The 68805-nt window shown below is 55.8% G+C and overlaps 2 protein-coding genes across 7 annotated transcripts; one reads left to right on the forward strand and one right to left on the reverse strand.

Moving 5' to 3' along the window:
• The first annotated feature begins 797 nt into the window (after positions 1–797).
• Positions 798–44871, forward strand: Tspan18 (tetraspanin 18). 3 transcript variants are annotated; one of them, XM_048361623.1, is made up of 9 exons: positions 798–932; positions 29348–29411; positions 30783–30859; positions 31469–31663; positions 37686–37760; positions 38330–38428; positions 38860–39042; positions 41128–41211; positions 42616–44871. In XM_048361623.1, exons 3-9 carry the CDS (start codon positions 30797–30799, stop codon positions 42661–42663), a joined length of 747 nt encoding a protein of 248 aa, XP_048217580.1. In that variant the 5' UTR covers positions 798–932; positions 29348–29411; positions 30783–30796; the 3' UTR covers positions 42664–44871. The 3 variants fall into 3 exon arrangements, with proteins under 3 accessions (XP_048217580.1, XP_048217579.1, XP_048217581.1); XM_048361622.1 differs by lacking the exon at positions 29348–29411; XM_048361624.1 differs by lacking the exons at positions 798–932; positions 29348–29411 and adding an exon at positions 17045–17064.
• A 91-nt stretch (positions 44872–44962) lies between these two features.
• Positions 44963–58279, reverse strand: Tp53i11 (tumor protein p53 inducible protein 11). 4 transcript variants are annotated; one of them, XM_048361625.1, is made up of 8 exons: positions 58093–58279; positions 50082–50141; positions 49379–49528; positions 48802–48860; positions 48532–48580; positions 48283–48379; positions 47248–47349; positions 44963–46867 (listed from the first exon to the last, which is right to left on the reverse strand). In XM_048361625.1, exons 3-8 carry the CDS (start codon positions 49505–49507, stop codon positions 46734–46736), a joined length of 570 nt encoding a protein of 189 aa, XP_048217582.1. In that variant the 5' UTR covers positions 49508–49528; positions 50082–50141; positions 58093–58279; the 3' UTR covers positions 44963–46733. The 4 variants fall into 4 exon arrangements, with proteins under 4 accessions (XP_048217582.1, XP_048217584.1, XP_048217583.1 ...); XM_048361627.1 differs by having other exon boundaries at positions 49379–49536; positions 50080–50141; XM_048361626.1 differs by having other exon boundaries at positions 58166–58193.
• Between the last annotated feature and the right edge of the window lie 10526 nt (positions 58280–68805).

Below are 68805 nucleotides of genomic sequence, written 5' to 3' on the forward strand. Positions count from 1 at the left end.
CACTTACTGCCCCCTTGTCACCTGCCTATCTTCTCTATGTGAGATGCTCTCTTGTGCTCTTTGGAGATTTATGTAAGTCGTTTTAACTCCCAGAAATCTTTGGGGGGAAGAATGCTAATTACCACTTCTGGAAAGAGATTTTCTCTGCATTTGACTGAGGTCGGTCAGCCTCCAGAGCCCATATCCCTGCCTGCTGTGGGCCCTACTCTTGTACCCGGTCCAGGCCTGAACACAGCTAGGAAGCAATTCTGCAACTGCGGCCAATGACTGGGTCGTAGCTGTGTGTGTTGAATTGCAGCACTTCTGCCATGGGCTCCTGCCACAGGCCAGGGGCTGCTCCAGGGGCTGTAAGGCTGACAACCACAAAGAAGGCTGCCCAGCGGGAGAGAGCGCATGGTCACTTGTCAGGAGAGACTCAGAGTCTCTGGCTCTGCCACCAGTCTGCTGTATCAAGTCACAAGCCTTCTGTGGGTCTCAGACCCCTCACTGGGAACAGGAAGTGGTGGGCTGGTGAGCTGAGCATCACAGGAACAAGCATTTCCTCCCTCTGACTTGGATGGAGCAGTTGTGACACGAGTGCTTTCTTTCCAGAGGTGCATGCTGAGGCCTGCCATATCTCTGTCTTCGAGTTGTTCTCTGGCTAGTGTAGCTGGCAAGTCCCCAGTCCTGATGCAGAGCCCAGGTCCTGAGGTCTCGGCCAGGCCACACTGCCTCCAGCTGGACTAGGGGCTGGTGCAAACCAGTGGCTGATCCACCCACCCGCAGTCACCACTCTCCTGCTTCTCCCTGATAGATATACCTGCTGAACCCCTCGGGCCTCCAGGGGCCAGAGCTCCTGACGCCACGGACCAGCGTGAACTCCTTGACCATAACTTCTAGAAACACGAGCAAAATCCCTTTGCCACCTCCTTCCTGCACCAGCGGCCACCCAGGTAAGAGAGTTCCACTTGTTCAGCAGGGGGATTTGGGCTGCTTTTGTGGTTGCTACAGGTAACCACAGTGGGGCATCTCTTCACTCTCTACCCTAACAGCCCTGTTTCATTTGCTTGGTGCCAGATCCAGAATGACCACTTCTGTCAGTTGTGTGACCTAGGATAGGTTCCTCAACCTCTCTGAGGTGTCTCAGCTTCCTTGTGGTCAAATGAGGACAGTTAGAACATCTATCTCTTGGGTTTGCAGTTGAGATAAAATGAACTTTATGTGAAAAGGCTTAGAACAGGGCTGAAGCAGAGCTAGCTAAGAACCAGGGAGTGGGTGCTGGTAATCTCCCTGGGTGCATGGCAGTCCATAAGCCACATGGTCTCACTTTGAACTCTGGTGGGGATTACACGAAGGGTGGGTTTTGTCTGTCTTGTTCTTAGTCAGATACCAGAATAGGGAACTGGCCCCATTATTTGTTGAGTGAATGAGTGAGTGAATGGATGAATGAATGGATGGATGGATGGATGCATGAAGATGTTCTACCTATATTCTGCAAATTCCTCACAACAACCTTTAAAGGTAAATGACCACAAGGATGCTGATATGTATGATAAAGCCCCCCAAATAACAGCTTCTTAAGTGATCACGAGGCAGAGTTTTCTCTGAGTGAAATTTCAGATGAAGGCAGTTCATTTCTGGAAGACATTAGGGCACAGGCTCCTTCCATTTTATGGCTCTGCCACCGCTGGTCTGTGTAATCTGCCCTGGCCCATGCTGTCTCCATTCTGCTCCATGATGGAGGGAAAGTCAGGAGAGGATACAGATATCACAGCCACTCCTGGCCTGTTCACCTCCACCTGCAGAAGAGGCTGGGGATTATGGCCTTTTTGTGAGGTAGGGTAAGAGGCCACTGGCTCAATTGTACTTCTGTTACACTGGAAGAAAGAGAAAATGGAGAACCCTCTGCCTTTCTAGGTAGAGGTAGAATCTGGTTCTTTTTCAGCCTTCCCTGCCTCCCTCTTCCTGCTGGGAACCTCTGAAGTTTTGTCTTTTCAAGAATGTCTCTAGGCACTGGTGGATCAGACTTGTCATCCTGGATCCTAAAGAGGCTGAGATCTAGAGGACTGTGGTTCAAAGCCAACCCAGGCAGACAAATCTGAGAGACACTTACCTCAATTAATCAGCAAAAAGACAGACTAAAAGCATGGTAGAGCACCTGCCCTGAATAGCCAACCCCAGTGAACAAGAGGCCCTGACTTTAAACCCCAGTACTGGCACCAAAAAACCCACAAAGTCATATACTATGAGAGCTTGCATCAGCTAGCTTCTTTCTCTAGCCCTTTGGGGCTCAATAGCTCAATTCATTTTATCATCAAGTAGTATTTCATGGGATGTACTGCAGTTTGCTTATCCGCTTATTGAAAAGACATCTGAGCAGCTTCGTATGCTGAGCAGTTGTGGTGCAAACATCCTTGTGCGGTTTTGTGTGTGTAGACATAGGTTTTCAGCTTCTTTGGGTAAATACTAGTCATGCCATCACTGGATCACAAGAATGAGATCAGGAGTACTTTTATGAAAACTTGCTATGCTGTCTTTAGAGCATTCGCCATTCTCACAGGACACAAATGAGACTTCCTGCTGCCCCACACCCTCACCAGCAATGAAAGCACTGAGTTGGGTGGATACCAGTCCTTCGGTGAGGCAGGTTCTAAGTCAGAACCACAGAAGCTATTCATGGCTTGCTCGACATCAGGGCCCGTGTCTGTCTTGCTGTCTGCCCCTTGGCCTCTCCTCCTGACAGGTGAATGAAAACTGTGAACCACAGCCCTGGCAAAACTCAGGAGTGGCTAGAATCCAGGACTCTCATTCACATCTTACTATCTGTCCCTGAAGGCCAGTGTACTATCTGTACACTGAAGGCCCATAGGGACCACTTAAGGGGTAGAGACCACACAAATGGACCTGAGTCAAGGTTGAAGGAGTCTCGCTAGTCAGCCAGGAAGGCTAAGGCACAGGCTAAGGCACATGCTGACCCAGACTCACCCAGTCTTTTGTATGAGGGTTCCATTGGTCCCGTTAGGGAAGCAAAGAACTGCTACCCAGGGAAGCAAGGACCAGTGGTGGGTCCCATCTAAGGGGCAGTGGCAGGGAATATGGAAAACTGAGCAAAGGTCAAATGCTGTTTTACTCCAGAGCCAACACCCATCTAAGACCACATAAGCAGGGCATGCGGCTCACTTTTTATTGGTGTCCCACAATTTGACAATTTTGAGCTGTGTTAGGGAAGGGTTGAATCCAGGGCTTGAATGAGAGCCTTGTTTTCCTTCCCATTGGCTTCAGTTCCTGGCACACACTCTCATGAGGCAGCAGTGACCAGCAGCTCTAGACTGTTGTCCACTCACTTCAAACCCAACTTAAGAGGAAGGGAGGAGGCTTTCTCTCCAGAGTTCCAACTGAACTCCCAAAGCCAATTTTGATTGGCTGGTTGTGTTTCACGTGGCTGCCTCTGACCAATCACTTGAAACCAGGGGAATAGACTATGCTGCCTGGCCAGACTCCTGAGTGATAGGTTTATATGTTGGAGGAGTTGGCCTGAGTGAGTGAGAGGGGAGGTTCCCTGAAGGGAAAACCCCTGGCATTATTTTCAGGAGAAAGACATGCTGGGGTGGGGACAAAGATAGCAGATGTTCTCTAAGGGTGTGATGGCAAGGGTAGGACATGAAGCAAAAGAGTGATCTGACTTGTCCAAAATGGGGAATGTGGTTCCTGGGACCCAGCTTGACTCCCCCCTGTCCCCATTCCTCTGATTAGCACCTTGCTTTCCATAAATCTGGTGTCAAAAGGAATGCCAAGTCCATGGGTGGTGCCACCATTTCCAAAATGACTACCTGGAGAGACCTTCTCATGGGCCATCTCTGCACCCCCTAGTGGCCACCCCAGGGTTTCAGCATCCCATTATCTGATAGCCTTAAGTTGACCTCCACCTCCCTCTGCCCTCTTCATTGCTAGAGAAATCTCTCTGGCTTCTTTGGGTTACTTGCCCTAAAGGGTCATTCAAAAGCCCTTGGCCTATGACAGGCCCCTTCCCATAGGCCCAACCCCAGCTTCACTTTCCTAAAGCTCCTGCTTTCTGTTGTGTGTGGTGGGGGGAGAGGGTGGAGATAGTCCCCAAGGGAGCAGCCACAGCCAGCCTGGCAGCAAAGACATCTGCCCAGGCAGCCCTGCTGTGCATTTAGGGCACAGTGGAGGGGTTCATTTGAAGAAAGATTGCCCTTCAGAGAAAAAGACCAAAAACCACAGCTCAGCTCAGCATGCCGTTCCCTGGCCCTGTGGCCAAATGCTTTCAAGATCTGCCCATGCTTTGTTTGGGTCAAACCCAAACATCTCTCTCTCTCTCTTTCTCTCTCTCCTTCCTTCCCTCTCTTTAGACCTTTAGTGATGTTTCCTCCCTCTTTACCATTAGAAGGAGTTGGGGACTCTCTTTGGAAGAGACTAGATGTGGGCAACCTCTCACATGCTGGGGATTTACAGAACTTGATGGTTTTTGTTGGTTTGTTGTTTGTTGTGGGGCTTGAACTCAGGGCCTGGTGCTGTCCCTGACCTTTTTCACTCCATGCTAGTGCTCTACCACTTTGAGCCACAACCCTTAGATCTAGGTCTTCTGTTAGCTAGGATTGTGGGTGTGAACCACTGGTACCCAGCTGATTGGCGTCTTTACTTCTTATACCCCATCACAAGCCACAGACCCTGGGCTGCCTCATGGGAGGCTTAGATTTTTCCCGGATGTACTACTGGCAACCTCAGCCTCCCTGTCCTATAGCTGCTCATTAGTAAAAAGAGGGGTGAGGTCTTCTAACTTTAACCATTTTATTCCCTGTATGACCTGGGGTGTCAGCCACATTGGCTAGAGATACTATTCTCTGGTATCATCTCCCTGACACCCAGTTGGATTTGGGTTGTTTTCTCTGGAAGACCAATAATTTTCAAGTAGTGTACATATGGGATTTTGAGCTTGTCAGTTTCTCTGTCAGTGGCAGGGGGTGGGCATGCACCCTGATTGACGGACCTCTGGCCATCAGACAGAGGGCAAGGCTCTGCTGCCAGGCAGAGTGACCTTGAGCATGCTCTCTGTCTCCTTCAAATTCTCTTCGGTTCTCTCTCCCTAACACCATCCACCTTATGGGGCTGCGATGGCTATGAATGAAGTCATGGATATAAGCCATGTAGCGTTGCTCTAGGTACTGGGTAAATACCAGGGAAAGGGTGGTGATGTTGAGTTTAATGACCAACACACACATACACACACACACACACACCACTCCCTAAGCTATTTGTTGCACAGATCTCCCCTTTCCAAATAGAGTTCGGCTGGCTCCTTTGCATTTGAAGACAAAAGTTACTACTGAAAGTGATTGCTAGAGTTAAATGGCATTTAAAAATTCACCAGCTGGGCACTGGTGGCTCACGCCTGTATTCCTAGCTACTCAGGAGGCTGAGCTCTGAGGATTGCAGTTCAGAGACAACTCGGGCAGAAAAGTCTGTGAGACTCTTATCTCCAATTAACCACCAGAAAATCAGAAGTGGCACTGTGGCTCAAAGTGGTGAAGTGTTAGCCTTCAGCAAAAGAGCTCAGGGACAGCATCCAGGGCCCAAGTTCAAGCCCCAGGACTGACAAAAAAAAATCTTTTTCAAATGATGTGGACAATTAAATGAAAAGCAATGCCCCCTTCGCTCCCCTTGCCAGTCCCTTCAGTTCCTCTCTCTGGCAACATGCTGTTGAATGCGGAGCTCCCCAGACAGGCATTCCTTTCCTTTCTCTTTGCTTAAGGGCCATACTGGGAAAGGCCATGGCCTGGTGCTTGTTACACCTATTGGCTAGTCAGGTTGTTAGTCCTGCACCCAGTGCTCCTGTGGTGCCGTTGGAATCAGGAGGCCTGCCCTCTCTGGCACCTGCTGGCTCTGAGTCCTGAGGGTCTCCAGTGCTCTCTGGGTCTCAGAGAGCCTCGCCACATTTGAGCTAGGCAGGGAGAGCCAGGCAGGGAGTGCCAGCCCACGCTGTGCCTTTACTTCTCCAAGTCTGATTTAATCAGCCCTGAGCTTCCTTCTGCCCAGGGGAAGCCTCCATCCGCATCACTGGAAGGGGACTTCTTATTCCTAGAGGAGTGTTGGTGGCCTGCTATTGTCCAAAACCCTTGGGAGACCTAGAGGTGTGGCGCAGCAGTATAGCACCAGCATGAGGGCCTGAGTGCAAACTGCCGACTGCTAACACACCTTTTGGGAAAGGCTGTGGGGTTTTGGCCCCCCCCCCCCACGGGTTCCTTTGGCAGCCTCAGGTCTGTGAGGAGCGGGCAGCAGCTGTTTTTTGTGTGTGTATGTGTGCCAACCAGGCCAGAGCATGGGTCTTTGGTTGCATGCCTTGAGTTTTGGCCTTAAAGATTTCCTCTGATCTCCTCGGACATCTTAAGGTTGCCCCCTCAAAGTCGTCTCACCCCATCAGAGGGCTGTCCTAGGAATGGGGCCCTTGAGATGGCTCCTGTTCTTTTCACGGATGCTTTCTGCCCTCTCCTGGCCTGGCTGCCTCAGCCACCTCCCTCATGAGCCCCCGCCTGGACACCTTTGTGCCTCCAGCCTCTATGGCTTTCTTCCTAGGCCTGTCTCCTTCTCTGCCTGGCCTTGGAAGCCAGTAGCCCCTAAGGATAGGAAGAAAGACTCGGCCACCATCTTGGGTGGGGGAGGATGATGCCTACAGAAGACAGAACAAATTAAGAAGGACTTAGAGCCTGTGTAGCCAGCACTTCTGTGAGCTGCCACAAAGGACAGAGAACTATCCCCCCATCCACTGATGATACACCCCAACCAGAGTCTTGCAGAGGCTGGAGGTAAAAAAAAAAAAAAAAAGCAGACTTACCGACCTCAGATGGCCCTAGAGTTTCACCAGCAGTTCTCAGACACATGGTCCTTAGAGGAGCAGCTGCTCCTGGAAACTTGTTGCAGATTGTTAGACCCTCTGGAACCTATGGAGCCAGCTCTTTGGCAGTGAGTTTTGACAAGCCCTCCAGGGGTCTTGTTGTAAATTCAAGTTTAAGAACCACTGGTACCAGGCAGCGGGTGACTCACGCCTGTAATCCTAGCTGCTCAGAAAGCTGAGATCTGAGGATTGCGGTTCAAAGCCAGCTGGGGCAGGTAAGTCCGTGAGACTCTTATCTCCAATGAACCACCAGAAAACCAGAAGTGGTGGTGGTATGGGCTCAAAGTGGTAGAGGGCTAGCCTTGAGCACAAAGAGCTCAGGGACAGTGTCCAGGCCCTAAGTTCAAGCCCCACAGCTGACAAAAATAAAAGTAAAAAGAACCACTGGAGATCATAGCTGGTGGTGATCAATCTGCTACTGCCCATAGCAGGGTGATGGACAAACAGGGGCTGGGAGGTAGAGGGCAGGCTTGGCTCCTGAAGGGGGTGTCCAAGGAAGACTGTGTGTGACTTGGGTATGGGGTGGGAAGTAGTTTCCTGCCAGGTGGCTCAGTGGGTGAAGGTGAGGCTTGAGAGTGGAGGTTCCCAAGAATTAGTTAGGCAGTTGCAAGTGTTGCTGAGGTCATGGAATAGGGGAATAGCCAGTAGGTCTGTTGCACTAGGACTTTTCCCCAAGAGCACTAGGGAGCCCTGATGTAGTCCATGCTGAGGAGGAAGACAGATGTGTGGCCTGGGAAGATGGCGGAGAAGTGGGGCCTTCCACCTTCAACTCAACTTTCCTTTTTGGGAAGGCAAGTAGAACACCAGTTGTATTTTTAATGGCCAGGCCTGGAATAGAAGAACCTATGTGCAGGAGAAAACCCTGGATCCCCACTTCAGGTGGTGCTAGTAGGGTCAAGGAGGTGCCTTTGGCCTACCCATCTCCATGCTGGCCTGCAGAGCCCACTGGAGAGGAGGTGGCAAAGGAAACTCCAAGCCCAGCCAGCCCCTCCTTAAGACCCCGGCCTTCCACTCAGCCCTGCTGGGAGGGTCTGGGGTAGAAAATGGGATGTGAGGGAGTCCGGGGTGGGGGGCAGAGGCCTCTATAAAACGAAGCTCAGTGAACTCCGAGAGGGAGGAGAAAGCCAGCCAACTGCAGCCTGAGCCTGGTCCCCAGGACTCAAGAAACAGGAACAAACAGTCCTGGCCAAGGCCAAGACCAAGCAGAGATGGAACATGCCAGCGGCTAGATGGAGGGCATGGCAAAGCCTCGTTTGAGGATGGGCAGCCATAGGGGTCTGAAAGGTCCTTCCTACCCCTCCCATGGCTGGCTTCGATTTAGGCTAGAGGGCAGTGGCTCTGGGCCCTGGGAGGCCTGCCAAGCCCATGTTCGTTCAAGAGTCATATTTGTCCTGACAGAAAAGCAGCTAGTTTGCAGTGAGCGCTCAAAGCTGCTTCGGGTACAGCTGGAGAGGTGCCCGTGAGGCCCTGCCAGCCGGGTCCCCCAACCCATGGCTCCAGCCTTTACCCTACTTGACTGAGAAGAGTTTTCACTTGGGTGGGGGGGGGAAGGGGGAGGGAGGAAGGGGAGAGAACCTGGGGAAGAATTTGTGGCCACAAAGAGTAACTGGCCAGAGAAAAGCTTCCAGGCCATATGTCTTGACTCTCTGAGCATAGTCAGTCAGCTGCTCCTTACATACTTCTGGTGACTGGGAGTTCACCCCCAACCAAGTGAGCCTGTGCTGTAACAGTCTTCTCATGCTCTGCATAGGCCCCAGGTTCCGATTTAACCCCTGCTACCTGCTGTGTGATCTCTAGCCATGGACTCACCTTCCAGCCTTTGCCATCCTCTAGTCTGAAGCAGGTGTGTGAAATGCTCCTTGCTTGTGCAAAAGTTTAAATCCAGATCTCTGTGTAACACCAGCACGTCCGATCCCTCCAGGGTCTGCCTAGCAGATCTCTGGGCCCAACCCCTGTTCAGCGCACACAGAGTCAGTGTTGTCCCTCCTCCCTCTGATGGCCCTTCAGTGCCTTAGAGACAAGTCAAACCCTGCCCAAGGCCTCTGGCCTAACTCAGAACTCCCCCACGGGGACACTCAGTCCCCCCCAACCCTGGTGTCCCAGTTTGTGGATGGCCGAGAATCCAGGGAGGTCTCCTTTTTTGGTGGGTTCCCCGGCCGCCCCCCCCAACCATGCTCTCCTCACCAGAGCGGGTCTGGGCACCCCAGCCATGGCCTTCTACAGAGCCCTGCCTCCTGTGTTACTATATCACTTCCGGGTTGTAGTGCACTCATCTTGAGATCTCACTTCCTCCATGCTCGTGGGACAAAACATAAGAAGGGGGGGCGGTGACTTCTGACCTTGTAACTTCAAGCAGGACATGGGCATTCCCCTCTGCCATGCATTGCACCTTCTGGGAAACTTTTATATTGTTTCTGGATTTAAAAAAACAACAACTAGCTTTATAGAGGTATAATTTACACACCATAATATCTGCCAGTTTCAGGATGTGATTTGATGGTTTGTAGTTGGGTCACCATCTGCATAGGGTATTTTTTTTAAAAATCTCAGTTGCCCACAAAAGAACCCTGGGGCCATTTTCCCTCGGTCCTCATCCCCAGCCTCAGCCCAGTGTCTCTGTCTCTGTGGTTTGCTTTTTCTGAGTGCTCACAGCCAGGAAATCTGTGCACGCCTGTTTCCCGCCCGTGGGGAATGGTGACCGGCTGGTCCTCCCACGGCCTGCTAGGCCAGGTCTGGGCTAGAAGAGCTTACAAGGCCTGGTGCAATTGGTTTGGGAGAGGAAAGGATCTTCTGTACCTGTCCCATGCAGGGCCCCTCGGACGGCTGCCATGAGATAGAAGGAAATGCAAGTCCTGATTGCAAGCCCCGGGGCTGAGCGCCAGGCCTGCTGATGTCACTTGACCTTTGGTTCCATCCTCTCAGATGGAATCATTTTACAGCTCAGCTAACTGCCGCTCAGAGAGGGTGAGGCACCCAGCCAAAGGCACACAGAGGAAAACTAGGGTTCCATCCAGGGATCCATCTTTCAATATCGTCACCACATTTTTCACTCCACTGGGGCACTGCCCATCTTCGTATTGGAGAGAAATCTATCTTTTTGATTCCTGGATATGGGGAGGCAGAGTGGGTGGGTAGCCAGCTTCAGTGAGGTTTGAGGCAGGACTTGAAAGAGGAACAGGAACTCCTGGGCAGATCTGGTCAGGAAGTTTCCAGATCTTTGAATAGCTGTCCCTTCTGTACTTTGAAGCTGCTTGAGACTGGAGGGACTGTGGAGATAATCTATCCAACCTTAGCCTTATTAAAAAAAAAAAATCCATAGGCAGCCAGGCACTAGTGGCTTATACCTGTAATCCTAGCTAGTTAGGAGACTGAGATCTGAAGATCATGGTTGGAAGCCAGCTGGGCCAGGAAAGCCTGTGAGACTCATATCTCCATTAAACTACCAAAAGCCAGAAATGGAGCTGTGGCTTAGTGGAGCAGTAGTGTTAGCCTTGAGCAAAAGACCTTGAACACTCGCATGCACAGATGCACCCCATAGGCTGAGCAGTTTAAACAATAAAACATCCACTTCTCAAAATTCTGGAGCCCAGCCAGCTGCCAGTGGCTCATGTCTGTAATCCTAGCTACGCAGGAGGCTGAGATCTGAGGATCACAGTTCAAAGCTAGCCCAGGCAGGAGAGTCCATGAGACTCTTATCTCCAATTAACCACCAGAAAACTGGAAGTGGTGCTGTGGCTCAAGTGGTAGAGCACTAGCCTTGAGCCAAAAAGCTCATGGTCAGAGCTCTAGGCCCTAAGTTCAAGCCCCACAGCTGACTGAAAAAAAAATTGGAGCCTGGAAACACTTCTCGGTGAAGGCCATTCTTTTGGTTCACAGATTGTGGTTCTCTTTGCAGTTTTCCAGTATGGCAGAGAGAGGAAGCTAGTGCTTTTCTCCTTATGAGGGTACTGATTCCACTCATAAGGGACCCACCCGCACGACCTCATGACCTCCAGATACATCACACTGGGGTTAAGATCTCAATAGACAAACTTGGGGAGACACAAGCATTCGGTCTACCATGCTCTCCATTCTCCCCCCGATATCTGCAGTGAGTAGAGCCCTCACAGCAGTAATGCTTGGATGCTTCAGGGGCTGTGGAGCTCATCACCTTGCGTGGGACTCCACTTTGTGGAACAGCGCTGACTTTCCCTAGCCAGCCTGGAACTGTGCACCAGGCAACCAGTCTGCCGACCCCTGCAGCCTATAAGTGGCTTTACCCAGCGGGTGGGGATCCTGGAGGCACCTGAAAACCTGAGCCCTAATCTGGCCCCAGTCCTCCATCCTCCTTATTGGTATAGGTTGTCAATGCTGCTGAGGCCGTCACCTGCCTCTGGGAGGCACAGCCTGGGGACTTGAACTTGGGGGCAGGTTCAGGGTACCGAGCTGGGGTAAGGGAGAAGGAGGGAAAAGGAGAGGGAGAGAATGCTCTCACTTCCTTTTCTTAAAACAATGCCCATTTGTCAGTTGTGGGTAGCTCACACTTGTAATCTTAACTACTCAGGAGGCTGAGATCTGAGGATCACAGTTCAAAGCCAGCCTCAACAATAAAGTCCATGAAATCCTTGTCTCTGGTTAACTGCCAAGAAAAAAAAAAGCCAGAAGTGAAGCTATGTCTTTTTTTTTTTTTTTTGGCCAGTCCTGGGCCTTGGACTCAGGGCCTGAGCACTGTCCCTGGCTTCTTCCCGCTCAAGGCTAGCACTCTGCCACTTGAGCCACAGCGCCGCTTCTGGCCGTTTTCTGTATATGTGGTGCTGGGGAATCGAACCTAGGGCCTCGTGTATCCGAGGCAGGCACTCTTGCCACTAGGCTATATCCCCAGCCCTGAAGCTATGTCTTAATGGTAGAACACTAGCCTCAAGCAAAAAAAGCTAAGTAAAGGGACAGGGCTCAGGCCTTGAGTTCAAGTCCCAGTACCAACACAAAAGAAAAAAAAATCAAACAAGTAGGAACTCATTCTTGTGACCTCATTTAATTTACCTCCCTCTGTATCTCCAGATAGAGTGACATACAAATTTAGCGCAGGGGGTGGGGGTGGGGGGTGGGGGGGAGGGGGTCGTATAACTCAGTCCATAATAAAGTACCAACCTCACTGGATTTCGCTGAGGATGAATTGAGTTAAGACAGGTAAACACTGAGCGCCAAGCCCAGAGCATTAATGTGAACGGTTATAGGAGCACTAGCACTAGTGTAGCCTAGACTCTAAGAAGGCCGAACAAATCCATACATTATTTAATAACAATGCTGCATATCGACATTGGGCTTACAATAGGCCAGGCAGCTCTAGTCTGCTGCTTTGTGTGACTTATTTGAGCCTCATACCAGCCTTCGGAGACAGACACTCTAAGCATCCTCTGCATCATGCAGAGGGGGGACAATGAGGCACAGAGAGGTAAAGTGACTTGCTTAAAGTCACACTGCCAATACATTCATAGCACAAGCCATATTCACCAAGTGCTATGAGCTTCGACTGGGCACTCAGCCCCTGTCCCCCAGGGTTTCAGTCTGGTAGGAGACAGACCCACTGCCAAGGACCCAGCAAGGCCTGGAGGAGGGGGGAAGGGAACAAAGGAGGGCTTCCTAGAGGAAGAGAGGCCTGAAAGGATGCTGGAGGTGAGAGTGCGCTGTGGGCTGTGGTTGGATCATTAGCCAATGATCTCTAGGGGATTTTACGGTACCCCCCCACCCCAGAGCCTGACACACTGACAGCTCAGAGGCCCGGGCACTCCCCCAGGCACTGAGGCAGCTGGAGACACTGCAGACTCTGGGCCTGGCATTGGATTCATGGCAGCTCCAGGGTCCTGTAACTCTTTCTGTCAGGCTCCAGAAAGAGAACTGTGTATGCTGGGCAGACAAAGCCCTGGAGTGGGGAAGAAGAACACACTGGAAGGCACTGTGCCCGAGGAGCCTTTAACAAGGCAAGGGGACAGTGCAGGAAAAGGACAAACGCCCCTCCAGGACTGGGGAAACTGCCTTCCACAGGGTTCCTTTCCTTCTGGGAAGCTCAGGGACTGGTGACTTGCTGTCGTGTGCCTTGTGGAGAGTAGGGTTTATCTGTTCTCCGGTGTCAAAGTGCCCATCATTCCTCAGCCCCCTGAGCACTCCACAGGGCAGGGTCTAGGCAGGGCCCCCGGGGCCTGGGGGCATCCCTGGAGCTGTGCCAGTGCAGACTGTGCCCAGCGGGCTAGGCCCGCACCTGCAGTGCCACCCATGCTGCTCTCCCCACCCCCATCCTCGGCGTGCCAAGTGGGCAGGGAGCCCTGTTCAATGCCCCGGGGACACACACCTGCCCTGCCAGGACAGCCGTGCCCTCTTGAGTTAACTCTTTCCATCCCCAGCCTCAGTTTCCTCATCTGCAATCCTGTTGCAGCTCGCACACTGTGGGACAGACTAGCTTTCCGTTCTACCAATGCCACCTCGGTGTGGCTGGAGGTGACCTGGGTATACAAAAGAAAGTGGCTGGTTGTCAACAGGCGCTGGTGGCTCACACCTGTAATCCCAGCTGCTCAGGAGGCTGAGATCTGAGGAGGGCAGTTCGAAACCAGCAGCCCAGGCAGCAAAGTCCACAAGACTCTGATCTCCAATTATGCACACATGTTGGGGTCAGCTGTGCCTTTAAGAGGCCACAGCTGGCCTTGGCCCGTCCCCTCTTTTTCCGCCTTTAACAAGAAGATAAGCCCCAGCCCCTGGGGCAAGCACGTGTGCAATGGCGGGGGGACCCCAGAAACCCAATCCTTGGGGGGCTGGGCCTCCGCCCACAAGAGAAGTCCCCTGACATCACTTGATGGACAGCCCCCTGTGGCCAACCAGCGGCCCCTCTCTTGTGCCCACCCTTGGAGGTATATCTGTGCCTCCTCATTTGAATAAATCAGATGTCCTAGAGGCGGTCTCCAGGGACCCACGCATCCGTGTCTTCCTTGGTGGGTTTGGGGCACCTGCGACCACACGCTACCGAGGGCTACTTGTGGCCATCGCTCCCACGTGAGAGCGATAAAGGACCACACAGGAAGGGGTGGACAAGCCCCTTCCCCGCCCAAGCGGAGGGAAAGTAGAGCGAGCCCAACACACACACACCTCCCCCCCCACAAAAAAGGCCAGAAGTAGAGCTGTGGTTCAGGTAGTAGAGCTCTACCTTTGAGCAAAAAATGCTCAGAGGTAGCACCTGATCCCTGAGTTCAAGCCCCCAGATCCATGTATGCATGTGTGGTCAGGCTACAGGTCCTGGCAGGGAGGAGATAGGGGGGAGGGGCAGGGGCTGGAGCTGGGCTACCCCAGGCCAGCTCTATAATTTATTTAAGGGCCCCCAACCCTCAGTAGCAGGAGTCCTTCTGGGGCTAGGGTCCTCCCTCTTAGACTCAGAAGTACTCAGGAGTCCAAGCTTGTGCCTCAGGATAGGGGCTGCCAATGGCAGGAATCTCACCACCCACCAGCCCATCTAGTTTGCCATCATGAGTGCTGTGAAAGGAGCCCTTCCCTCACCCCCTCGCTCCCCCACCATGCTGTGTGTGTGTCCTGGGGAGGTTTCTGCCCCCTAGGTGCCTCATTTATCTCTAAAATGAGGGTGTCACCACTGATCCGGAGGGAACCCTTGCCGGGGCTGGGGGAGTGATGGAAGAGCTTCACATCAGCAGAGAGGTCACGCTGGGGCTTTGTAGAGCGAGTAGGAGTTCTCTTGGAGGATAATTCAGGGACAGCATAATTCCGGGTCCAGATCACCACCCTGATAGACCAGGCAGCTTTCAGAGTGTGAGGTCTCATGGCCCACTGGCAGGGATTTAGTTACATGAGTATGGGTTTCTTGTTTAATAGAAATTAACCTGAGTATCAAGAAGAAAATGAAAAATCGCTGGCAATCAGCTAATCCTGGGCAATGATTCAACGCTTTTTACTAGGAGTGAGCGAGAGTGGCCTGTAGGAGGCTATTGCAGCAAGACTCCAGGTTCCAGGCTGGGGAACAAAGGCCTGGCCCGTCTTCTGGAAGCCCAGCTGGGCCTAGCCCCAGACAGATGGATGGGGTGGAGGTGGAGGGAGCTGCAGCCAGGGCCCTGGGGACACTGGGCAGATGTACCTAGCAGTATGGCCGGGGGGAGGGGCCAGAAGGGAACCTCAGCAGCCTAGGAAGGAGATCCTTCTGGGAAGGGTGTGTGTGTGTGTGTGTGTGTGTGTGTGTGTGTGTGTGTGTAGAGTCCTGGGGAGGGTGTGTGTGTGTGTGTGTGTGTGTGTGTGTGTGTGTGTGTAGAGCCCTGCAATAGCCTTGGGGGACATCCCCGGGCCGGTTAGCTAGCTAAGGACGTCTAGTCACCAGGCAGCTAAGGGCTCTCTAATGGCCACCTGAGGTTTCCTAAGAGGTCTGGCTTCGGGGCATGGAGATGGGGCAGGGTTTGAGGACACCGAAGCCTTGCCAGGTCTGTGCCATTAGAATCTAGATCATCTCATATGGCGTTGGCTAGAAACAGGATGGGCAGAGCCAGTGGCAGTGGGCAGCTCTGGCATGGAGTGGACTGTGGCGGGGCAGAGGATGGGCCACCCGCCCCCAAAATCCCATCCTGGCCTCTCACCTACAAGGAGCAGGCAGCTCTGCCCCATGAGGACCCCTCCACCCTGCACCTCTGCTAGACCATCTCCCTGAGCCTCTGGGGTCCCCTGGGTGAAGGAGAAGGGGAGATAGCAAGGAGCACACAGCTACCCAGACCATCATTGTCTTACACACAGGACGGGGTGGGTGTTCCAGCCCCTCCCTACTCTGGAGTTGGTTCAGAGCAATTAAGAAGCTATGGGAATTCCCAGCCTGCCTAATTAGTGTTAATAGAGCTTATGCGCCAGTCCTGGGAAAAAGAGACATCTTTGTTTGTGTTCCCAAGACTGGACCACTGCTTCCACTGTCACCAGCTTGGTTCCCCCCACCCCACCCCACCTCTCCCTCACTCTTCATGCCCTATATTCTACCCTGGGGACAAGCACACAGACACACAGCACAGTCTATCCATCCTGGATCAAGACACAGCTTCCCAAAGCAGCCCCCAAACCCATGCCGTGTTCCCTGCATGCCATCAGCACCCCAACACCACCAAGAGATTCTCTCCCAAATGCCACAGCCCCACCCCAGAGATCCCCAGCCAAGGCCTCCCCAAATTAAACCACAGTTACCCATCGTTCGAGAGCCAGGCTCAGCAGAAGAGCAACACTATCCTCTGCCCACAGCTGATGGATGTCCATTCCCAGCTGGGGTCCCTAGATGGTAGAGTAACGAGGTTCAGCCTCCACCCTGGCCTGGAAAGACTATCTTCTCGAAGACCTGTGATCATCCTGGAGGGAGGGGTAGGAGGGGACAGGGAACAAGTAGCTGACATTTGCTATGCAGTATTGCTGAGGAGATTGTAGGCGGACCCCAGTGCCACACCCCAGTGCCACATCTCAGGCACAGATCCAAAGGATTCACCAGCCCTGCGCCTCCTACCAGAACACCCATGCTCCTTCAATATTTGGGAGTTCGCATCATTTTGTTTTTATATGAAAGCAACGGTGGGTATATTCTCAAGTTAAATGGGGGAAAAAAGTAGAGGAATGTGTAGAACAAGCTAGGAGGTTTAGAGACAATTGTGCCTTCCCCTCTCTTCTCTAGACCTGGCACCTCAGTTTCCAGAAAGGCAGGAGTGACATGTGGTCTCTCGTAATCCCTGCAAGCATGCAAGCTGCGGCACCTCTGATCCCTAAGCAACACAGGGAAATGGTAATGGCCCCTTCCCAGGCCTGCTTCTTGGAGCCTTGCACTTGACAGTAGGTGACCATGGTCATCTTACAATTCTTAACAACTTAAAAAAAAATCGGTGCTAGTACTGGAGCTTGAACTCAGAGCATGGGCACTGTCCCTTAGCTTTTTCTGGCTCAAAGCTGACACTCTACCCTTTGAACCATAGCTCCACTTCTGGCTTTATGGTGGTCAATTGGAAATAAGAGTCTCACAGGCTTGACTGCCCAGGCTGGCTTCCAACTCGAGTCCTCAGATTTCTCCTCTTGAGTAGCTAGGATTTACAGGCTGTGAACACAGGGCTCTTCATTTTTATTAGGCAAGTTGTTTAGCTAATCCTGTGTTTTCTGGTAGTTTCCTCTAGGGTCAACTCAGGAATGTTTAAGAGGTCAGTATGGAGAGTTTCCTTTCCTTCCCCATATTTCCCCTTCCTCTTCCTTCATTCCCTCCTTCCTCCCTCCTTCCCATCTGATCAGACATCTGAAAGAGGGGTAAAGGATGAACCAGAGATCTGGATGGGCAGCTATAAGGTGCTTCCCCACCCTGGCTTCCTCCTAGGAGCCAGCTGTTCCTTGAGCTTCAGTGGCAACTCATGAAAACCAGCCTCTCCCAGAACCCCCAGGACAGGTGTAGCCTCGTGGCAAGGGGGGAAGTTCTTTGAGCCTCAGTGATGAGGTTGAGCAAATAACATGCCCATTTCACAGGAAACTTGACCTTTGTCTACTGCCAGGGAACCGGAAGTACAGAGGGAAGGGCCATGGCATGGCTTTGGGATCCCTCAGCTCCCATCCCAGGTCCATTTCCTCCTGGGTCTTCTCCTGTGAACTGGGGAGTTGTTGCCTGGAGAGGCTGATGGAAGACTTCACTGAACTATGGAGAACAATCTACCCATGCCCCTGTACCTGGAGCCTAGCCTCCTGAGCTCCCACTGCGTGCCAGACACTACCCGAAGCTCACGCTACCATCTCTTCCCTCCCATTACTCAACCACTGAGATCCAAGTTCAACTTCAAGTTTGTCTCTTAGGTGAATACTTACCTAAGTGTGCCCAATCAAATTCTTTCTACAGAAAGCTGGTCTCTTCTCTAGTTACGGTCGTGTCTCTGATTCTCTTCTTCTCTAGTTATATCTCTTCTGGTAATGTTTGCTGTTCAGAATTATACCCCAGAAGAGAACCATCTTCCTGATTCTCATCCTGACAGGTCTTCTCATGGACCTGGCTTGACTCCTTTCGGGGATGCAAATGCAAAGCCACTTAGCTAAGGTCACACGGCCCTGAGAGATAGGGTCAGGAGCCACTCTCCTCCAGCTCCCTGGCGGAACACAGTCCCTGGGAAATCCCACCTGCCACTTCCTCTTCCTTAATTAGCAGCTGGCTGCCAGGGGAAATGAAACACCTCCTGCATCCTTCCTTTCCCCAGCAAGGAGGCTCCCAGGGCCCCCTGTGCCCAGCGGGGGATCCATAGGCCCCAAGCTATCTCAGGAGAGCTGCTTTGTACAGGGGGAACACCTGCAGAGCCCCTAAATGAAAGGCAGTCACCTCCCTCTGGGGGTCACAGGCCCAGGCAAGGCTGGGGCATTAAATTCAGGCCGCACAGGAAGGGTGCTTTAAGAGACCAGGGTCCAGCTGAGTTGTCTGATAGCCCGCCATTCCACCATGAAATGATGTACAGGCATGGGTGCATGCCTCCGTGTGTGTGTGCGCGTGCACGCGCACACACCCACACACATAGCTCTTGCTGTGGGCAGGAAGGGCCCAAGGCCAAGAGGGTAGAGACTGGCCAGCCACAGGTAGCTGTCTCAGAAGTTTAAACTTGACCCAGATTTGTAGACCACTTGGATTTGCCTGGAGTCCTTCTGTCCTCAAGAATTGTAGAAAAGATCCAGTTTGCTTCCTTTGAGCCTGTCCCATTGCCCTCTCCCAGAGAGCCTGTAGCAGAATCCTGAGCAGGCCTCAGAGCTGCGTTCCTGGGGACCGACATCTTGTCCTGGGCTTGAGGATGTGGGAGGAGGGAGACTTCCCTGTCTAGCTCAACACGCTCAAACTGTGGTGCTTCTCAGAACTCTAGTGTGTGTTGTTTATTTGGAGGTTTTTGGTTTTGTTTCATGTTGTTTCAGTACTGGGGTTTGAGCCATATGCCTAGTTCTTTTTTGTTCTTTCCCAAATAGGATCCTCAAACCTCCTATTTATGTCTTCTCTGCAGCTGGGATGCCAGGCGTGCATCCCCCCAGAAATCACCCAGCCTTGGAAAACACTTGCTTTTAAACCTGGCCCCATTGTGTCCTTGCCTGGCAGTTCTCAGCTCTGTAGAGCCACCCATGCATCTGGATTTACTTTTTAAAGTGATAAGTTGCTCAGCAAATATCCGGGCCACCTTTGATATCCAAAAGGATAAGACCTGAGTTCTTCCCCTTCAGAAGTGGGTGAGCTCTGGAGGGATTTTTTGTTTTTTGGTCCCTCATGCTGGCCTTAGCGAAGAGGGGTCTTGGCCCACAGCAGGCCAGCTGACCCACCCTCCCTGCCCGGCCTATGCCCCCTGTATGGGGAAGCTCTGCTCTGAGTCATCTCTGCAGGGGGTTCAACCAGGGGAATTCTTGCTGGGTCCCAAGAGAGAAGCAAGGTCACAGGTTCTTGGTTTTGGTGGGTAACCAGCTCTGTGCCCTCCCCCCCACTCCATTCTTCTTTTTTTTGCCAGTCCTGGGGCTTGAACTCAGGGCCTGGGCACTGTCCTTGAGCTTCTGTTTCTTGCTCAAGGCTAGCAAGCTACCACTTGAGCCACAGTGCCACTTCTGGATTTTTCTGTTTATGTGGTACTGAAGAACCCAGGGCTTCATGCATGCCAGGCAAGCACTCTACCACTAAGCCACATTCCCAGCCCATAGAAGGTAAAGAAACTCTACTTGTGTGGAATGGGTATGCCAGTCCTAGGGCTTGAACTCAAGGCCTGGGTTCTGTCCCTGAGCTTCTTTGGCTCAAAGCTAGCTAGCACTCTACCACTTGAGCCATAGCACCACTCCCCAGCCACCTTGAAATTCTTTAGCCCCTTCCATCCTCCCTGTACCCTCCTGAGCCCTGCTCAGCCTCCCTGGATCCCAGAAACAAGGCTGGAGCCCCCAGGTGGCCAGCATTTTATGTTTGCTAAGGGTAGTTTCGTTCTTGGACCCCTCTGTCCCTCACAACAACTCTGGGAGGAGGTTGTTGCAGTTGAAGACTGCCAAGGTTCAGAGAGGTGAGCTTGAACCCAGGCGCTCTCTCGGGATGGGCAGTTCAGTGCTTCCCACCCACAGGCGGGGGGAACCCCATTTACTTGTAGTCTTTCAGCTCAAGGCAAGCTCCTAAGTGTTCTTAAAGTCGGCCTGTGGCTGAATCCTGCCCAGTCTCTTCCCAGAAAGCCGTGCTGGCCCTGAGCCTTCTGTGCTGCATTTAGCTGAAGCACACAGGATCCCCGGCAGAGCCTAAGGGTCTACTGGCTGGCTCTTTATAAAGTTGTCCACATCATTCTAGGTAACTGGCTGGCACCTCTGCTGTTGTTCCCCTGGCATAACTCGCAGTGGGGTCTGTCCCATCCCCCAGGTCGAGAACCCAGGACCATCACCCTCCTCAAAAGACAAAGACAATGAGGAGAAGGATTGTCCTAGCTACAGGCTCAGCTTTCCTAATCGAAAACTCTGAAATCTTGGCTTTTTGAAAGTGGATCTTCTAAAGTCCAAATGGCTCCTGAGTCTGAAACACGTCTGGTCCTAAGCACTGTGGATAAAACCAGCTCAATGGGTGTCATTATTTTGCCAAGAAGTTAGAGTCCTGGCTGGAGCCACGGGCAGTGGGTACTTGCTCCTCCACTCCACCCCTGGGCCAGGGGTGGCCAGCCTCCTGGCCTACGACCCACCCCGGCATGGCGACCCTTTGAGTGGTGTGTGGCACTCCATGGCAACCCAGCACCTCTGAGCTCCACTTTGTCCACGCCCCTGTGTGAAGGGAGACCCAGCCCTTCCCCTCCCCCCTCCCCAGCCCCCACCCTACCCTTCTCTCTGACTCCAGGGGCTCTTTATGGGGAAGGACAAAAGCTGGACCCAGCTCCCCTCTGCCTGTCCACAGGACAGCCTGGTTCATTTCCTCGAAGGCTTGGCATTGCCGGCATGCCTGTCACCACCTCTGCTTGTCAGCTGTTTTCCCTCCATCATTGAGCGCCAACTACCTGTAGTGAGTCTTGTGGGAAAGGCTGTGACCTTCCCTAATTCAGGCTAGGCGGCCAGAATCGACCAAGGTTGAGAAGATCCTGTATTTGTTTGTTTGTCTGTTTGTATATCTGGGGGGGTGGGAAGTGAGTAGCACCCCACAGGACTGTGGGGTGAGGCCTGGCACTCCATTTCTGCTTGGACAGTTCCTGGCCCTGGGGGTTTGCAATAAGGCAGTTGTGGGCTGAAGACTCCCGGGGGGTGGGGAGGGCAGGGGGGGGCAAGGAGCCCTCCCAGCTACTGTCTCTGAGATAGGAAGATTCCTGCCCCCTCTGGATGGATGGGTGGTTTCAGGGTGATCACCCCACATGGGCCCCAGCATCGTTCAGCAGAGATGGGAGCCAGGCTCCTGATGAGAGAAACAGGCAGAGAAATGGCTGAGACATCAACTGCAGCCCATGGAACCGTGAAATGGGCGGGCAGGTTGCCGGCCGAGGACCGGGGCTGACCAGATCAGGAACTGCCTCAGTGCCTCCTGCTCCCACTCCACATAAAACAGAATCCACGCCGCCTCCATGAGGGATTGTGAGAATCAAGCGAGCGTGGGACACCAAGGGCTGCGGGCAGGACAGACATGGGAGTGAGGTTTTGGGGTTTGCCCTCCTGGAAGATCATTTTGATGTTGGTGGAGGCACTGTCCAAAGGGACTTGAATTTATTTATTTTTGGTCAGTCGTGGGGCTTTCACTCAGAGCCTGGGCACTGTCCCTGAGCTCTTTTGCTCCAGGCTAGCACTCTACCACTTTCTGTCATACTTCCCAGTTTTTTGAGTAGTTAATTAGAGATAGGAGTCTCATGGGGATTTGTCTGCCCAGGCTGGCTCCCAACCACAATCCTCAGATCTCAGCCTCCTAAGTAGCTAGGATTACAGGCATTGGTGAGACCACACAGGCAGGAAAGTACCAGTGGTCATTTCCCTGTGTGCATGTATATGTGTGTGTGTCCTGTGCATCGTATTAGAGTGTCCACATATGTGTGCACATGTCTGCTGAGGCCTAAATCCAGCCCTTCCTCCTTGCCTGTGATCTTACCTCCCCTCTAGGACCTCAGTTTCCACTTCGATAAAATGGAGTACCAGTGCCTACCGCCCTGTGGGATCATTGTAGCAGAATCCATGATCTGTAAAAAGTGCTCCCAGGGCTGGGAATATGGCCTAGTGGCAAGAGTGCTTGCCTCATATACATGAAGCCCAGGGTTCGATTCCCCAGCACCACATATATAGAAAATGGCCAGAAGTGGCACTGTGGCTCAAGTGGCAGAGTGCTAGCCTTGAGCAAAAAGAAGCCAGGGACAGTGCTCAGGCCCTGAGTCCAAGCCCCAGGACTGGCAAAAAAAAAAAAAAAAAAAAGTGCTCCCTGCCTGCCTGCCAGCCAGACATCACGTGGGAGCCACACTGCTCCGGGTTCCAGCCTGCCACCTGCTCCGTGGCCGTGTGGCCTGGCTATCTATGTCCCTCTTCCATTGCGGCACTGACTGTTGGCGGGTATTTATGGGGACAAGGTGGGTTTTTTTCTGTCCACCTGCAACACACTTGCCCTCCCCCCAGATACCCCACCCACCCCTCACATGCTCCCAGCCATAGGATTCTGGCTCCCACCCACTTGCCCAGGGTTCACAGACCTCTACCTGCTTGATCCTGTGATTCCTAGCACAGCAGTGGGGAACCCTTCTCACCCTTTTCTGTGGGAGGAAGATGGGAGTGGGGGTTGCTCCCCCAAACCCCTCACCCCAACTCAGACCTGTGCCCTTGTCCTCCCGGTTCTCAGGCCCCCTTAATATCCATGAACACATTCAGTCTTTAAATCTGGATTTGTGTGGTGGGCCAGGTTGCCCCAGCAACAGTCCTGCATATTTTGGGATGGATCACTAGGTCTTTCAAAGGATCTCTTTTGAGCCCCAGGCCCTGGGAGTGGGGGGGAGGCCATGAATGTAAAGAGGGAGAGACTCAGCTGGCTGTGAGAAAGGGACAGAGGAGAGGAGGGATGGAGACAAGGCAGGCTCTGCTCAGGACCTGGAGTCTGGATTTGAACCCAGGACTCCCTGGCCACCAGCTCACGCTCCACCACTGACGTCTAGTGTCCTGGCCCATGTCACCCGTGTGCCTCTGGACTAGACTCCTGGCTCATCTCCTCCCCAGCTGGGCCTCCCTGGGAAGCTTTCTCGCCATCTCTGAGCCCCACGTAAGACTAGATAGGCACCAAGGCACAGCTCCTGGCACATGGAGAATCTGGAGTGTTTCTTCTGTTGATTTTATGAGACCCACTACCCCAGGTATGTCCTACAGGGACTTGGAAAGGGGACACCAGAGGGTCTGTAGTCTATGTTGGGGAGGGACAAGGCAAAGGTGGGAGGCTGAGCAGCTGAATGACCTGATCCCACCGAGTCCAACGGTGCTCACGGGAGAGAGAATGGGAGGAGAGCATGCTGGGAGCTGAGTGGATCCAGTGGTGGAGGAGACTGGGCCTTGCATCCACAGTGGCTGCGAGTGTGCCCCCCTGAATCCTGCCAGGGCAGGCCAGCCTCCTGCCCCTTCCCACAAGCAACCCCTTCCCCAGGCCCTGAGTAGAGCAGGTCCTTGGGGCTGCGCCTCTCTCCCCTCTGACCCCTCCCATCTTCTCTCAGACCTGTCTCCCTGCCCTGGTTTGGGCTCTGAGGGGCCTGGGCCGGTGTGTGCACCCACCTGTGCAGATCACTGGGTATGGCTGGCAGAGCTGGCCTGGGGGGCTTCACGGGTGCAATACTCAGGAAGGGAGAAGCTCCTCATTTTTGAGCCCTTCGACACAATTTTTTGTCCACTTCAGCCACACGTGAGTACTGAACACCATGTTGGTCTTCAAGTCCGGCCTCCGAGGAGGGCCACCTCCTTGTCTATGTAGAATGGTTTCCCCTGATCTGTGCAACATTCAACGCCCCGACCCCTTGATCACCTGACCTCCAGCGCCCTGACTGTGATGGGATCTTCCCAGGGCCCAAACACGGTGGCTCACACCTGTAACCCTAACTATCCCAGAAGCTGAAAGCTGGGGGATCCTCCTTGGAAGCTGGCCCAGGCAGGAACAAATCTTCTGGATTCCAAATGGCCCACCTGAGCTCAAGGCCAGGTGCAGACATAGCTCAGTGTGGGCCTGGTGTGGCTGGTGTGTTAGCAGGGCAGTTGGTAGGGCTGTGGGAGGCACAGGCAATGACCATGGACACTCTGGGCACCAGCAGGCTCCAGGGACCTGGAGCCACTCTAGAGGAGAGGCATGGCAAAAGAGCAGAAAACCCTTCTTTGTCTCAAGAGTTCATCCAACCTACTATGTGAGTTCACTTCCAGTTTTCTGCGTTTAATTGCAGCTAAGAGTCTCACAGACTTTCCTGTCCCAGGCTGGCTTTGAACCTTGATCCTCAGATCTCAGCCTCCTGAGTAGCTAGGATTAATAGATGTGAGCCACTGGTGCCTGGCTTGGCTCATCTTTCTTTAAAGACTCTCATGGTGGAAATGCCCAGGAGAGTCCTGGGACAGATGGAAGGGCCCATTACAAGGCCAGAGCTCCCTGGCTGGACTCACAGATGTTGCCCACGCCCTTTGGCCCCTTGACAGCCAGAGCTCAGTGAAGGTGGGGGTCTAGGGAGGCTGTCATTGAAGATCCTATTGCTTCCATAAGCAGGCTTTGCTTTCCGGGTACCATCCGCCCTCGGGGGCATTCCCCCCCTCTGGAGCCTAATTAGATTGTAGCCCCCATTCAGCTGAGTGCCATTGGCCAGGCTTGCCAGGATTCAGAGCCAATTGCTTGTTTATGAGCCGTCTGCCTTGGGACAAGGCCCGGCAGTCCCAGCCAGTGAGCACAGACCTCCCCCCTCCCCAGCCTCCAACCCCATAGTGAGAATCCATGTTATTCTTACAAACCTCAGCCTGCACACTGAGGAAGAAAGGACGGTGGGTGTAAGGCCATGTTCCACGTGGGTCCCAGCTCCAGCCCTGTCCAGCTTCAGGACCTTCCTGAGCCCTTGACCTCTTCATTGTCGCCTCTGTGAGAGGAAAGGATGGTATTGCATCCTTTGCAGAGCTTTCTGGAGGATCAAGTGAGATCATTTTAAGTAGATGTCTGGGAACTCAGTGCCTGGCATCAATAAATTCGTCGATTCCTGCCTTGTGGTCCCCACACATCCAGGCTCGATCCCTGTTCTCCATCCTGCCAGAGCACACCTCTCTGAGTCCTGGGGTGATGGATCCTCACTGCACTTGAATGAGTGGGGGGTGGTCACTGGCCTCAGTACCTTGGACCAAGCCCAGGGCTGGCACTAGCAGGTGCTGGGGGAAAAAATACAGCAAGAAGGAACTTTTCTGTGCTTATTGATCTATAAATGCTCATAGGCCATCAGCCCCTGCAATCCTTGGGGTGACGCTAGGATGTGGAGCTGAAGAGCCCCATGTCACCAATGAGGAATGGGGGTGGGGTGGGGAATCTAGAGGCAAGGTGGCCCAGCCACGCCCCCCACTTGCCGGCACACCAGTTGCTTGGAGACTCTGTGGGGCTCTGTCCTGGACCACAGCGCCCTCTCCTGGTAGTGATGTGCATAAAACATTTCTAGGTGCCTGAGCTTTTCTCCAATTGAGCTTCCTCATCTCCCTGGTCCACCTGCCTTCTCTCTCTCTCTCTCTCTCTCTCTCTCTCTCTCTCTCTCTCTCTCTCTCTGTCTCTCTCTCTCTCTCTCTCTCTCTCTCTCTCTCTCTCTCTCTCTCTCTCCCTCCCTCCCACCCTCCCTCTCTCTCCTCCTCCAGAAAGCTGCCCAGGGGCTAGGGGCAGTAAGAGTGAGAAGAGTGATTTATGAACTGAGCTGTTCTTCATCAGAGCGCCCCTCCCGACCCCACTCCCTGCAGATGGGCTGAGCCGCCATCTGGGGCACTTAATAAAGCTGTCTGGCCCGGGGCAGGAGCCTGCTGTGGAGAGCCCTGGGGCACAGCGTGACCTCGGCCCCATCCCCACCCGGCTCCGGAGCCTCAGGGGCTCCCATCTGTCAAGAGAAGGCAGGGCTGGATTGTCCCTCACCAGAAGTCCCTAGCTGGCTCTGGGGAGGATGCTAGCGGCTTCTGGAAGCTCTGCGCTTGCTTGCCTGATTTGAGGTAGAACAGCACTGGGTTTGAGCTCGCCCTTTTTGGTGTCCCCTTCGCTACCATGCCCCATGGAACTGTGTCTTGCCAGGACTCTACTTTGGAGCCTGGCAGTCGCCCCCGGCTCACAACCAGGTCCCACCAAAGCAGGTAGACAAACACAAGACAGTTAGTGACCTCCTGTGGACCTCAGTGACCTTGTCTGTGACGTGGGGTCGTCACAGAGTCCACCTTGCTGGATAAGGGTTAAATGAGAGGATTCCAAGGCATACATACATTGTGTAGAGTGGTTCTTTCTTTTTTCTTTTCTTTTCTCTCTTTTTTTTGGTGCTAGTCCTGAAGCTTGAACTCATGGCCTGGTCACTTTCACTAAGCTTTTCTGCTCAAGGCAAGTGCTCTACCACTTTGAGCCACAGCGCCACTTCCAGCTTTCTGGTGATTAATTGGAGATAAAGAGTGTCACAGACTCCCAAACTCACCTTCCCAGGCTGACTTCAAACTGAGATCTTCATATCTCAGCCTCCTGAGTAGCTAGGCTGACAGGCGCGAGCCACCAGCGTCCAACTTGCAGTCTGATTCTTAGTAAATGCCTGACCCAATAAATGATCTGGTTCAGTTTCACAATGTCACTGCAATTAGCCTGAAATTCAGCGGGCCATTTGGGGATAAATATCTGCATCCCTGCTGACAAGCAAGCCCTGTGTGTTGTTCTCCCCACATACCCCTGCACTGTGGGCTGGGCAGCCCTGTATTCCCAACAATGACGATGATGATGGCAAAAGTTTTATCTCATCATTTTGCGGTGTTTTGTAGTCTTTCTCAGCCACCCTTGGTTTCACAATGGGTGAGGGGAGTGGGGTGCTGGCCATGCCAGGGTCTCACGGGCGCTGGCCAGAGCCGGCACTGTCCCGGGCGCTGCAGCATCCATGCAGGTGGAGCATGGAATTGTGTCCCCCAGGCTGTCCTCTTGCAGGACAGACAGGAGAGCGGCCATGGAGGGTCTGCAGGACACAGAGAGAAGGGAGCAGTGTTGCTTAGGGCCTCCCTCCACAGGGACCGCAGCGCCCGGGAGGAGTCAGGTGGCTTCACCTGCCCAGTGAGGCAGCCCTCGACCAGGCTCCAGCCCGGAGCTCTGTGCTTGCCAGGACCGGAGCCTCCCCTCCGCCCCTCTGGGGTTCATCCTGCTCCAAGGGGCACAGCACCCCGAGGCCACTTCCTCATACTCCTTATCCTACGAGCCAGATCTGGGGGAAGGGGAGCTTCTTCCCCTTTCCCCCCCTCACTCCCAGCACAGCCATCTGACTCCTTGTCTAAAGTTGGTTGAGGGCTGGGAATATGGCCTAGTGGCAAGAGTGCTTGCCTAACATACATGAAGCCCTGAGTTCGATTCCCCAGCACCACATATATAGAAAATGGCCAGAAGTGGCGCTGTGGCTCAAGTGGCAGAGTGCTAGCCTTGAGCAAAGAGAAGCCAGGGACAGTGCTCAGGCCCTGAGTCCAAGCCCAGGACTGGCAAAAATAAATAAATAAATAAATAAAGTTGGTTGCACAAGTGGCTCAGGTTTCCAGAGATTCCCCCATACACGCGCGCGCACACACACACACATCTCTAGGCCCCAAGTTTATGCTGTTCAAGGGGACACAGTGTCTGCCTACCAGGGCTGATGTGTGGATGTCACATCCCATGCAGAATGACACCTCTCTCTCTCTCTCTCTCTCTCTCTCTCTCACTGGTACTGAGGCTTGAACTCAGGGCCTGAGTGCTGTCCCTGAGCTTTTGGTCCACTCAAGACCACTGCTCCTCTATTACTTGAGTCACAGCTCCCCCTCTGGTTGTCTGGTGGTTAATTGGAAATAAGAGTCTCACAGATTTTCCTGCCACGGTGACTTTGACCTGCGAGCTGCAGGTCTCAACCTCCTGAGAAGCTAGGGTCACGGGTGATGGCCCTTTCTCTCAGAGCTGGTAAGCTCTTGTTTTCCCACTCCAGGGGGTGGACCCACCATTGCTTACTCCAAGTGAGGCATGAGCCAAGTCACTTCTCTCCTCTTGGGCTCAGTTTTACCACTGTTAAACTGCCCAATGCCTCAAAGCTGGCTCACACACAGACAGGGCAGGTGGGTGATGTGCCTGACTGTTTAGGACAAGTAGAGATACCAGCTCGTGGGCCCCAGTGAGCTCTGGGAGGGAAGCCCCTTGCCCTGCCTCCCTACCTCCTTACACCAGCCTCTGTCATCCTCTCCGCCGCTCAGGAGGAGGCACGCCAGTGAGATTAACCCCTGGCCCATGGGCTCCCAGGCCCTTATTTCCTGGGTTTTGTTTTCTCCAAGCTCCTACCACACTCCCACTCCCCAGGAATGGATGAGTAGAGGAGGAGAGAGAGGAAGGAAGGGAGAGAGAGGGGAAAGGATGGAAGGTAGATGGTGGATGGATAGATGCATCCCTTGGTGGATGGAGAGGTAGGTAGAAGGATAAACTGTTGGGTATGTGGGTGGAAGGGGAGATGGATAGATGGGTAGGTGGATAGATAGAAGAGTGGGTATGGGGACAGGGGATGGATGGGGTGGGTGGGGTACAGGAGGGGTGGATGGATGAATAGATAAATGAATGGATACATACATGAATAGATAGGTAGAGGGAGGGAAGGGAAGGAGGGAGGGAGGGAAAGTGGGAGGGAGAGAGGGAACAAGCCACCAGACCTTACCCCAAGAAAGCTATCACTTGGGGAAGACTCCACGCAGGTGTCTTGAGACCTGGTATTCTCCCTTCCCCATGGGAAGAAGCCATGCTGCTCCCATCCCAGAGACTCTCTCACCATTTCATTCTCTTCACCAGTGGGCAAGCAGACCTGGGTCACAGACTGCCATCTCCATGTGAACCCCCTGACTTCATAAGTCCAGCCTCGTTTCCACTGCTCAGAGCTGGCCCCAGGGAACCTTCTGGCAAGCCCTTAGGCACAGCCAAGGTGTGCTCCCCAGCATCAAACCTCTGCTGGGAGGCTGGGGAGGACTTTGGTGAGCCAGGTCCCACTGGCATTCTCTCTGCCGACATGTCACTCACTGAGCATGCCCAGGTGCCACCCATACCCACCGCGTTTCCTCAGTTTACCGCCGTGTGCAGCCAGGCTGGCATCCCCTGCCAGAAACTTCCATCCCAGCCTAGGGGCCTGCAGGGGCCCCCAACTGGGCAGGAGGTGGCCAAGGACAACCCCTCTCAATGGACGGGACCCCCCCAGGGATACAAATGGCACAGATGAGGAAGCTGCCTGCCCCGGCAGGAGAGTGGAGGGCGGGGGGGCTGTGCCTCCCTGGCCTCCTGGGGTAATGGGATCTTTTCTTTTACAGAACAAGCTGGCTGTAAGGGAGACACGAGAGCCTCTGTCCTGCTGACACCTCAAGAGTTGCTCAGGTGAAGTGGCCAGCTGCCCCACTATACTTCAGCCCCCCGTCCCTTGGCACAGCCCCTACTCCTGGGCTCTGTCTCGGACTGTCTCTTCCTGACTCTGTTCTCGCTCCATCTCTGTCTCCTCCCATCCTACTCTCTCATGCTGACTAATTTCATTTCTCTGATTGGCTGATCCCACAGTCTCTTTCCATCCATCTCGTCAGAGTTATTAACTCCGACCAGGCCTGTGACGGCATGGCGGTCTTTACAAAGACACATTCTACCAGAGACAGATGGACGCCACCAGAATAAGTTTTTTAAAGTAGCCCACAGAATGTGTAATGTGTCCGCAGGGGGCTGGCCATGCTGCCTGGCTGGAATCTATCACTAATTCGTTCTGGGACGTGGCCTTGGGCTTTGGCTGGATGGTAGGTGAGGGCCCAGGAGGCTGGTTTTCCAAGAGAGAAAGAAGACAGGGCTGGGCACCAGTGGCTCATGCCTGTCATCCTAGCTGCTCAGGAGGCTGAGATCTGAAGATTATGGCTCAAAGCCAGCCCGGGCAGGAAAGTCTGTGAGACTGTTATCTCCAATTTACCACTAGAAAACTGGCTGGTGCTGTGGCTCAAAGTGGTGGAGTGCTAGCCTTAAACAAAATTGCTCAGGGACAGCATCCAGGCCCTGAGTTCAAGCCCCATAATGGACAAGAGAAAAAAAAAAGTGGAGACGGGTCTGTGCTTTGGGGGGGTGGGAGGGGAAGGGGAGCAAAGGACTTGGCATTCACCACAAACGTGGGTGGAGAGTTGGGGCTCTGAATCCAGGTGGACCCAGATTTTGTTTTTGGGCATGGCCAAGCTGTGTGACCTCGGACAGGTGTCACTCCCTCTCGGGGCCTCCGTCCCCTCACTGTAGTAACAGAACGGCTGCTCCTGAGTCCTGGAGCTTCTAAGGATTACATGGAATTGATTGTGCCCGTTCCATGCAGGTGGGCCAGGTGTTTCCAGCTGTTGGCACGATTGCCTATCAGGCATCATGCCCTGAGCTTGCCATCCTCCATTTGTGGTTTGGGGCTCACACAGAAGGAAGCTCCCTCCACTGCACCTAACTTGACAGTGGTCGCATCTGCCAAGCCTAGGAACTGTGACCCCCCCCACCACCACCACCGGTGGGGCTGCAGAGGGAATGGTAGACCAGAGGCTGCATCCCACAGGGGCTGACCTCAGCTCTGTGCTCCCACCCGCAGCTACACTGGGGTGGGGGTGGGGGAATCACAGTTCCCAGGAGAGGACATATTCCAACTCCTCCCTCTACCAGCCACAAGGGTAGAGCTGGCTTTGGGGTCTCCCCCAAGGCTGTATGTCCCCCAGCCGGAAAATTGAGGGAACCTTGTTTTTGTAGGAGGAGCAAGCATCATGGAGGGCGACTGCCTGAGCTGCATGAAGTATCTGATGTTCGTTTTCAATTTCTTCATCTTTGTAAGTGTTCCTGGCTCCCCCTGGCCTATGCCGGCCTATGGCAGAGCTGTCCCCAGGGTGAGATTTGGGGGTGGAGGTGGGGTAGAGGCAGACACACCTGCCTGGTAGGCTTTCCCGGAGGGGGCCCCTGCATGCCCACCCCACTCCCAGGATGCCCCATGAATAGAGAGGTTTTCTACAGATGCTGGCAGGGGCCAGGCTCAGGGCAGGCCTTTGGGCACCGGGGGTGGGGGGTGTGGGAGAAAGGGAACCCATCCAGGTTCATCCCAGGCTGCCTGGCTGAGCTCGGTGGGACTGCAGGCTGGAGCTTCCCTGGGAACAGAGGCCCCCTCAAAACCCAGCAAGAGATGGGCGCTAGTGGCTCACGCCTGTCATCTTAGCTACTCAGAAGGCTGAGATCTGAGGATCATGGTTCAAAGCCAGCCTGGGCAGAAAAGTATGTGAAACTCACTGAAAAGCTGGAAATTGAGCTATGGTTTAAGTGGTAGAGCTCTGGCCTTGAATAAAACAAGCTCAGGCCCCAAGTTCAAGCCCCAGCTGTTGACCCAGCTTCGCAGGTCCCCAGAGGCAAGCGACTTCTCACCTCCCTGCATCTCCTCCTCCTCACAGCTGGGGGGAGCTTGCCTGCTGGGCGTGGGCATCTGGGTCCTGGTGGACCCCACGGGCTTCCGGGAGATCGTGGCCGCCAACCCTCTGCTCATCACCGGTGCCTACGTCCTGCTGGCCATGGGCGGCCTGCTCTTCCTGCTGGGCTTCCTGGGCTGCTGCGGGGCCGCCCGGGAGAACAAGTGTCTGCTGCTGTTTGTGAGTCCCTGTCCCCACCCCACGGGAGAGGGGAGCTGGGGGGGAAGTGGGGGTGCAGGCTCCCGGGCCAGATCTGGCTTGGAGCCTACAGCCCTTCCCCATCGGGGAAGGCTCCTGCAGGCTCCCCAGTGTCTGCGTCCAGCCCTAGTACCTCCTCCCTCATGGCCTCAGGTTCGCTGAGCTTCCCAGAGGTTCCTAATGGCCTCAGGGGAGGGGCTGCTCTTTTATTTCAGAGAGGGTGGGTGTTCCTATGAATCTGCCTGTCCCAGCATCCCGTTTCCAGATCACAGGCAAGTACCCCATGTCTGATGCTGGGAACTGGCTTCCCACAGCAGCCCTCCTTCCCTCCACCCTCCCTTCCTCTCTCCTCCCTTCTCTTCCTCCTTTCATCTCTCCCTCGTCTTCCTCCTTCCCTCCTCTCTTTGTCTCTTTATCTCGGACTCTCTCTCTCCCTCTCTCTTTCTTCCTTTCTCCTCTTTTCTTCTCCCCCCTCCCTCCTCTCTCTTCCTCTCTCCTTTTCTCCCTTCTAGAAGCTTTCTTCCTCCTTTCTTCCTGTTCTCCTTCCTTTTTCTCTTTCCCTCCATCCCTTCCTCTCCCATCCCTCCCACTCTCCCTCCCACCCTTTCTCCCTTCCACTGGATTTCATTGCCGCCCCAAGAGAAGCCAGGCCCAGCCCTGGACCAGAACCTGTCTAGCCTGTGTCCCAGCTCAGGGATGTGTTCACCTTGAGCTTTGGGCCGATGAGCCTTTGTCTGGCCCTTGCTCCTTGCCTTTGTACTGGGCCTCACCCTGCAGTTGGGGTGAGCCCCCACACACACACCTTGGCCCCAGACCAAATGAAAACACTGACATTCACCATGATGTGTTTCTTCTTTGTTTCCTACCAAAAAAAAAATCCTAATGTATACCTCCTTAGTCTCACAGCTAAGGTCATCACCCTTCAGACATATTTCTTTCTTCTTTTTTTGGCAATGACAGAATTTGAAGTCCTCCATTTGTCCAGCTAGTACTCTGCTACTTGAGCCATGCCTCTAGCCTAGCTTTTTGCTGGTTAGTTTGGAGCTGGAGCGCTAAGGACTTTTCTGCCTTGGCTGTTCTCGAACCATGATCCTCCAGAGGTCAGCCTCCTGAGTAGCCAGGATTATTAGGCCTGAGCCTCCAGCACCCAGCCTCACACCTACTCATGAAGTAGAGATGATGCAGTCTCAGAATATATAGAGGTCATGCTCTTAGTACAAGAGATGGGGTTCACTAGGGGAGCAGTGACCGGCATCTCCCTGGAGGCCCTGCAGGGTGGGGGGAGAACCTGGCTCCCCGTGTGCAACCTGCCCTCTTCCTATGCACATGGTGCCAATATCTGGGGAGGTCACTGCTGAAGGAAGCCATGTGCCTGTGGTGGGCTCAGCTTGCAGGTGCTCCTGGGAAACGTGATCCTAGGGGGACCGGCACCTGGCCACCCTCGGGGACAGACATCCTGTACCATGCCACTGCGAGATGCTCGGTGGCCCACAAAGCAAGTGTGGTGGACCGTGGGATGTGGGGAGGAGGCTTCATTTGTCCTTCCCAGGTGTAAACTGCACACACTAAACTGCACACACTTTGTCCTGGGAGAGAGATGAGGGCTGTCCTGAGCGCCCTCTGGTGGGCCACCCTTGCCATGGCAGCTCATGCCCAGAGTCCTGGCAAGGGAGGAGGCACCACCCCCACCTGGCACCCCAGGGACTCACCCACTACTGATGGGCCAGGCTCTGCAGCCAGAACAGGAAGCTAGACCTAGACGGCGTCGGTGCTGACACCGCCCAGGGCTCTGCCACCTCCTGGTCTGCTGCACAGGACCATTCGTGCCTGTACTGCCCACTGCTTAGGGAGAAGACTAGAGCCAGGGCTGGGCAGGACAGAGAAATGGTTGTCCCGAGAGAGCCAAGGCCGCTGCGGGGGGGGGGGAGGGGACACTTCTGTTGTAACCCCTCTCCCTGTGCCCTCTGCTATCTGCTTAGCTGCTTGCTTGCTTGCTTCCTCCCTCCCTCCCTCCCTTCCTTGATTCTCTCCCCGCCTCCCTTCTCTCCCTTCTTTCCTTCCTTCCTTCCCTCTTCATTTCCTTCCTTCTCTCCCTCCCTCCCTTCTTCCCTTCCTTCCTTTCCTTCCTTCTCTCCCTCCCTCCCTTCTTCCCTTCCTTCTTCCTTTCCTTCTTTCCTTCCTTCCTTCTATCCTCCTCCCCTCCCTCCCTCCCTCCCTCCCTCCCTCTTTTCCCTCCTTCCCTCCCTCCCTCCCTCCCTCCCTTCCCTTCCTTTGTTAATCATAATAATCCAGGAGTGGTGGTACGCACCTGTGGGCCAGCCACCCAGACAACACCATCTCATGTATGTAGGAGGATCAAGGTCTGAGGCTGGCATGAACAGAATTAAAAGACCTTATCTGAAAAATAGCTACAGCATAAAAAAGGCTGGAGGTATAACTCAGCATTGTCAGACAGCTTAGCAATCATGATGCCCAAGTTCAAATCCCGGTTCTGCCAAAACAAAACCAACCAACCAACAAACAAACAAAAACCCACAACCAAACAACAACAAAAAAAAGATGACCTAAAAAGCAACCACATTTCTTTTCCTCTCCCAACCCTTCTGAAGCTGGCTGGGTGCTGGTTCCAGCTTGAGGGGAGGGGACACTGAGTCACTCCTGGGAGCCTCTGGGGTCCTTTGGGAAGCTTTGTTTGTTAGCCTGCTGGGAGGGAGGACTGGTCCAGAAGGGACTGAGACAAGGACCCAACTCAAGACAGACCACAAAGATCCCTGGAGATAGAGTAGCTGGGCCTCCGCTGCTCCGCTCGGATGAGAGGATGAGAGGATGAGAACCACAGAGCCTCGGGACAGTCAGAGCAGTGATGGGTCAGCCAAGTCCAGCAGACCTGAGAGCACCACCCAGCAGCACGCTCATAGATGAGCAGTACAGCGCTGGCTGCCCACAAGACATTTGCACTTATTGTTCAAGTTTTATACGTCCCCTGTCCTCTTTGCTGACATTGCAGTACCCAAGGGAGCCTTTTTAGCCAATTTATCTAAAGGTTCTTGAATTTATTTTATCTTGTTTTTTGCTGGTTTGTGAAGCTTGAGCTCAGCCTAGGCACTGTCCCTGAGCTCTTCTGCTCAAGAGTAGCGCTCTACCACTTTGAGCCACGCGCTACTTCCAGTTTTCTGGTGGTTCTTTGGAGATAAGAGTCTCATGGACTCTCCTGCCTGGGCTAGCTTTGGACTGCAATCCTCAGATCTTAGCCTCCTGAGTAGCTAGGATTACAGGCAAGAACCACCAATGACCAGCTTTAGGTTCCTAATTAGTCAAAGAGACTTTTTACCAAAGACATGCAAAACCAGAAAAGATAACAGCCGAGGGGGTTGGGGGGAGCGAGAAAGACATGCTCTTAAAGATAAATGAGCAGAGCTAAGCATGAAGTATGAAAATTGGTAAATATTTATTAGACACGAGAACAGAAAGCAGACGTTACCCAGAAGCAGATGGGTTTGAAAAGCCTAGAAAAGAGAAAAGCTTACAAGTAGGCAAAGGAGCAGTTTCCATATCTGGAGGGTTTGGGGTTTTTTTTCCCCAGCCTAAGAAAAGCGCCATAAATTCAAGGTTCAGGAAATGAGGGGCTGACGTGTCCTTCGGCAGTTAGCACAGGGAAGGCTAAGGGGGGCAGTCGGGGGCCAGGTGCTGTGGGAACTCACGTGGGGCTCCCTGTCCAGAAGCCTTAGCAACCCTGCCCACGCATTTCCAGTTCATTTCATCTACTGGTGTTTGAACTCAGTGCAGGTGGACGGCTAGGGTGGTCTGTGTCTGCCTGGAGGCACACTTATCGGATTGAGTAGGTGCCCGGGAAATAGCCCTGAGAGGAAAGAAGTTCAGTGAGACAGTATCAGAGGAAGAGTGGACACTAGAGTCTTTAGTCTGTTGGCTCTGTGTCCTCAGGCTGGTTACATAACCCCTCTGCACCTAAGTGTCCTCCGGTATAAAAAGTGCATCACCCCTTCCCTGCTATCCTATGGTGTTCAGGACCCAGGGAGAAGACAGTCACCTTGCTCAGCGCTGCTCCTAGCTCGTTTGATAAGTGGGAAGGAAAGAATCAGAGCTGGCCATCAGTAAAATAGGGCCACCCTCCTGTCATGGGGGAGAGGTGGCCCAGAGGTGGGGGGCCCCTGTCACTCAGCCCAAGAGCCCATCAGGCTCACGGAAGCTAGTATTGTCAGGTGGCACAGCGCAGTGTGGTGTCATAAGCGAGGCCCACAACACCCCTGTCTCTTCCACTGGGCTCCCCAACCTTGGCCTGAGATTACACAGGAAATGCATAAGTGCTGGCACCCACAGGTGCTGGGCAGGGCCGCCCCCACAGCCCTGAACACAGACAGACAGCTAGGCCAGAAGACCTTGTCTTTGGCTGGCCTTTGGACCAGCCCTTTTCCTCTCTGGTCTCGGTTTCTCCCATCACACATCCGGGGTGCTGCAGCTCTGAGTTGGAGCTCCTGGGGCAAGCAGGGCCCTGCGGAGCAGGAGGCCACAGGCCTGGGAGTGGAGCAGGGATGGGGAGAGAGCACGCCTGTGCTGGGTTCCAGTCCACTCATGAAGAAGCTTTGTTATTTGGGGGCCTGGGGCCCCCAGAGCCATCCTGCGGCCTGGGTGTTTGCAGCCCACGGGGGCAGCCGCCACTGTTGGGGTTGCTCAGGATCTACAGGGTGGGGCTGAAGACACAGAAAGCCTCTGATGGCCGACACCCATTACAGGCCAGGAAGCACTAACAGTGCTGGTGGAAGTTTCTGGAACACCAAGTTGGAGGTACAAGAGTGAGCCGGGCCCCTTCATGGCCCTCTTCTCCTATGCTGGTCACAGTTCCTACGCAAGCTCTGCACGGACATTTGGACAACACCCAAGCCTGTGGTGGCGTGCAGTGTGGTGACCCCTGCCACCAGCCCCAGGGCAGCCTGGGGGCCATTTTACCATTTTACCAAAAAGGAAACGGAGTTTCCTGGGCGATTGCGTGATTGTTCTCCTGGTGGTACCACACTGGCAAGGAGGGATGCAAGGTGTCCTGGCACTGCACCTAGCACCCTGGCCTCCTAGTCCAGCATGGCCTAGCACCAGCCAGCGACTCTCGGGGCTCAGGGTGGTCACCCCGGCAGCTGGGAGGGCATGTCCACTCCTTGTAGGCCCTTCCAGACTTCATAAATCTCCAGGGGACACTGAGGAATGGAGAGCATTGTTTGCTCTTCCTGTGCCAACAACCCTGAGCCCCAGAGCCAGCAGAGAGCAGGGCCGAGGAGCTACCAATAGCCAGGTCACCATGGCCAGTCCTGGGCTCAGTAGTCACTGGCCAGCTGGCAGCTGGACCCTAGGGCTCTGGGAATGCCTCACACCAGGCCACAGCCCCGCCACAGCAGCCTGGTGGGAACGGTGGCGCTGGGAGGCCCGGAAGAGGGAGGCTGGCCTAGTCCTGGGGGTGGGGCAGCCCAGTGAGCAACAGCATCCTGGCTCCTGTGGGGAGCATGGAGAACAGGTGCTCTGTGTTCAAAGGTCAAGTTCTCAGCCCCTGGCTTTGCAGCCTTGGGTAGTCCAATCTGACTCCTTTATTTGAGCAGGAGACAGCCCAGCTTCTCATGGGAACCAGAGGCAGGGGGCAGTGCTAACATCAGGGAGAAAGCTGGCCGGGACCTCCCAGGGACTCAGAGGACCCCCCATAGCTACGTTGGGTCCCAGGCCCTGTCTCCTTCCTTGCCTACCAGGCAGGGTTGTGCAAGCTGCGCACCACACAAACAGGCCTCTCCAAGGGGTACTATTGACATAAAGATATGCTATTGTCTACTAAAAGTCACTGCAAGGGTGACTCCTTGGCATGTTTGTGAAGGGGAAAGAAATGTCTGATTGATAGCTCTTAGGAAAGGAACCCTGAGTCGGTCAGGTGACAGGGTGCATGCTCCAGCAGTACCCCTGTCCCACATGGGGGTTCATAAGTCTCCCCCTTGCCCCCCCCCCTCTGCAGTTCTTCATGTTCATCCTGCTCATCTTCCTGGCAGAGCTCTCGGCGGCCATCCTGGCGTTCATCTTCAGGGAAAATGTACGTACCCAAGTGCCCCTGCTGCCCTCCAACATTGGTGGCTCTGTCCCCCTCCTCAGAGCTCTCTCCCCCCACTGGACACCAGCAGCTCACATCTGTAATCCTAGCCACTCAGGAGGTTGAGATCTGAGCATCACAGCTCAAAGCCAGCCCGGGCAGAAAAGTCCCCATGAGACTCTTCTCCCCAATGAACCACCAGAAAACCGGAAGTGGCGCTGTGGCTCAAAGTGGTAGAGCACTAGCCTTGAGCTGAAAAGCTCAGGGAGATCTCAGGCCCTGACCAAGCCCCAGGATTGGCAAATAAACTAGAGTCAGGAGGCTCTGAGGTGGGGAGGGGAGGAGGGGAGGCGGGCAGCCTGTGGGTGGACTGGGGTTGGTCCCCAGCTTCCTCTGCTGTGCCGCCCCCCCCATACCTTGGTCTCTTGCTGGGCCCCAGGGAGGTGGTGGACACTGCCCAAGTTGAAAGGTAGGGATGATCTGAGAAGTCCTGGCCCCAGGTTGGATGTAGGAACGGGGAGAAAGTGGGGCAGCACCCAGCCGCAGGCCTCAATGCCTCTTTCTGTCCCTAGCTCACCCGCGAGTTCTTCACCAAAGAGCTCAACAAGCATTACCAGGGCAATAATGACACTGATGTCTTCTCAGCCACCTGGAACTCAGTCATGATCACAGTGAGTGTCCTCTTCCGTGTGTGCCCCCCCCACCCCATGCCGTGAGTGTTCAGAGCCACAGTACCCAGCATCGTGCACACTCTACCCAGCCATCCCCACTCCTGCCCGTGCCAGGCAGCAATCATCAATCACCAGATTCCAGGCAGTCACAGCCAATTGATCGCCATCCAAACTCTGCCTGGACCCCATCTGCTGGCCCTGCCTTGTGTCCTCCAATGATGGTCGTGGTCATGGGTGATAATCATGGTGACTGGGTATCTGGTGGGCAGGAATGACCACTGAGGCCCCTTCTGCAGAGGCCACTGATGCCAGAGATGCTGACAGGCAGAAGGACAGGGGAGGAGCGAGCTGCCTGGGTCCCCTGGCCCTCTCCTCAGGGAGGCTGCCTGCCCTGGGTCCTGGCCTGCAGTGCCTGCTCTCTACTCTCCTAGTTCGGCTGCTGTGGGGTCAATGGGCCTGAGGACTTCAAGCTGGCCTCCATCTTCCGGCTACTGACTCCAGACAGTGAAGAGGTGCCAGAGGCGTGTTGCCGGAGAGAACCCCAGACTCGGGATGGGGTGATGCTGAGCAGGGAGGACTGCTTGCTGGGGAAGAACCTGTTCATCAATAAGCAGGTACCACATACCTGGGGACGGAGCTGGGACCTAAGACCCTCAGGAATGGGGCTGGGGATTTAGCTCAGCGGAAGAGCGCCTGCCCGGCAAGCACAAGGCCCCAAGTTCATGGGGAAGAGGAGGGAGGCTCCTGCATTGAGCTGCAATCAATGGAGAGTCCAGCAGAGCCACTGAGGACCAACAGGGGGATCGATCATGGCATGGGCACTTAGTGTGCGGTTTGCAGGGTGAGTAGGAGTTCTCCAACCCTCTGATAATGCAGGTTAAGGAGGGGAGGGGCAGAAGCAGCATCTCACAGTGGGGACTCCACTTAACCATACAATCTCCTTGGGGGTACACCCATGGCATGCACCTCCTCCCAAAACAAGGGGTAGAGGCTGTGCCCCCCAGCCTCCCTGAAGCCCAGCCATGGAACCCTGCTCTAGCTGAAGGGAGGCAGGTGGATGTGATTCAGAACGGTGAGTCACATTCTTAGAAGACATTGCTAGCTGGCTGCAATCCTAACTATTCAGGAGGCTGAGATCTAAGGATCATGGTTCTAAGCCAGCCTGGGCAGGAAAGTCTATGAGACTCTTATCTCCCATGAACCACCAGGAAACCCCGAAGTGGAGCTGTGGCTCACAGTGGTAGAGCACTAGCCTTAAGCAAAAGCTCAGGGAAGGCGCCCAGGCCCTGAGTTCAAGCCCCATGAGTGAAAATAAAAAATAAAAAAGACATTGCTGTGCCCACTTCCTCCATGTTCCTCTCGGAACACACCTGTGACATGGAACTAGATGGGACAGTGCCCTCGAAAGGTGACAAAGAAGAGCCCAGGCCACGAGCACCCTTAGGCCACCAGAGTCCAGGTTCTTCTCTGACTTCCAGAGGCGTTTCTAACTGGTGTGGGAGCCGCAGGGGAGGTGGGGGGCTCCCACCATCTAATGCCACTGGCAGCTGTCACCCATTAGATGCCATTGGCAAACACAACCTGCTAACGCAACTGGCAAACTTCACAGAGGCTTCTCAGAACCCTGGTCCTACAGGGCTTTTTCTTTTTTTTTTGTGGATGGGCTCTTGATTCTGCACTCTTCCTCCGGAAGATGCTTCCTGTCCTCTGTCTCCATGAAATCAGAGCTTGGCAGAGACCATGCTGGCTCCTTACCGTGGTGGCTGCTCCTCCTGGGACTCCTGTGATGGCTCTGCTGACGCTCAGCTCCCTCCCAGCCTCCCCCTGCTAAAAGCCTCCAGCCTGGCCCCATCTTGGCCTGGGCTTGCTCCATAGCTCCCTTCTCTGCGGCCATGGATGCAGTTGTAACATAACCACCTGCTCAGGCGAAGCTGCTGGACAGCTGGGTCCCCTCTGGCTGAGGTTTGGAAGTGACTCCAGAGGGACACGGGTCCCCAAGGAGGAAAGCCTGTGGGTGGCACCAGGGTGCTGGTGGTGGGGACAGGGAAGCGTGAGGCCTTCAACATGCAGCAAGCAGGATCTGGGTCAGGGGAATCCTGGCAGGATTGGGGGGACCCTCGTGGGTAAGGAGGGGACGCCTGTACCAGGTGAGACCCTCACAGTGTCCCTGCGGCTCAGGAGGGGCCTCCCTCAGGAGGTGGCATTGCTGAGCAGTGTCATTACTGCTACAGGTGGGCAGTGTGCAGTAGGCACTGGGCCTAGCTGCCCTCTGTCACTGGCGAGGGCAGAAATGGGGGACAGAGAAGCAGCACAGGTGCTGGTGACAGCGGCACACTCTGATGCCAGCCTGGGCAGGGGCAGCGCCCATCTGAGGCGGAGGACAGTGCAGGGCTGTAGACAGCGCCGGGCTGTAGACAGCACCAGGCTCTGAGCAAAGGGCCCCACAGCCAACCCAAGAGAGAGCAGGCGCTCAGATGCCTTGAGACAGGATGGGGGGCGGCGGGAACCGGGCAGCCCTCTGCACCTCAGCGCCCTTCCTCCTGAGGGCGGGAGGCCCTCCTGCTCCCTCCCACCGCTTCTGGGGAGATGAAAGGAAGCTCTGGGGCCCATGCTATGGTTGCCAGTGCTGAGGCTGGGCCCCAGGAGGGCTGCAGACTGCCCATCCTGGCTGCCACTTCAGCGTGGCCCTTCTCCCCCAGGGCTGCTACACGGTCATCCTCAATGCCTTTGAAACCTACGTCTACCTGGCTGGAGCGCTCGCCATTGGGGTCCTGGCAGTGGAGGTAAGTGGAGCCCCAGGAGGAAGTCTCAAGGGGCCTGTACCCCCCTCCTCCCCGGTCCCCTATTCCTCACTTTGTAAGTGCTCACTGGTGCCCCCACTGCCCCTGGCATCACAGACCCTGGACATGTCTGGACCCATCCCCCACATATACATCAAGCTCCAGGTTGCACTTCTGTATCAGGGCCTTTTCCTGGGGGGCATTTGAGCCCCCTTTGCTGATGAAGCCCTGACCATGGGGACTCCTGTCCTGCAGGGCCACCTCCGGCGGTGCCCTGCTCCCCCCACACACACACAGAGCAAGTTTGTGAGGAGGCCGTGGGAGCCAGTGGGGCTGGGTTCTTGCCCATTCTAGAAGCCTCTACTGGGTGCCCACTGTATGCCAGCGGTGCTAAGCGATCTTATCGCCAGTACCTGCGTCCACGCAGGGAGGTCAGGGCCAGTGCTGCCTGCCCACATGCGTGCTTTGTATGTCTCCTAAGCGGGCACTGTGGGGAGCTGGGCGTGGAGGGGGTGTGTGGTCACCCAGGGCATGGTATGGCCTGGCAGGGTGGTACCTGTGTACTGACCCACTGCCCTCACACCCTGCCCAGCCCACTGCCCCCACATGAGAGGGCTCCTGTGCCACATGAGATCCCTCGGAGCCACCTGCCAATGTGGCCATGAGCTTGTGGTCTGTGGCTTGAACCTCATGTGATTGGGAAGGGAAGCTGGGGCTCTGGGTGAGGTGGGGGGGGGGCGGATCACCAAACTAGGTGAGCTCCTGAAGCAAGGCTCTGTCTGCCCCTCTCCACCACCCCTCCTCCAGGCCCCAAGACTGGGAGTCAGAAAGTATGCTTCCTGAGAACTGGGGGTAATGACGGCTGCCTTGTCTCCCAATAGTGCTGAGGACACTTTACCAAGCCCCTTGCCCACCCCCAGACACTAGAGGGTGGGTGGGTCCTTAGACTGGGGGTGGGGGGCAGTGTGCACAGACTCCAACCCTGCTTCCCAATAGTAGCTGTGTGACTGAGGCAGGTTAGTCTGCCTCTGTGCATGGCCTCCCAGTCCTAGGAAAGTGCTGAGCCAGCACTTAGAAGTACACCTGGCCTGTGGCATGGGTCCACTCAAGTCCAGAGAAGGACAGCACTTAGCACTTTGCTCAAAGTCACCATAGTAAACGGTGATGGGGCTGGAACCCCAGACTTCCTTTCCAAAGTCCCCTGCCCCTCTTCCAAGAGAAGCTTCCCCAGGAGACTTGAGTGTCCCTGCATGGGGAATATCATACATGCACACGCGTGCACACACACACTCACACACACACTCACACACTGATGTCCTTCTACTAGAGTGGGCTGGGTAGCCCTTAGGGGTATGGACTCAGCCCCACCAGTCAATTGCCTCCCCTCCCTCCCCTCTCTCTTTGCAGCTGTTTGTCATGATCTTTGCCATGTGTCTCTTCCGGGGCATCCAGTAGAGGGCGTGGCCTGAACCTCACCCCACCCACCACTGCCCCATCCTCTCCTCTCTCTCCATCCACTTGGCTCCCGAGAGGAGACAGGCCAGCATGGACATCCAGGAGAAGGACCGGGGACACAGATATTTCTTTAAGAAGATGACATGAAGACAAGTAATGTGACAAGTACCTGGCCTGGACTTGGGGCTTGGACCCAGCATTGGTTGGAATGCCAGAGACTAAAGGACCCCCCCAGCCCCAGGGCTCTTGGATCACCGCCGATTCAGGCATCCCCCCTACCCCCTCTCACCGCTTCAGGACCAAGATGGTGAGGATGTAAGCAACAGAGACACAGAGACTCAACCCGGAAGCCACCCTAGGAGGCTCAGCCTCCATTTCCTTGAGGACGCAGGACCAGCAGCCCCGTCTCTGCTCTGCTTCCAGAGGGGACAAGAATGAGCCATGTGTGGATGCTGGATCCCACAGCAGGGTCCTTGCCTGCCCCGTCCATCACACCAAATCCTCTCGAGGGCCCAGAGAGGGGCAGTGGCCTGTCCATTGCCACCGTGTGCCTGGGTGCCAGTTCCAATATGAATCTGGGTTGTCTCCAGGCTGCTGCCATTCCATTCGGGGGCCCATCAGATCTGCTGCTCACATACAGTATCCTGGTAGCCCCCAGAGAGAGAGAGAGGACACGCTGGCCAGAAACTGTCCTTCCCACCTTCCTCTGCCTCAGCCCTGCCCCCATGGACACACAGTACTGCTCACCTCACCCCAGGGGTCACCCCTTCCTTGCTCTTGTCCAGTTCCCTGGTGCCTAGGGTAGAAGAAACCCCCAAGAGGGGCCAGGAGGGCAGTCATCTGATCCCCCTCTCCCCATTCAGAACGGAAGCTTGGATGTGTCCAGAGCATTCTCCCACCTTCTTGCATAACCTCCAGGGACGGTGAGCTCACTACCTCCCAAGGCAGCCTTCTGCCTTTCAATGCTCCAACCTTAGCAGCTCTTGACAGACAGAAGACGCTTCTGTGGCCCTTGGGTTCTGCCCATGCAACCTGCTTGCTCCTCGCTCCTTCCTGGAGCACTAAGGCCATACATACCCTGGCTTCCCCAACAGCCCTCATCTCCAGGCTGGAGAACCCCAGGACATCCCAGACATTTCTGCCATGATACTCTCTCCTCTTACACACATATTCACGCATGTGCGTGTACACACACACACACACACACACACACACACACACACACAACCAGGTTGCCAAGCAGCTTGCTATGGATCCTAGGTTTGGTCTAGGTTGGTGGGATGTGATTAGTGATGTCTGTCAGAACCTTGAGTTTGACTCGTGATGTCTGCCTATGGCACAGGATGGTGTCTTTGCTCTCCTGTCTCTCCTTGGTGGAGCCTATTGTGTCTTACCAGCCTCCCTGCCTCCTGGGAGAGATGGAGCTGCCGCTTTGGAAACTGGAGCGCCTTGACTCTGTCCCCCTGCCCCTTCTGAGATGCAGCCAGCTGTGTGCCTGCTGTCCAGGGTCATGCTGACCCACCTTCCTTTGACTGCCATCCCCACCAGTCCTGACCTCCTCTCAGGCCTCTGAGCTCCATCCTCCCACCCCGTCTCTGTGTCAGCCTGTCCCGACATCTCCATAAATGATGCCAGGAACTCAGTGGAGGCTGTTTGCAGGACCCAGGGAACCACTGGCTGTCCCCCAGCCCAGCCTCAGAAACCCTATCTCTCTTTGCACCCCTCCACTGCCTCACCCTGAACTCTAGCTTCCTGGAGAGGCCAGTGGCTGGCCAAACCAGTCAGATCAACCCAAATCCTTTTACCAGCCCTACTGGGGACCCATGATGCAGGGAGGGGAGATTGTGGGGGGGGGCGGTGCTTGAGAGAAAGAAGAGCCAAGGCGGGACGTTGGCCAAGGGGGTTCCACATTAGATAGGAGTGGCTCACCTCAAGGGCTTCCTCCATCACAGTGCCAAGTGCGCCCCAATAGGTCAGAAGGCAAGGCAGGTGGCATCTGCCTGCTGTTACATCAGCCAGGGTCTCAGGCTGCCGAACTCTGTGTAGGCCTTGTGGGCAGCCCCAGCCTGTGCTGAGAGCGGAAGGCTCGGCCTCTGGAAGGGCTGCATCCTGCAGGCCGGGCCCACTCCACTCACGAGGAGCCAGACCCACAGCTCAGGCCCCAGTCCCACCCACCCCCACCCCGTCCTTCTGTGCAAAGTCTATTTTGCCGTGTGTAGATGCCCCCGTAGTAGAGCCGAACCCTTTTTATACTGTGTACCCAGAGAAGTTTTGTAACGTAAGACAGGACACCTGCACGATGGTTTTGCACTGGTTTTTATGACTGTTTCTTACAAAAAGAAAAAGGAACGAGGAATAAATATAGTGACCGTGAACAAAGGTGGTCTTGCCTTGTGGGTGGGGCAGAGCCAAGGGAGAAGCGGGCACGAGGGGCTTTTAGGAGAGGCACCTGGAGCTCCTCCAGCCCCCATCACACACTGCTCCTTCCGTCTTATCCACTCCACACCTCCCCCCCACCAACAAGCTACACATGTCTGCCAAGCCCCATCTGAGCCTGTCCCCAGGTGACCGGGCCACCACCCAGTGTAAAGCCAGGCTCTGTCCCAGCCACAGAGAGTGTGGTGAGTGACTTCGGCTGCACTGCCAGGCGCCAAGACCCGCCTGACCCCTGGGTGAGGGGGTCTACTGCATGTCCCGCTAGGGGAGAAGTCACCACCCCCACGTAGGAGCGGCCAGGGCTTCGAGACCTGGCAGATAGACATGGCTGGGGTGTGGGTACAGGTATCCCCCCCACACCAGTGCCATCACATATGGGCTCAGCCTGCCCAGGGCTCGGTGGCAAGAGTCAGAGGGCAGCATGGAGCAGGTCCCCCTTCACAGTGCGGGTCCCTTGTGCTGGGCATGGAGTGGCTTGCTCCACCTGTGGGCCACCTCACCATGCCCAGCCCCACACTATTCCTCTTGTGTGCTGGAAGAGAGACGGGTGCTGGGTGTGAGTCTTGCGCACCCACCGGGTGGCCTGCAGGTCAGCCTGGGAACTTTAGCTCCAAGCTGGCTGCCAGCCTCTGCAGGTCCTGGGGGACAGGAGGAGTGGGTGACAGGAAGGGACTGGGCTCCATCACTTCTGTTTACTTTCCCCCTGCATGAAGCCTACCCAAGAGGCAGTGGAGCAGCCTAGGGAGTCCAGAGACTAGAACCCCCACCCTGCTGAGGAGGGAGGGCCGAGGGCCCTGGAGGACATGCTGAGGGTGGGGGGACAAGGAGTGGCCACTAATGCCCTCCCCTGCTCCCTCCTGAGTCAACCACCCACACATAGCTTCCCACTGGGGCTTCCATGTGCTGTCCACGTGCCGGAGGCCAGGCTGGGGAGCAGCCCCTGGAATAGAGCGCCCCACAGCGGGGGGCTGAGGCGTGCAAGCTGGGGGTGGAGGAGGAGGAGGCCACCAGTGGTAATCCTCACAGGAAGGCCAAAGGAGGCTCCCGTGCCTGACAGCCCTCAGAGCGTGTGTGTGTGTGTGTGTGTGTGTGTGTGTGTGTGTGTGTGTGTGTGTGTGTGTGTGTGTGTGTGTATGCGCACAAGTGCACACATATGGGGTACAGAGGGGCCCTCCCCCGTGGGGTACAGAGGACCTCTCCATGGGGAGGGCCCGGACAGAGTGGCTGGGGCACAAGGTCAAGTTCTCAGACTTCTGGCTTGGAAAGAAGCCAAGATCAGCCATTCAGGCTCCAGGCTGGCTGGGGGCGGGGGGGCTGGGGACCTCTCTGCCCAGTGGGCTTCCTGGCAGAGGAGGCTCAGGCCTCAGTGCAGCCCACCCCAAAAACACTGCCATCCATTCAACAGCTTTCAGGGGGTATAGAGGCCCAGAGAGCCCAGCAAAGGTGGGGGGGAGCACCCTGCACAGGGCAAAGAACAGGGTACAGCTACCTGTCTCTCTCCAAGCCAGAAGAAGGGGGCCCCACCTGTCTGGGGCTTTCTGGGGGACAGAGCCTCTGACCTTTCAGGAAGCCAAAAGAGCCCGAAGGTCCCAGGGCCACCCCGGCAGGCTGGGCTCAGGCAGGTCCCCACCCTGCTAGACTTTCTTGGGTTTCCGGCCCACTTGGTAATAGTAGTAAATGCTGACAGCAACGAAAACCAGGCGGCTGGCCAAGAGCAGCAGGGTCCCCAAGGACAGGAGGCCGGTCTCGGCCACCGTGGCTGTAACCACTGTGGAGGAAGGGGATGGAAGTCAGAGATAGGGTGTGCCCTGTCCCCCCCCACTCCTCCCCTACAGGAAGCCCCCACTGAGTTGGGAGCCCTGCTGAGTCCTAGACTCCCTGCCCCACAGACAGTCCTGCTCCATAGCCTACCCCCCACTGCAGGTGCCAGCAGAGCATGGGCACAAGAGGACATGCCGCCACACGGGGGGGGGGGGGGGGACTCATGATCACACAGGGGGTGAAGGAGGTGGTGGTGCTCAGGAGCACAGTGGCACACAGGCAGGCACACAGGTACACGCCAACTGCCCCGTGTCCTCCTAGCTCCCCACGGGAAGATCTCCACCACTCCTTGTGAACCCTAGGAGCTGCTGTCACCTCAGGACTCACCCAGGAATTGCACCCCAAAGTAGCAAGCCTCCGTAAGCAGTGTCCACCGAATGATGACTTTCTCAGCCGTGTACAGTGCGTTCCACATGATCAGGGAGATGCCTGGCAGGGTCGGGGAACACAGAGCCCGGAGGAGACAGGCTGAGCCACCACCAGCCCCCGGGGCAGCAGCTGGGCCTGCTCTTCTCTTAGCAGGTCAGAAGTTACCTTCCCCACATTGCTCTTTGGCCTACCCTTCCATATCTGCTGACTCAAGAGCCCGGCTATGTGGCCAGGTGTTCCATTCCAATCTAATCCCATAGCTGAGGCTCTTCCTCCATGACCCAAAGGCAGCGACCGCCCCACGGCCACCCCTGCCTTTGTCAGAAGGACCTGAGCTGCCTTTGAAGGTTGGTAGATAGAAATACAAGGAGCACCCGATTGGATGAATTGTATGTGCAAAGGCCCAGGGGCCTTCTGAACCTGGGGACTGGCCGGCCGTCACCATGTATGGCTGCTGCCCAGGGCAAATTATGAATGTGGGGTGATGGATATGTGCCACTGAGAACTTTGGGTGGCAAGCAGAGGTGCTGGGGCCTTAATCCGCAGGCAATGGGACCACAGAAAGGTTTAGCAAAGAGCAGGGTTACTACCCATGTTGAACTTTACAATCCATAAGTCCATTTCCTAGCCACCACTGTTCTACTCAGATTAGAAAGGGAGTGGCTCAAATGCTCTAGGGATGAAGATGGGCAGGGTCTTCAGCTGACCCTATGTAGAGCCTGCCTCCGCCTCTAGATCTAGACACCTTCGCCACTGTACCCCAAAGCCCAGAGGAGAACCCCAATACACTAATCCCAGATTCCCAGCCCACGGAATGCATTCTGCTGATGGCCACAAGGGGGCAGCACAGACCCATCCAGACTCCAGAGGCTCAAGAGGCTGGGGAAGGAAAGGGACCCCAGCCCTAGAGGAAGGATCTGTGCCATCTGCCACACCCTCCCCCACCCCCACCCCCCCACCCCCCCGCCCAGTGGTCCACCCAGCAACACTCACTGAGGATGGCGCCACCGTAGAGGCGGATGGGGGTCTTGCTGGTGATTTCAGCTCCATCAAAGATGGCGTCGTAGAGCTGATCAGGGAAGGCCAGGGCCTGTGGGCAGCAGCCAGAGGGGCTCAGAGTGGGAGGCTTTGGGCTGGATGCAGTGTAGACCCTCTTCCCCCAGGGGCAGGCCTGGATGTCCCCACCTCCAGTTGTGAGTTCTGATCCCACCCCCACCCAAGGCCAGCTCCCAGGAGACTCACCATGATGGCGATGCCAGAGAAGAGCACGGCGGAGAGGAACTGCCAGACCCTGAGGGACGCAAAGAAATCTCAGAGCTGCCTTGCAGCCAGCCCCGGCCCCAGCCCGGGGGAGACCATACCCCACAGCCAGGAGGCCAGAGCCGGCTGGACTCGGGGGACAGGGTGACGAAGTGGGGGTACAAACCAGGACAGGGCTAGGCGAGGTCAAGACTCACCACATTCGCCACACACAACTCCACACCCCAAAAGTAGACTGGGTTCCAAGCTCACCTGAGCCCCAAAGGCTCCCGAACGGCAAACTTGATCTCATTACCCAAGACCTGGCTGATCTGTGGACACAGGGGTCAGGAGTAACTGGGCAGAACCCCCAACCACTTCCATTCATCTTCCCAGCACCCTCTCAACAGAGCCAGTGGGAGGCATCTCTCAGGCTGAGAGGACCCCACCAGGGGAACCCCTCTCCCACCTCCTTGGGCACAGGGTTCAAGAACAGCCAATAATATGGAAGCTCAAGGACGGCCCTACGTGACCCTGCAGCCTGGTCCTGCTACCGACTATGCAACCTTGAGGAAGTGGCCTAACCTCTGTCTCCTCATCTGCCAAATGGGTGTGTAGTGGAAGCGCCCCCCCCCACCCCCCATGAGGGCTGGCACCATCCACCCATGCTCCTAAGGCAGTTGGTGTAACACCTGCCACTTGAGCTGTCAGCTCCTTGGCACAAACTGCTGCCATCTCCAGTGAGTTCACAAGCCCTAGGGCCCCGACATGCTGAGCCTCAGCTATTTCTCCCCTCAAATGGCAGCTACGATCTGAGCCCCCAGAGTGGCTTGGGGGGCTGCACCCCCACCTTGGAGCGATGCACCTCTCCGTCGTCATCCTCCCCGCCCACGCCCAGGATCTTCCGGGTTTTCAGGCGGCTCACGAGGTCCGTCTGGCTGTGCTTCTTCATGAGGGGTGGGGGCTGCTTGGCCGCCATGTCGTCCTGGAGCCTGTCTTGAAGAGGGACTGGGGGTGGGGGGTGAGCCCTGGCCTCAGTGGCTGCTCCGGTCTGGCTTCTGGACCCCAAGGAAACGGTCCCGAAGTAGGGAGAGGCTGGAGCCCCCACCCAGGGCCTGAGGAACAGGCAGAGCCCCCAGTAGCCTCAACTGGTGCAGGGGGTCCTCCTCAGAGAGCCTTCCAACGTGGGGACCCCCCCAGCCCAAGTGGACACAACATGGCCCAAGGGACAAGGCTGGACGGAGCCTCACAGTGGGGAGGGGTAATGTGGGCCTAGGACAACACTCAGGCCTGGCTGCGGCCCACCCCCAAAGCTTCCTGGGTGAAGCCTGGGGCAGGGGGCTTCTGAGCTCTGGGACCCAAGACCCACTGATCTGCCCAGACACCCCCACCTCCAGCAAGCCTGCTACCCTCCCACCTCCCATACCCCCTCCTTCAAAGCCAGAAACCCAAAGAGAGGTGCCCTGCCCTGGCCCTCCACACTCTGACGGCCCTCCCATCCCTGACGTCGGCCACCCCCAGCAGTGCCCCGGGCAAGTCCTGAGCACCTACTGTATGCTGGGCGCTGGAGACGGAAACGAGCTGTGTGCCCTCCTGTCCTCGGCCGGCACAAGCTGTGGGAGGATAGGCGTGTCAGTGGGTATGGGGCGAGAACAACTTGCACAACAGCAGTGTCCTCACCCCATGGCTCCCCACCAGTAGCATGCACCCCCAGAACCCTAGCCTCTCCTCAACACAAAATAATAGCAAAGCACCCCAACAAACCCAGCCCAGAACAGAGCTGCCAAGGGCAAGGTATGAGGGCCCAGGCCTTGCACAGGGCCAGGCAGGAAGCAGTCTGAGGTTGGAAATGATAGACTGGAGGAAGCTCCAGGGAGCGTGGCCTGTGGGTCCCTCAGTCCTCCCCTCCCCCAAAGCCTTACTTCCTCATCTAGATCTGAGTGGCCCTGCTTTTCCTCTCTCACACACTTAAGGATTGCAGGGACCATAGAGGCCGTCTGCACCCCTAAAAGGAAGCACTCAGCACGTGCCATCAAGGTAGGTGAGAGAACACACGAGGCCTGGCCTATGCCCCCCACTCCTCAGCGGCCGGCCGCCACCTGCGCATGGCGGCTCCAGATCGGAGATGGAATTAGCCAGATGTCCCTCCAGCAGCTGGGCTACAAGAGCCAGCAAAGAGGAGCCCCGTGCCCGAGTGACGTTGTCAGAGGTCCCCAGCCCCCGGCCTCTCCTCTGGCGCCTCCATTTTAATGCATGCAGCGAGACGAGCCTTGCTGTGCTATACGGGATGTGATGGAGCACCAGCTCCAGGCCCTGACAGGGGCAGTCTTGAATCCCCTCCACACTCTGCTGAGCATGCCGTCCTGACACGTCCGCTGGCCACCACTCCCGCCAAGCAAGGATCTGTTCTCTGTCACCATTCGCTCTGTTTGGGTTTTCTCCGATGTTACATAAACAGATCCACAAAATGGATGACCTTTGAGGCCTGGCTTCTTCCATCCGGAGTTGTGCCTCTGAGATCCAACCACGCTGCAGGCCTCAGCCATGTCCCTGCCCACACTCCTTTGTACCGCAGGTCCGGCCAGGTGCCCTCGGGGGGACGGGCCAGCACTGCTGACTAACGTTCACATCCCGTTGTGGGGCAGCCACCCATCACCACATCTCTAAGGGAAACAATTCCAGCACAGGACTGCCATGGTATACCCTAAGCCTACTATCCCTGGGCACAAAGAGCCGACCTACTTTCCAGAACGGCCGGACTCAAGCAACGCCTCAGCGGTCCAGTTCCTCAGTGTCCTCCTCAACACCCGCTAATGTCTGTGAGCCCTGCCTTCTCACACCTTCTCACCAAGCTGCGTGTGACTGGGTGGCCTGACTCGGCCCTGCTAAGCTCCTTCCTGGCCCTGTGACCTTGTGCAAGTCACCTCACTGCCCTGAGTCCCCCCCCGCCTCCCCATCATCTCCGCATTGGTGAAGAGAAACCTGCTAGGGATGTTCTGAGACTACAGGACGCCATGCCTGCCTGCCGAGTCCCATACCAGCGCCTTGCCCTAGGAAATGCCCGTGGTGACAAGAAGTGATTAACCATGGCCACCTTCCTCCAACCCCTGAGCCCACTGGGCAGGACCCAGCCTCCCCCACACCTCAATGTCCTCCCTCCCTCTTCCCCCCCGCCACCCCCAGGCCTGTGCTGACAACAGCTGCTGCTTGGCTTGGTCTGTGCGGCCCAGCAGTGACAGCCTGCCAGAGTTGAACACAGTGGGTCCTCCAGAGTCCTGGGCAGCACTGCTGGGGCAGGGGGTGGGGGGGCGCGCATACTCAGCCCCAGGCAAGCCTGTTGGGTACCTGGGCTGGCAGGACCCATTGTGCTTGTCCCCAGAGCTCAACTACCACCACCAAAGGCCCCTATGGCCTCCTGAGAGAATGAGATCTTGGACTTAAATCTCCAGGGAGGGGCTGGCACCCCCCCCCCTCCAGCCAGGCAAACAGTGCTGATTCCTCAATTCCCTTTACCATCAGGACTGGGTCCTGCAACACCCATACCCACCCATCTGAAAGCCATACCTGCACCCCTCAAAACTCCCTTTGGCCTTTCTCCCCTCCCAGGACAGGCCGGCACACAAGGGCAGGCCCCCTCCACTCCCCCCTGGCCGTGAATCTTGGCTCCAGTCAGGGGACAGAGGCAGAAGCCAGCCACCTAGCCGTCAGGCGTTCTGGTCCACACCTGAGGTGAGGGGATGGAGCATGTCAGGCAGGCCAGGGCTACCCAGTGAGGCTCTGCCTCAACAAACCAAAGCACGGAGGCTGGAGGCCGGCAGCCCCAGGCAGAAGAGGGGGACTTCGCTGAGTTCCAAGGTGACCAGTCCCTGAAGGGCAAGTGACCTTTAACCACAGAGGCCTGCAGGAAAATGGGGCTGTACATAGCCTGACTTGGGGTGCTGAAGACCCCAGGAAAGGGGTACACCTGCCCTCCATGGACCTTCAACCGTGTGTGGGAGGGCTGAAGGGAGCACTGGCCTGGCCCTTCTGGGGCTAGCACAGCAGTGTCACCAATACTGCCACAGAAATCATGAGGGGAGGGACTGTGAGGCCCCAGGGGACAGGGTCAAACCCTGGGAGCCGCTTACCAGCCTGTCTGCTGTGGGCATCAAGGAACAACCCCCCTCCCCCCATGATGACCACACAGAGCCTCTAGGGGCCATGTCAGGGCAAGATGGGCCTCTCGGGGGCACAGGTGTCAGGGGAGAATGACAGACTGGGTGTGAGGAGCACATCCTTCATGATGGGGGAGACTTGCACGCAACACGCAACACCCAACTCAACACCCAACTCTTTCTGTGAACTGCTGTGTGGCCTTTGGGAAGTGACTTAACCTCTCTGAGTCTCCAAGTCCTCATCTGGAAACCCAGATTGCTGCTTCCGGTCCACCTGTGGGTTGGAATGGGGAACTGCAAGAAACGCCTGGCACCCCTGGTATGCATCCCAGAAAACAGAGCGGTTAATAATATGAGGACTGGGCGCCTCTCTAGGCTCAGCCCCAGACAGCAGATCTGATGGGACCAGGCCACCGTCTCCACACAGGTCCTGGGTGGAAACCTTCCCGGACTCCCCCATCCTTCCCCAGAAACCTGGTTTCCATAGCAACATATGGCCTGCAGAGCTGCCCAAACAGGGAGGCTGTGCCCAGGAGGGCTGGCTCAGGGAACCTGCAGACCCGTGGAGGAGGAAGGACCCAGAAGCCCATAGCTGAAGTCATTGCGGCCGCCTTCACAGCTCAGCCAAGGAGCCACTTCCGTCCCAAACCTGCTCCTCACCAACAGCACCCACCTCCCCCCCCCCCACACATCTGCCCAGGGCTGCAGGACATGGCCAGCACACCCTGACCAGAAACCTCCTGAAACTTCCAATGTCACCCACGAGGCCAGCACGGCACCCCATTATACAGATGAGAAAATGAAGTGGCTTACTCCAGTCTCCCTTGGGGTAAGTGGCAGTGCTGGAATTCAAACCCATTTAATTGCCTGCTGTGATTTAACAAGGTATCCAGAGAGAAGCTGGTGTGTGTGTGTGTGTGTGTGTGTGTGCGTGTGTGTGGTATATGTGCACATGTGCAAGCATGCATGTGCATTGTTCTCCTATGTCCAGATGTGTGTGCAGTCAGGTGGTATGTGTGCATCCATCGGCATGCCTGTGTGTACATAAGTGTGCATGTGTGCATGTGCTCATGTGCATGTGTGCAAATACACATGCCTTGTGCATGGTGTGCATGCATGCATATGGCTATATGTGCGTGCACATGTGGGGAGGGGGTTGGTGAGCTTGATGCCTAAGCTGAGCTGAGCTCCAAGCCATCCATCTTCCCAGGGCCCCCTAGGCCTGGAGTCCCCATCATCTGGGTCTGGCCTTCTTGGCTATGGGCCCCACGAGTACACAGCACCCAGTCCCATGGTTCTGTTATCACACTGGTGCAAGTCAGCCAGAAGTGGGGTCTTGGGTTGGCAGCAATGAGAGCCAGAGTGGGTGGGGACTAGGAAGAGGGAGGGGCAGAAGGGGTGGGGGAGGGGGAGGGTCCAGAGCCTATGTCATCTGTTACTCCTACGGGGACATCCCAGCAGCCCCTGAGCAAGCTGGAGTGTCAAGGCCCAGCTTATCGCCCACTTGGAGGCCTGCACGCAGGGCCCTCCACCTCTCCTTGGGGTATGCACTGTGCCCATGTCCATCTTGATTGATCCCCAGGCCTGAGGCAGATTTACTTCTCCACTCCCTATAAACGCGTTCTGATTTACAAGGATGCAGAGGCAGGGAAACCCCAACACTCACACAATGGCCTCTGGGGTGCTAGGTCTTCCAACAGGGGATGATGGAGGGCGGGCCACACTATGGGGAAAGCCCAGAGGAGGCTGCACTTGCTCTGGTGGCAGCAGGGCACAGCTGACAGCCTGGCCTGGGGCCCTGGGGGTGGAGCCTGCTGTAGCCTGCCTGCCACAGCCCGCCTTTGTCTGCCCAGGCAGACCATGCGAATTCCGCCCAGTGCCCGCTGTCCCACCACAAAGCTTGTAGTGAAGAACCCTCTAGGATCTGGACCCTGGGAGCTGGGGCATAGTGTTTGCCCTGGTGCTGGGAAAAGGGGGGGAGCAGCCCCTGAGACACTGGAATCCACAGCAAGACTGCTGGGGTCTGGCCACTCCAGCCACCCTGTGCCAGGGCTGGTGAGCCCGGGCCTGTCTGCAGGTTGCAGCTCCTCAGGCTGCACGGGGAGCAGGTCTCTGGGGCTTACCCCCCTCTGCCAGTCACATGCCTGTCCCATCAGGCCCAGCTCATCTGCCCCCCCTCCTGCCCCCAGCTTCCCCTCCCCCCTCCCTGCTCTTCACCTCCTGCTGGTTCCTTCTCCAGAAGGTGCCACAGCGGCACAGGGAAGCCCCAACTTTCATCACAAACACCTCCAAAGCTTCAGGGACAAAAATAAACCATTCCTGCTGTGCTGGCCAAGCTGGGAGGGCGGGGTGAGATGGGGGGGCAGGGAGGGGGCTGGGGGGATTGGGGAGGGGATGGGGAGGCCTCAGCCATCACTGAAAGGCTGAAAGGGCCTTTCCACTCCCAGGCAGCACGGGCAAAGGGCAGGGCACATGGAGAATTCCTGTCCTTTTCAACCCAGAGTGGCCTGGCTTCCCCGGGCCCAGTGACCACGTCAGTGCCCAGAAGGGCAGCCGATGCGGTCAGCCATGGGACAGCCTGCTCCCTGCCTCCCCTGGGGCTAGGACTCTGGTGAGAATGCTGCCGTGGCCCCTCCCCCACGGCTGCTGAGGGAACTAGGGATAGGGTGGGAGAGAACAGGAGGGGATAGCCTCAGAGAGACCCCACCACCACCTCCACCTCCGCCAGCCAGTATTTCAGAAGCAAGTGGTGCCTTGTCTTGTATGCGAGGGGAAGGCAGTGCAAAGGGCAAAGTCCCAGAATGGAGGTAGATAGGCAGAACCCCAGTCCAAGCATGAATGTCATTTCCCCCCACCATGCCTGGGCTCTAGCCTGGGGGTTAAAGGGGTCACCTAGCCTAAGCCCTGTGCTCACATCCTGGCTCTGAGGCCTAACTGCCTGACTTTGGGGGCCAGAAACGCTGCCTCTCTGGGCCTCTGTTTCTCAATCAGTAAAATGGGTGTCAAAATGACACCTGCCTCTCACTGGTGAGAGGATGCCAGACCTAGCTGGAACAGCACAGTGCTTGTTGTTCTTTATAAATCAAGAGACTCATCTTCTCTGCCTCAGTTTCCCCCGGACCAAGCTAGCTCCAGAGCAGGACCCCTTACAGGGGACCCAATGCCATTGTGCAAAGGGGGTGCTCTGAAGTGGCCAACCATTGGAAAGAAGTGGGGTGACACTTCTGGGTCAGAGAGAGCAGGGGTCACTGTGGGTCAGAGCAAGATACAGCCTTGGCTCTCCTGACCCGGCTGGGAGACTCAGAGCTCTAGGACACGCAGCCTGGACACATCCTCCATGTCCCCGAGGCCTGGCCCGGAGAGGGGCACAGCCTGGGCTGCTGGACAAGCACCTGAGGTTCAGGCCCTCACTCCACTCTAGCTGCACATTGAAGCCTCAGGCCCTTTACACAAGCTGTTCTCAGCAGGATCAGGGAGGCTTTCCGTACCACAACATGGCAACCTGACCTCAGGCAATCAACACTCCAGTGCTCGACACATACACCCTCACCCCCAGCGTTCTCTATAACTTGTTTACTTCTTAGTTGACTCCACCTTCCTATGTGTCAGCTCCGTAAGAATAATAAGAGTCCTTCCTCCTCCCAGCTGTCTCCTGGATCTAGGCTGGCCCTTTGTTCTATCCATCATTTCGCGCGCGTGGCACTCAGAGAATCTTTTGTGCCATAAACCAAAGTCAAGAGTAGCCCAAGACTACTGCTCTGCATTAGTGTTAATACTTCCTTCTGCAGGAAGAAGGGGGCTCTTCCAGGAGAGGGGTGCTGCCTTAAAGGCTGGGGGCAGAACAAGTCCAATCTGGGGACCAGGGTTGGGACAGCCAGTCCCCCCAGTTCGGGAATCCTGACAAGGCAGGCAGCTGTGCGCAGAAGAGAGCAGGAGTCGCTGATCCTCCGACACCACCATTCCCCTCCGCCCTTGGGGACAGCAAGGGACACACAGTGCACCGGACAGACAAGAGGACAATCTAGCAAGAAAACAAAACCTTTCCTCCTCGGCTGGGTTCCCCCGGCGGGCTGTGGCTAGGGAGTGGACAGCGCCGCCTCCTGTTCCTCCAACAAAGACACCCCGATCCTAGGATGGGCGAGCGGCAGGTCCAGCCCCCCTCTCCACCGGCCGCCGGGGGTGTGCCTCCAGGGGCGGCGAGGTTGGCTTGGGCGCGCCGGGCGGCCCCAAGCCCTCCGGCCTGGTCTAGAAAAGTTTGTGTAAAAGGAAACCAAGCCGGAAGTGCGACTGGGCGCGCCGGCCGTGAGCGCTGGGCTTTGGGACAGCATGGGGAAGGGGGAGGGTCCCCTGCCATTCCCACCCACCCCCATCTGGGAGAGCAATGGGGAGGCGACGCGCGGGCAGCCTGGCGGGGACAGGGAAGACCCCCGACCTAAACCAGGCTCCGGTGCCGGGGACGCGAAAGAGATGTGCGTGCCTTTCCGGCCTTTCTCTACAGACACCCCCCCCCCCATCCAGCACCCCCTCAATATTTGTGTTTGTAGTCCACCTTGCGCCGGGCCAACCCCCTCCCACCGTCCTGATTCCTCACACCCCCCGACTGCAAGGAAGGGCATCTCCGTCCACCTGCGCCCCCACCCCAACCCTGCCCCCAAGCTGGAGTCTGGCTTGGACCCCGGTTTCCGCCCGCCCCTGGGTTTGGGTGGGGGCGGGTGTCTCGCTTAGCCTCGCTCTCCCCGCCACGATCGGTCCCTATTCTATGGGTCCAGACACTCCGCCACTTTGGGGAGGCCCGGGCTGGGCAGAGAGGCGCCCGCCGTCCCCCGGGTTTCCCCAGCCCCCGTCCCCTCCCCCGAGGTGGGACCGGACTTGTGGGCAGCGCGAACTCCGCCACCATCTGGGCCCCTGGCCCGATGGGGGCGAAGCCCAGGGAACCCGCAAGTTTGCCCCGCGTACTCCGGGACCCGGAACAAAGACGGGAGGAGTGCGGCGGGGAAGGGAGGACAGGGAGGGACTGGGGGCCGAGCGCGGGGCGCCGGCCCCCCAACACAGAAAAACTGCCTTCTTGTTTTCCCGCGGTCTCCCTCTTGCCCAGTAGCAGAGATCATTAAAAAGGGAGAAAAGAGAAAGCGGGGGGGGGGGGGAGAGAAAAAGAGAGGGAGAGACGAGATCAACAGTCCAGGAGGAAGAGGGCGGCAGAGGCAGGAAGCCGGGAGAGAGGGAAACCAAGGCAGAGGGGCCGCTGGGGAGGGGACCCCGGGCTCCCGCTGCCCCGCAGGTGCCGCGCGGCATCGGCGCCAGGCTGGAGCGCGTGGGGCGCTCGCTGTCCGGGGTTCCCGCGGCCCCGGGGTCCCGTAGCGCCGCGCTGCGCAGGCAGCGGCCGGGCGGCGGCGGCGGGGACCCGACTTACGTTCCCAGCGCGCGGGGCGCCGCGCTCTCGGAACTGGCGTGCGGGGCGGACGCTCGGGCCCGCGGCGACTCACATCGTGCCGCCTCACTCGGGGGGCCGAGCAGGACGGGATGGGGCCGGGCAGGGCAGGGCAGGGCCGGGCAGGGCAGGGCAGGGCCGGCCGGAGTCCTGCGCCTCCGGGCTCGCCCGAATCTGGTGGCCCGCGCTGGTCCCTCCTCTCTTCCTCTCCTAACCAATGGCGCGGCGTCCCCTCCCACGCGCCGGGCTGCCGCGCCCCCGAAGTGGCCGCGGGGATCGCGCCGAGAGGGGCCGCCCAGGTCTTCCTGGAGCCCGCCTGCGGGGGGAGAAACCCCGGACCGGGACATATGGCACAGCCCGCGCGGCCAGGCGGCACTTAGTTGGCAAGTTCTGAATGCAGCAGCGCCCCTTTCCCGGGACTGTCAGCACCCCTTGTGGGTTAGCAAACCATCGGGGCTCCAATATCTTTACCGTATGTCTCCAGACTTAGACTGAAGTCTACAATGGAAAGGCGGCCGGAGGCGTGGGGGGCGGGGGGCCCTTTGTCTAGTAGCGGTACCCCAGGATGAAACAACGCGGTTTTGACCCTGGCCACCGGTTTTCGGAGTGCCCGCCGCGGTAGCCCTACGCCTGTGAAGTTCAAAGTTACAAGTAAGAAACCATCTGACATTCCGTTTGATTCCATCTCACCTTGAGGCTTCCAGTCTAGACCCACCCTCTCCCCCATCCCGGAACCACCGGTCCTCCACCCTCACAACCTACCTGAGCAGCTCAAGTGCTTAAAGTTGCCCCCTCTTCCAGTGAGATCTGAGCTGCAGTTAATGGCAGAGGCCGCCTGGCCTTGGGAGAGGGGGAGCGGATTTGGGGGGTCTTGGGAACCTGTCAGTTTAAAAGGACCAGGCTTCTACAAACACCCTTTTTCTCCCTTCTGATTCAGAGCTTGAGCCTCCCTACCTCACTCCTGCCCTCCCCTCCTGCTTAGAGAACTGCCTGGATCTTTTCTGTCTGGTCTTTGGTGGCCACTGTGGGCCTGGAGGGGGGTGGGGCGGAGGGAAGAGAAAAGCCAGGCTGATGACACGCTCCATTTCACAAAGTAAGGAAGTAGGGCAGAGGAGAGCAGCGGCCCCTGCTTCTAGCTAGGTAAGTATTTGTACTCAGGTGTGAGATCCCTGCCCTGGATCCTGAGATCCTTAAGGGTTAATTGAGGAAACTGGAAATTGGAGCTGGAGCCGGCCTGGCCTTTTGGTAAAAGTGAGGCCCTCCCTGGGCAAGGGGGTGAGCTCACCACACCCCACCCCCTGCTTCCTCACCCACAGAAGGACATGATCCACAGCAGGAAGTGCCTAGGGTTGTTGCTGGGATTTCTAGTTATAGCAGCAGGCAGCTCCTTGCTTGTTGAGTGCTGGGTATGTGCCAAGTACACGCCACTGCCCTGAGCAGCACTGGGGCAGGGGCTGAGCGGCTATGTCCTTGCAAGGAAGTAAACACGGCACTACCTGGCCATAGCAATGGCTTGGTGGTTGTTAGCCATCCACATTACCAAGGCAACTAAACTCGGATCCCACAGTGCCAACAGCTCCGCTCCCTGCTGAACACCTGGCTAGTGATTGCCAGTAATAAATGAATCAATCAATCAGTCACGGATGAGGCTGGAGATCAGGACTGTGTTGAAGTGGGCCCCATGAAGCACATGCTTGGAGCCACCTGGACTGGGGCTCTTCAGGGTCTTGGGAACAGCTCACAGAGCTGGGTAGATTGGGATGGCCAGTTCATCTGTCTGTCTGTCTGTCTGTCATATATTGAGATGGCCAATTCCTTTATCTGTCCTCCCCTCCCCCTCCATCTCCCCTTCCCTCCCCTCTCTTCTCCTCTCCCTTTCCCTCTCTTCCCCCCTCCTCCTCTCCTATATCTCCTCCTTTCCAAGTTCAGGGCTCTGGCTGCTGAAGGAAGGGCCACAGTGTCATCCCTGACTGCCCCCTATGACTTTGGGCTTGCCTCTCTGTGCATTCCACTTGAATCAGGGCCTGTGGGGTGCAACACCACAGAGCCCAACCTGACATCAATGGAGGGGTGAGCTTTGTAAGAATTGTTGCAAGACCCCCAACATGAAAGAGGCTGCCTCTCTGTGTTGCCTGTTTGCAAGTCCATTGGTTGGTGGCCAGAACGCAGCCTCCGCTCCCCCCATCAGGAAGGAAGCAGTCCTTCCCAGCAGGGCCATTCCCATGTGCCAGGTCAAGGCTGGCTTCTGGAGTGGACACTACACCGTGCCTGTCCTTGCAGGGCTCCCAGTCCCCTGGGAGACAGCTGCACATCCAGGTAGTAAAGTGCAGCAGGGGGTCCACTTACAAGAACAACCCAGGGCCTCGTGAAACCAAGAAAACATAGAACCCTGACACCTACAGCTCACCCAGAGGCTGCTCAGGCCCTGAGTTCAAGCCCAAGTACTGGCACAAAATTATTATTTTTTTAAGTGCTTGAGGGACTCAAGAACTAACCATCTTTCCCCCCACCCACCCACTTTCCCTACAGGGCTAAGTAAATATGTAATCTCTTCCTCCTTCTGCACTTTCTACAGTCCTGTTCAGCCAATTCCAGAGCATCCCTCAGGTCTTCACTTTTCTCAGTTGTCTGTCTTTTCATTGGGCATAAGCTCCACCCCTCAGGGAAACAAGGATGGATTGTGGATCTGCAGCTTGGGAGAAAGAATCTCAAAGGAGAGGCTCTGCCCCTGAGGATTTTTATGACCCTCACTGCACCTGGAAACTGGAAATACAGACCCATCTGCTTCCTGGAACTGGTGAGAGACAAGCCAGGCAACATGATTTAAAAAGAAAAAAAAAAAGAAAAGAAAAGGTTTGCCAACTGGAAACACAGATCCCTATTATTGTCCTGATTATTGTGACTCTTGAGGTGCAGAAATGTTCTTGTGAAAGCTCCAGGAGTCAGCCTTGCGGGGGGGGGGGGGGGGGGGGGGGAAGGGAGCCAGGCGGTGGCCAGCCGGCCAGGGTCACTCTCTTCCAGCCGCCTACAGAGCCCAGAGCAGCTGCTAATCCATCTGCCTTTCTGTGCCCTGGAGTGAGGGTGTGTGTGTGTGTGTGTGTGTGTGTGTGTGTGTGTGTGTGTGTGTATCTGTGCCTGTGCAGGTAGGCGCTTGGGGCATGGAGACGGCAGTGTCTGTGGCCAGACTCACTTGTGGATCCTGTTTTCTGAGCGAGTGTGAGTGAGTGGATTTTGAAGATGCTTACAGAAACCAGCGTTAGCACTGGAGTGGAGGAGACAGATGGGGAATGGATGCTGGAAGCTAAGCCTGGGCACAGAAGTCTCAGCACTGACCCTGAGTGGGTAGTGGTAGGAGGATGGGGAGGATGGGGACATTGTCAGAGGCCTGTGGTGGCTGAGCCCAGGGATGTTGGAGCTGACAGGCCAGGACTCAGATTCTGATTGTGGGACGTTAGGCTAGGGATTTCACTTCTTTGGAGCCTCTGTTTCTTCATCTGTAAAGTGGGGGCTGTAGATAATGGCTACACCCTTAGGGTGGAGCAGGGCACAGAGACTGTGGTTGCTGAAGCCCAGGAGAGCAGCAGAGGTCCTGGGTATGCTGACACTTGGTAAACTGTAGAGAGTGGCTCTGAGGCGAGGACTGTCAAGCCAGCCGGAAACTGATGCAGGGAGCACCATCTTGGCCCAGGTGAAGGGGACAGGGACACGAAGCATAAGCTGAGCTCCCATAACCCCTCTGGCTCCCCTTCCTGGAGCCCCCTCCACTCCTCCATTCTCCCTTCCAGAACCTGTAAGATTCTTTGCATCCTTTGCAGAGTAACATTGGGGACCAGACAACAGGTGATGTGGGGGGGGGGGAGGGGGGTGCTCCAGAACATTGCCTGCCTCCCTTCTTGTCCTCTAGCTTCAGAGGCTGATGGGGCTTCCTCCCCAAGCCAGTCCCACAGAGCCTCATTTCTGCCATCCAGTTGGCTGTGACTGCCCCGGGACTCAGAAGTGCAATCCCTTACCTGTGGGCAGAAAGAACTGATTGTCATGGCACGGAAACAATGAGGCTCCAATGTCCCCTAAAGAAAGAGCTTGAAGACTACAGACCTTGGCCAGTCCTTTCCTATTTCCCATAGTGGGGAAGGTTCGAGGTCAGACTAGGACATGGGCTTTAGACTTCTGTGGATTGTGATTCAAGTCCCCAGCCTTCTGCTGACTAGCTCTGTGGCCTTCGGCAAGTTACTCAGCCTTTCTGAGCTCTAATTCGTTCACCTGTCAGAATAGCAAGAGGGAAATCATAAGGAGGCTCTGGGTACGTGGAGGATTAAGTGAGGTGGGCGTACATCCTCAGCCTCACAGCCTGACTCACAGCTTAATGGTCAAGAAAGTGTTCATTGACTTAATGATGAACACATCTGTGGGGGTGCACATGGCTTTCTGCAGGAAAGGCCCCCTCCTCTGGGGAGGAAGGGAGATGTCTGGCGTGCCTACGGCTAGAAGTCTGAAGGACCCTTTGTGGGAACAGCTGACACTTCCACCAATCAAATGAGAGCCTCAAGCGGGCTCCAGATTCTCTCAAAGGGGCTGAGCTCTGGCCAAGAAAAGAATTGCTGTGAGGAAGATGAAAGGCAGGAGATTCTGAGTCCTTCCCCAGGCCCCCTCTTTGTGAAAAGCAGCGTTCACAGTCTTTGACCCTGAGCAGCCAGCAAAGGTCTGTGGCCAGCATCGTGTCATCTACATCAGGCTCAGAAGGATGCTGTCCCACGTAGTTATCATACCCAGAGGCTTTGTGTTCTCTTAGAAAGATGAAATCCAGAGCCCTAGGAGCCAGGCCCTGGCCTATGTAAAACAACACACATCTTCATCTTGATAACCTTCCTTTCATCTACTATTGTTAGTCCATCCTACAGGCAAGGAAACTGAGGCCCACTGAGTTACATGTTTGTCCAACTTCACACCCTAGGTTGTCAAGGGGGTAACTTTGGCAGACCAGTCCAGGGCACCAGATGGCTATGGCATTGCTGGGCACTAGGACAGAGATTGCTGATCCTCCCTCCTCCGGGTTTGGCACAGGAAGCCCCCTGTGGTCCCATGGGATGTGTGCCAAGCAGACTTGTTCATGAATGGCTTTAGAGTATTGTGGTTCTCAAAGAATATTGGGGGCGAGGGGTACATGTGAGAAATGCACATTTGTAGTACCCCCCCCCCACACACACAGATAGCTGCTCACAGAATCCAACTTCTAGAGTGGGAGTCATACCACAAGCCCTCTGCCCCTGGAATGGGAAAGCCTTTGAGAGGTTGCAGATGGCCTTATTTATGTATTATTTATTGCCAGTACTGGGGCTTGAACTCAGGGCTTCACACTCTCACTTAGCTTCTCCTTCCCTAATCAAGACTGGTGCTCTACCACTTGAGCCACAGCTCCACTTTGGGCTTTTTTTTTTTTTTCTGTTGCATTGGAGATAAGGGTCTCTGGGATTTGTCTGCTTGAGCTGGTCTTGAGCCATGAGCCTTAGATCTCAGCCTCCTGCCATTACAGGAGGGCTGGGGCTGGGGCTCAGTGGTAGATGGCTGCTCCGAGACTACCACAAGAGGGGTAAAGACTCATTTAACAGGACACCTGGGAATTAGGCCCCTTTGCACTGGAGACAGCTAAACCCGGTTGGAAGCTCTGTCCCTGGGACCCGCATTTGGCTTCTGGAATATGGCTTGTTTTCTCTGGGACCAGGCAACTGAGACAGGTGGCGGGGGCGGGGCTCCGGGCGGGGCTCCTGGGGGAGGGTGGCTCCCCTGCCTCCCCCCCCCACCATCCAGCCAGTGCTGCTCCGCGATGATGAGTGATGGGTTTATTAATACTCACGGGCGCAGCCGAGGCGAGGCGGATCGCGGTAACAAAGGCGGCCTCTCCCGGCGCACCGACGCGCTTCGTTATGTAATTGCTCAGAGCTAAGCCACCATGGCGCAGGCCACACTGACCTGACCGGGCCGGGCGGGGGATCCCGGGGAGGCGCCCAGGGCTGGGATAGGAGCCAGTAGGGAGCCAGGTGTAGCCTCACCCAGAGGCCGGCTGCACGCCCTCAGGGGTAACGCGCCGCACTGCCAGGCGCGGCAAAGGGGCATCCCCGGAGCACCAGGCCCCGGACGCGGGGGGGAGGGGGGCGGGGGGGGGTTGAAGGGGGGTTGTGAGGGGTGGAGGGGCTGAGCCAGATCCCCTCCCTCCTCCCTCTTTCCACTCCCCCCGTTGCCACCCCCACACTACCCTGAGCATCTGGCCCCAGAGTTAGTGGAGAGGTTGTGTAGTGCAAGGAGCCACTTCCGCCCTGGACTTTGGAGTCTTGTAGAAGTCTGCCACCTCTTTCATTTAGGAAGCAGGCTTCAGGCATCCAGGATCTGGTGTGTGTGTGGGGGGGGGGGGGGTGTACTTGGGAGAGTCCTGGGGCTTGAACTCAGGGTCTGGTGGGGGGGGGGCGTGTACTTGCAAGAGTCCTGGGGCTTGAACTCAGGGTCTGGTGTGTGTCTGTGTGTGGTGTGCTTGCAAGCGTCCTGGGGCTTGAACTCAGGGTCAGGGTCTGGGTGCTGTCCCTGAGCTAGCCCTCTACCACTTGAGCCACAGCGCCACTTCTGGCCTTTTGGTGATTCATTGGAGATCAGGAGTCTCTGGGATTTGTCTGCCCTAACTGGCTTTGAACCTCCATCCTCAGATCTCAGTCTCTTGGGTAGCTAGGATTACAGCTACAGGGTTGGGGTGAGGGCAACTTCCCAGGATGATTTTGCTAATGAGATGTAAACCAGCTAAGGAGCAGCCCTCCACTAGGCACCCGGTGCTGTTCCACTGCCTGTCCCGAAGTCCCCCTCCCCACTGCTCCCCACCTGGGGCCTTCTGGGAGCCCCTTCCAGGAGCCAGTGTGCAGAAGACCCAGCAGAAGGCTGGCCTTCTGGTTTCTGAGGATAAATAAGTTATGGCTTTTCACCTCCTGGAAGGAAAACTGCCCGGCAAGGCACAGCACCCATCTGCCTCGCATAACTTCAGCCTCCCTCGGGTGGCCACATACTGACATATGCCTTGCTCCTGGCTGTACACAGAGTCCTGCTCTGCTGAAGCCCCAAGTCCTGGGGTGGCAGGACATCTGCTCCCCATCTTTTTAGCTCAGCCAGCTAGGCTGAGGGAGACAGATATCAGGGGGGATACTGAAGTTGAGAGAGTTCTTTCAAGTCTTCTCCAGGTTTTCAGCCAGATCCCCCACTTCTCTGAGCCTCAGTTAACCCTGCTGAAAAGGGACCTATGACGAGCACATTGTCTGTTTCCACCTGCAGAGGAAAATGGCTCTCAAGATACTTGGTGCTCATGACTAATAAGAGTAATGTTAGTTATTTTATTTTATTAATTTTTGCTGTTATGAGGTATGCCCTGGGGGTCCTCACACTTGCCTCAGTGGGCACTCTACCATCTGAGCCACACCTCCAGTCCTGCTAGTTGGAGATGGGTGCCTCCCAGACTTTTCTGTCTGGGCTAGCCTCGAAACACCATCTTCCAGATCTCAGTCTCCTGAGTAGTTTAGGATGACATGTGTGAGCCTGGCCTATCATTGTTTATCAAGAGCAGTTAGGGTACCCAACTCCTTTCTGCCTTTCCTGCCCCCCTCCAACTTGGCGGCCATTGTTGTTGGCTCTACTCCAAGCGGACTGCTGTCATTCCCAATTCGTCCCTCAGCTTTGACGCCTGTCTTCCAGGGCCTCCCTCACACAGCAGCTCAAGAGAGCCTCCAAAAGAGGCAGGGCCTCCCCTCTCACAACCCCAGGGGTCCTGTGTGCTCTGGCCTTCCTCTCCCTCCTCCTGCTCCAGCCACCTTCCTATTTCTCCACTGAACCTGAACTTGTCTCTACCGAGGGTGCTTTGCGTATTCTGTTCACCTCCTGGAATGCCCCCTCCCCAAGCTCCTTGTCTGTCCCATCTTTCTACCAGTCTTTACTTGATGATGGCCCCAGCAGAGAGGCCTCCCTGACCACCCACTCAGGGTTGAGCCCATCCACTTCACCCAGCTCACTGGCCTTGAGGCATGCACTTCCTTCTGAGATGATCTCTGGGTTTTTACATGTGCCTATTCCTCGGGTCTGCCTTCTCTAGGATATTGCTTCCTTGAGGACAGAGACTCCATCCGCCTTACACACCCCCATTCCCAGCACCTTACGCTATACGTGTTACATAAGCAGAGAGAAAGAAAATGAGTAATTACTACTAATATAAAAAAAAACTGAGCAGGACTGCAGGCTATGTCTCGGGCGGCAGATGGATGGAGTGGAACAGTACAGAATGAGCAGCGGCACACTGCGGCCCCGGGGTGCAACCTGTCATAGATCCTCGCCACTTCCTTCTGCAGGGCTGGTCATGGCCATGGGCAGTGCCAGCTACACAAGGGAATGAAGGTGGGCACCCCCGTGCTCCCCAGTGGAGATGTGGTAATCGGTGGTGGGGCGGGGACAGATGTCAGAGCAGTTGCCACTCCTAGGTCCCCTCTTGTGTCTCGCTCCATCCTGTCTGGAGAGTGTGTCCAGAAGCTCAGGAACAGTGCCAGGCTCTGAGTCAAGCCCCAGGACTGGCAAAATAATAATAATACATTAATTAATTGAAAGTTAGGGGGAGGGAGAGAGTGAAAGGAGATGAGAGGCCAGTGGCTCCTTCCCTCCTCTCCTCCCTGACAGAGGCTGGAGTCCCAGGGGATTGCTTAGAAGCAATCTCCTGTAGTTGCACCTGCTGTTGCCTCCACCCTTGGACTGCCTCCTCCTCCCCCACCTTTATAGAGGGTGAGAAACCCAGCACCTTGCTGCTGGCCTCTTCTCCATCTAGGCCTCCTGCCCTTTCCTTTTCTTTGTCTTCCTCCTGCTTCCTTTCAGATAGTCTCCTGCACCCCCACCCCCAGGCTGGTGAATGCAAACTGTGGAGAGGACTGGAGGGGAGGAGAGGAGCAGACAGGAGAGGAGAGGTCTACATAGCTACTTCCACACTGAGAAATCATCAATGTGAGGACTAATTGCTGCTGATATGATTATTGAAGCCTGAGTCACCTGAAAACCAGGCTGAGGCCCCAGGACTGCCACGCTCCCTGAGCTGCTTCACTGGCCTTCAGCCGCCAGCTAGAGGTTGGAATGGATGATTTCAGCCCAAGGGCAAGTAAATGTCACAGGCTGGAACTCAGAGGTTAAGGTGACACAGACAGGAGTGTCACTGACATCAGGGAACACGTTCCTCCTGCAGGAAGTGAACGAAGCTCAGCAATAGAACCCAGACAGGTTCATGGCTTAGATCTCTAGGAAGTTCCTACTAATTCGGAAAGATGAAGGGAGGGCAAGTCACGCATCATCCCCCTCAAAGCTCTCACCTTACAGCTGGGGAAACTGAGGCTCAATTTAAAATGCAAGGCAGGTGCTAGTGACTCATGCTTGTAATCTCAGTGACTCAGGAGGCTGAGATCTGAGGATCAGGGTTCGAAGCCAGCCTGGGGCAGGAATCAATTCCAATCACGTGTTAGCCTTGAGCAAAGAAGCTCAGGGACAGTGCCCAGGCTGTCGGGAGCTCAAGGCCTAGGATGGACACACACACACACACACACACACACACACACACACACACCACACACACACAGCTGCCTCCACTCTTGTTCCAGAGCTCCACTCTGTAATGGTCTGTGCAGCTGGTAGGGACTTAGGGACTATGTTCAATCCCCGGAGTGCTCAATATGAGGCCAGCTTTGGACTGAGGAGCTTACATGCCCTTCATTATTTCCTTTCCTCCTGCAAGGCAGGGTCAGAATGGAGGCCCTGTGTTACTTCCTAAGGTTCAGAGAGGTTAATGATTTGTTTAAAGATAGACAGCAGGGCTTCCTTGGGCCCTGAAGTCCCTTCTGGCTTTTCTATTCTCCAGTGTCACCTGAGGTCATAGATGAGACCAGCTCAGGGGTGTACCTCTGAGTTGGGAGTGAGTGCTAAGCCCTTTGTGCTTTCTCCCCTGAGCCATGGGGGTAGAGGAGGCCTGAGCCCCCTTCCAAGAAGCCTGCATGGGGGCAGAAGACAGGTAGTCAAGGAGAGGTGCACTTTTTTTTCCCTATGCTAGTGTTGGAATTTGAACTCTGGGCCTTTCAGAGTTCAAACTCCCTGGAACTCCCTTGCCTTTTTCCTGCTCACAGCTGGTGCTTTACTATGAGAGCCTTACCTCTACTTTTGCCTTCTTGCTGGTTTTGTAGATAAGAGTCTCAAGGAATCATCTACCCTGGCTGGCTTTGGCACCTTGATTACAGGCATAAGCCTATTTTTTTTGTTGTTGTTGTTTTTGCTTTTCTTTAATAAAGTTCATTAAAGTGTTGCTGATATCATGGGACCCCCTTATAGTTAATTTGGAGCTTAGTGTTATTTTTGTTTAGATTTCATTGGGGATGTGGATGATCTATGAAGTGTTCCACCATTGCTGATCTCCTAGGGATTGTGGGGAGGGCAGGAGACAGGGCTGATCTCAGGAAGCAGTTAACCAGGAGATGCAAGTACAGCTGGCTTTGGCAAGATTTACCATGGGTACTTGACCTCAGAAAGCTGCTTGCCTCCTAAGGCCTCAATCTCTTTCCCTATGTTAAACAGGAGCAATTATTTCCATACACCTTGTTACCTGCCCTTAGCCATCCAGACTGGAAATGAATGTATTCAAATGCAGGCTCA

Source organism: Perognathus longimembris, chromosome 13, assembly GCF_023159225.1.
Source record: "Perognathus longimembris pacificus isolate PPM17 chromosome 13, ASM2315922v1, whole genome shotgun sequence".
NCBI classification, from domain to species: Eukaryota; Metazoa; Chordata; class Mammalia; order Rodentia; family Heteromyidae; genus Perognathus; species Perognathus longimembris.

What these genes read in the sequence shown, in the direction of transcription:
- Tspan18 (XM_048361623.1), top strand. Translation starts at nt 30,797, where the DNA reads ATGGAGGGCGACTGCCTGAGCTGCATGAAGTATCTGATGTTCGTTTTC. An exon ending in ACAAGTGTCTGCTGCTGTTT is followed by an intron (nt 31,664 to 37,685) that starts GTGAGTCCCTGT and finishes CCCCCTCTGCAG; the next exon opens with TTCTTCATGTTCATCCTGCT. An exon ending in GGAACTCAGTCATGATCACA is followed by an intron (nt 38,429 to 38,859) that starts GTGAGTGTCCTC and finishes CTACTCTCCTAG; the next exon opens with TTCGGCTGCTGTGGGGTCAA.
- Tp53i11 (XM_048361625.1), bottom strand. Translation starts at nt 49,507, where the DNA reads ATGGCGGCCAAGCAGCCCCCACCCCTCATGAAGAAGCACAGCCAGACG. An exon ending in TCTCTGGCATCGCCATCATG is followed by an intron (nt 48,380 to 48,531) that starts GTGAGTCTCCTG and finishes TGCTGCCCACAG; the next exon opens with GCCCTGGCCTTCCCTGATCA. An exon ending in CTTTGGGGTGCAATTCCTGG is followed by an intron (nt 46,868 to 47,247) that starts GTGAGTCCTGAG and finishes CTTCCTCCACAG; the next exon opens with TGGTTACAGCCACGGTGGCC.